The following is a 72,089-nucleotide window of genomic DNA, read 5'->3' as shown; positions in this document are numbered from 1 at the left end:
GAGACCTAAGCGGCATCTTCGAAGGCGCTACGTTTCTCCTCCTTGGGAGGACACCGGCCGTCGCACCGAAGACAGGTCGCAGTCGCCGGTGCCTTCGGGTCACCCTGACCAGTCTCCACCGGTCGTCCCGCTCGACGAAGTACGGCGCAGCTTGCGTGATGCGTCTCACTCGCTCCCGGGCCGTGCTTCGGGGAACGTCGCGCGTGGGCTGCTCGAACAGGCCCAGACGGGCCGCTGGAAAGACGATGGCGGGCTGCGCCGACTCGAAGCTTGACTCCAGAGACCTGTTCCTCTCGGCGAACACGAAAAAAGCGGCGGCTGACGCCAGCCCGACGACAAACGCACACGAGCACAACGCGACGATCACCCTGGTGGGGAAGCCCCGAAGCGAGAGCTCGGAATTTTTGCGAGGCAGTAGGGAGGCTAAGGAATCGGTCGTTTCCAGCCCCATGTTCTTCTTCTTTACGCCTGCGCTGTGACGTCACTAGAAACCTTCTTCTTCCTCTTCTTCACCTCTTTATAATGGCACATACCCACGTGGGGGGATTGGCCAAGGTGTAGTGGTATACATAAGAAAATTTTCATAGGATTAAACGTGAATTTTGAAAAATGTATTCATGAAAAACGACAGAAGAATATTTGAAGTGAAATAACAAAGAACATTTTGGCGAGAATAATAATAATTAAAAAAAAAACTCCGAGACTTTTAAAGGTAGGAATCGGACTTCTTCTTCATTTCTAAATTAGGCAGGCCCAAGAAGCAAAAAAGAAAGCCAGATCATATTTTAGGGAACGCCTAAGCTCCCCCGTAAGGGTATCATGCCATAGCGTAATGCGTTAATTTTCATATATGCAGAGGTGGTGGTGGTGGTCTCTTTTATTACTCCCAAAAACAGGGGACCAGTCCAAGGACCGGTTGCGCTGGCTTAGAGGGTCATTCTCTACTTCCCATTCATAGATCCGTGGGAGTCCTTTTACCACTCCTGGCGCAGTGATGCAGCTGTTAAGCGATGCGCCACTGCCCTGCGATGACAGGTGCTGCAAGCGATAGGGCTTGTGCGGCCCTGGTTATTCTTCCCGAGCGGTCACTCATTAATTTAACTGCCACTTCCACGGTGGGCGGTTTTCTCATTATGTGGTGGGCAGGTTTTGGCCGCAAAGTCGCGTTACCTAGATGGCCCACCTGCCTCCTAGGGTGCTCTCTGGGCACCACCTGCTAGATTGATGCTCGTGATTTTTCGTTCACAACGCCGACACCAGATTTTCTGCACAACAGGGCCTTCAACAGTACCGTGTTAAAATCTTTAAATCGGTGCTCCAGGCAGTACACACCAGTAAAGACAGGAAATATCCAGACCGTTGTACTGCAGTAAGCAGCATTGAGAGACTGCATGTTGATTCTGTAGCGTAACGGTAAACGATGACTAACCTAGCTTGTTTTAACATTATGTAACAAAACACTGACGGCAGAAATGAATAGCCACAGTGATTAGAAAGAATGATGTTCAGGAAATAGCTCGCTGAGAGGAAGCATGAAGAGACTGAATGCGAAACGGGCTCTCGTGTTGTGTCAGCCTTTTAAAACTTACGACTCTGCTGTAGGTTGGACCACTGGATTGAATTTCTGAGCGCCTGTCGCTGTTTGCTCATATTCAGTTGCTATGCGGACAACTGTAGTAAAAGACAGGGTGGATCCTTGCAGTAATAGTTTCTCTCGGACTCGCAGGGACGTTTACACTAGTCTCTCCTAAGATGACGAAAAATTTCACTAGTTTGCTGAATCACGAGGTTCTGTGACAAATTTTGAGAACGGCCTTTTCAGGTTCTTCTCGCCTGCGTTGGAATCTATGCCAATGCACTGCGACATGCGAGGAAGCTGAAAACTCGATTTAAAATAGATACAGTTCTATAGTACTATTTTCGGCGCCATCGCCCGTTCCGTTCGACTGAGCAGATTTTCTCACAAATAAATGAACCAGCCTTTGTCACCTAAATGATGAATAAGTAGCTATCTTTTCTGTTCTGCTCACAAACGAAAGTCCCCTCGCAACGTCAGGTGCGTTTTAAACTTCTGCAACCACTGCGGTCACGGAATTTCCGGTCGGTCTAGCCTGGGCAGGAACGGCGGGAATGTCTGAATGTTGAACGTCGGAGCAGCCTCGTGGCAAATTTTTAGTGATATGAGACATTATTTCGTGGAGAAAACTTTAAAATCCTTGATATTGTCACCTACAAACGTAGCATGTAGCAAGACAGCTGTTCACGGGGAAGAGACTCGCGGAACTCGCGGGGGATCGATAGGCTGCAGCAGCCCGGCTGGTTTAGTCGGCGGTGTCTTGCGGCGCTGGCACTCACGACAGGTTTGTACGTAGCGGCGGGCTGCGGACAACCGCAGCAAGCCTGGGCCAGTAGTACTTTTCGCGTACAGGCGCCAACGTGCGGGAAAACCCTAAGTGGCCGGAAGAAAGGTCGTCTAGGCAAGGGCGCAGAACTTCGTGATGAAGCATTGTAAGTGCTACAGCAGATATACAGTTTCCGTCGGGCCGTAGTCCTTGTAGAGGACACCATCTCGTAAGCAAAACGACGAAAGTCCGCGCTTCAAGAGTCGAGGTGGAGATCAAGCGGTTCCTCCGAAAAACTCGTTGAGGGGCAGCAGTTTGGATTCGGCCCTCTGTTAGCGGGCGAGGGTAGACGTGGTGATAACACAGAGGGAAACAGAATCGTCGTCGTACACATCCGTATAGCAGGGAATAATAGCGCGGGACAGACGGTCAGCATTGCTGTGTTTCTGGCCTGACTTGTGCACGATAGTAACACGAAACGCTTGTAGCCGAAGGCTCCATCGAGCAAGCCGCCCCAAGGGATCTTTCAGGTTTGCCAGCCAATTCATGAACCGGGCGAAACGGGTGGCCATACAAATACGGATGAAATTTCGTGATGTCCCACCAACAGCGGGGCACTCCTTTTGCGTGATGGAATAACCGACTTGGGAACGGGGCAAAGTTTAATGTCGAAGTTTAAGAGGCGGGAGAGAAAAGGAGGGGTAAATCAACTAGGTAGGCTTGGTTTGCTTTGTGGGGGTTTAACGTCCCAAAACGACTCAGGCTATGAGAGACGCCGCAGTGGAGGGCTCCGGAAATTTCGACCACCCGGGGTTCTTTAACGTGCACTGACATCGCACAGTACACGGGCCTCAAGCATTTCACCCCTTACCCTAACCCACTATCATCCCTCCTTCCCCACTCCTGCTTGCGCCCTATGCCCAGAACCCTTCGCCTCTTCCCTCCACATCCTTTCCCTCTGCCCGGCGGACCCTCCCCCGCGGGACCTAGAGAACCTCAAGACCTGGGAGGACTGGGAGACCCTGCTGCGCTCGGAGGACCCGGCCGTGCAGACCATCGCCACCGGCCGTGCTGCCAGTGTTATGGACCTCAGGAACATAAACACTTGAGTGCAGTGGGGTCGTGCGGGGCCCCTGGGGCGTGCCCCGAATTCCTTTGTAAATAAAGTTCTCTCTCTCTCTCTCTCTCTCTCTCGCCTTAATCGAAATTCGAATGCCGCGGCCGGGATCTAACCGGCGTCCAACTAGGTAGGAATTTAGCCCAGTTGGCCTTACTGGGAGAGGTGTGACCGGAACGGAGGACAAGGGAGCACGAAACTCGAGCATGCCGTGCCTGTGTGCCGCAACGTAAAAAGAGAGAGAGAGAAAAGGAACACCCATCTCATCTGCAGGCGACCACTGGAGCCTGGAGTGTATGAAAATAAAGAAAAATTACTCGGGACTAAGAAGTCACCACAACACCCGTTCAAGAACCCGTCCTGCCCCTCAAACCCACAGACATCGCGAGATCTTATTCTGGGTTTACCCATCGGAATAGTGCTCCCCCTCTAATGCGTAGCAAAATCATTCCTTTAAAGTTTGTCCATCGCTCGCATCGAGTAGTTAAGGCTACCACACAAAACCAATAGGGAACGTTTTTGGCGATAGCAAAACCGTTAACGGCAAAAATTATATACAAGCCTGCCAAGGGGAGATCCGCGTATAGATTTAACGCTGTAGTGAAATCTTCCGATATATAAAAAAAAAATACGATTATAAACTATTTCCCACTGAAAAAGCGCTTGTTCACAATTTCTGGGTGTGAGAAACCCTGTTTATCGAAATCTTTTATTTTTTTCTGGCTCTCGACGGAAGTAATTTATTTTGTTGCCGAATCACTCTGCTCCTGATGCCTGTGGTAAGTGCCTGATCAGTTGTGGCCCCTTTCGCCCGTCAGTTGTCCGAAACCTTGTTCTTTGCACGCGGGGTGACATATTTCGTCCACCGGCCCTCCGTGATGGATGAAAAAATTTATTATGCAAGCGAGTTTGGACCGTGCAAGGTATCAGGGCCACCGCACAGCCCTCACATTACGCGCATGTGTCCAGGCCACGTAGGGCCATGGCACTGGCACCCCGGTTCACACAGCGAAGTTCGGTGTCCGGGTCCTGCGACGCAAGGAGGGCCTCCCATTCCTCCCATGCAGGGTGTCGAACCGGAACCGAACCTGAACCCGAAACCGGAACCGAACCCGAATATTTGCCCGGAACTGGAACCGAACCGAACCCAAATTTTTTTCGCCATCTTGGAACTGAACCCGAACCGGAACGATTCAAAGGAACCGTTCCGAACCGGTTCGGGACTCGGTTCAGCTGCCCATTTTGTGCAACACGGCATACTTTTTTTTTTCTTTTTTCAGAACAAATGGCATATGCCAGAGCTTAGATTTACCCAGCGAAAGCTGTCGGCGCTATAGAGTGCGAAATTGGCATCCAGTCGAAATGGCACACAGGTCAACAACAAAACTGGAAGAAGTCTCGTGTCTAGGAAGAAAGCTAATTGGCGTTTCTGCAATGTGATTTTGGTAATTGTAAAGAATTTAAATCAGATTTACGTGAAATGTTGGATTTTATAGTATCCCCCTTTCATGTGCTTACGTACAGCTTTACTCGAGTGAGAATGGCTTCCTTTTCTTTGTGTCGAGTACCATAAATATGTGAATCATAGGCGCAATGACCCAATCACGTTGTGCAACGTTTACTTTCTGAGGTATTCCTTGTCTCAGATAGCAGATAATGAATAAGACCCCTCACGATGGCTCAGTGGCTGTGGTGCTCGGCTGCTAATGCCAAGGTCGCGGGTTTGATACCGGTGGCGAGGTCGCATTTTGATAGCGACGAAATGCAAAATGCGTGTGTGCTGTGCGATGTGAGTTCATTCTGAAGAACCCCAGCTGGTATACGCTAATCTGGAGTCCTCCACTACAGCGTTCCTGATAGACTCCGCGCCGCTTTGACGCGTTAGAACACACATAATACTATTATTACAAAACAAAGAAATATACATATGTGTTTTCTTTTTAAAGAATCCGAACATTATTTGTTGCACGCGACGGAAATAAACAATGAAAGGCGGGCATGTAGCAGCGGTGCGATACTTAGAAAAAAAAATAGTGATTACACAAAGAGGCAATGGGGAAATACATGCGCTCGCTGAGATGTGAAAAACGCCTAGAAATGTGCTACTGAAATGAAATGTCACTGCGATGAAGTGATTTTCGTTAATGTCGATGCATTGAAATTGTTCTGCTTATATAAAAAAAATGCCAATCGCTAGCGGGCAGCTTCGTCACGCTGTTCTCAGATTGCTGTATCTTGAATATCTGCCTCTCTGCCGCACATGAGGGAAGCCAACAATAACCGAAACCAAGGAGCATAGGAGATGTACTTTTTTAAAAGTAATTTGTGGTGTTCATAAATAGGAGCTTAAAGAGTAATTACTTTTAACGATAATTGATTAAAGTAAAAAGAAAAACACATTCCGAAAATAGGATCTGAACCCTTATTCGAATTTTGCGTCCGGTGCTCTACCAACTGAGCTACGGCGACGATTTTTTTCTTTATTGCATGGAAATAGTGCCGAAAAGGAAAATCGGAGTAAGCCCATACCACAAAACACCAGGCTGTGCAATACGAGCCCACCATACTCCTGCAAATCCCCACCTCCCTAAACATCAGAAGTCTGAGAGGCCCACCCATGCATCTAGATAGGGGAGCCAGCAAGGCGGCCCCTCCAGGGCAACGTATACTCCCCTCACCAAAGCGCACTGCTCACGGAACAAAGATTTCGATGACCCCGGTGATTCTGCGGTGGTCCATCATACGGCTCTTGATCACAGCAACATAAATAGATCACACGGCACAACACAGTTTTTCTCCACTGGAAAAAAACGGGTACTAATCCTAACTGAAAAAACGACCTCGGCCCTATGTTGGGCCTAAGTCGGTAGCCGGCCTCGCCGACCTTGGCCCTAGCTTGGCAAACTAGGTTGGGCCGAGGTCGGGATTGGTGATTGGCCTCACACCGGCCGACCTTTGGCTGCCAACATAGGGCCGAGGCCGTATGCCGACCTTGCCGTCGCCAGCCAGTGCACTGCTAGATTGTGAATCAATGACAAATAGTGGTCACCTTATCTATATATGACGTTTGAAAACTAAATTTTGGCCATGAGGAATCCGACCTGTATGCACAGGCATCTTGAGGAGACACAAACAGTGAAGACGAACTTGCAGCAATTATTAATGGGTTCCTTTATGCAGACATCAGTATACAAGCAGTTCCACTTGCTGTAAACGCACGCATACTCTGCAATCTTACAAAATACTGAAAAACACCGAACACATTTCAGCCATACATCTTTTATTATTGTATTCGCAATCACTTTCAACAGGAATGCTACCGGATGACTGGAAGGTGGGGAGGGTCATTCCGGTCCACAAATCAGGTGTAAAGGACTCTTAACTTAATTATCGCCCCATCTCCTTAACCAGTGTGCCTTGCAAAATCATGGAACATGTCATATATCTATTCCCATGTCGTAAACCTCCTAGATTCTAACAACTTCATCCGGCTCAGCACGGGTTTCGTAGAGGACTTTCCTGCGAGACCCAATTGGCAATCTTCACTTTCAACCTGCATGCTAACCTCGACCGTAACATACAGATCGATGCATTATTTTTAGATTTCGCGAAGGCTTTTAACAAGGTACCACACCAATGCCTACCACTGAAAGTAGCCTTTTTAAATTTGCACCCTAATATTCTAGACTAAATTAAAGAATTCCTAGCTAACCGTTCTCAGTTTATTTCGATTAACAATCACAACTCAGGCACTCTCCCCATAGCATCCGGTGTTCTGCAGGGATCTGTGCTCGGCCAGCTTTTATTCCTAATATATATTAACAATCTGGCGTCACAAGTATCGTGTAAAATTTAAACATATTCGCCGATGACTGTAATTTATTGTACCGTTACTAACTTTTCTGAACAAGTGGCTCTTCAAAATGACCTCAACTGCATCCATGAATGGTGTGACCTCTGGCTAATGACACTAAACGCTAAAAAATGCAAACTTGTCTCATTTCAGCGTCAACGCAACCCCCTTATTTTTTCCTATACAGTTGCCAACTCATCTATAGAAAGCGTCCATTCATTCAAGTACCTCGGTGTAACACTCTGTACCGATCTTTCTTGGCGAATACACATTACCACAATAATATCATCTGCCAACAGATCTCTAGGATTCCTAAAGCATTATCTTCATCATGCACCGCAGCACGTGAAACTTCTAGCTTACAAAACCCTTATTAGACCTAAACTCGAGTACGCCAGTCCCATCTGGAATCCACACCAAATATACCTAACAAATGCACTCGAATCAGTTCAAAACCGCGCCATTCGCTTAATTCATTCTGCTTATTCATATACAATCAGCGTTTCATCTCTAAAGAATAATTCCGGTCTCGAAAGCCTTGAAGCTGGCCGTCGCGTCGCCTGCATGTGTTTGCTCCACAAGTTTTTCCATAGCACTCAGAATCAAACACCTTACATTTCTTATCCGACCCGTATATCTCACCGCACCGCACCGCACCGCACCGCACCGCACACCCATTTCAGATTGCCCGGCCTCTATCGCGTACTGCAACCTTTTCAGTTCTTTTTTCCCCGCACCATTGTTGACTAGAATGCCCTCCCCGCCGATGTTGCCTCCATCACGTGTCCACCTTCATTCTTATCCGCTGTAACCATTTGTATCATACTGCAATGGTTGTTGAATGATTGTTTATGATTGCCGCATATGATTGTTGAATATATTAACCCACCCCTTATGTAATACCCCCTGAAGGGGGTCTTTAAAGTGAAGAAAGTGAAGTCTCATTCTTCTGTGCCCACTGCCTCCCTTGCTCGAGTCGGCTGGCGCCTCTGGCTGCGGCCACTCTCCCGATCCTGCGCGCCAATCAGCCAGCGCTTTATAACAGCGCTGCTATTCTTGAGGGTTGCTTGTTCAGGGTAGTGTGCTCTCAGGCAGGCTAAGATAAAAGAAGAGAGCAAAAACAAATGCCACCACTTCAAAAAGGCTCAAACCAGCTCAGCAGTGATATTCCAACCAAATAATCCAGTGCTTTGTAGTCCAGACTCGGATATAACAGCTGTCAGCACTATATTATATAACCACTGCAATATTCACTTTTAACCCAAAATAACATGCGGCAATGAGGGCAAAATGCAATAAACTAAAATATCTGTCCTTTGTACATAGCATCCATTATGATATATTTGTGGGCAGTCTTCACTGTCTTCACAACAATATTATAAATGTTTTAGCTAAAATCAGGGCCTTATATACTGAAAAATTTGGCATTGTGTGTACGATTATAAATAGTGCTAAACAACTGCAAGCAGTATTAGAAATTCAATATTTTTACAATTGCATGAAACCAGATTCAGTATACAGTAGCAATTGTTTTGACAAGTTGCTTTAATGAGGCAATCTAAGCCAACAATAAAACAGCTACACTGCCGCCAACATGCATATTTACCCTTAAATACAGGCAAATCATTTACAACCTGCATTTCATTACGTCCACGTCACAGCAGCGCCAAAATTAAGAATGAATACGAAATTTTTTCATGACAAAGTAGACTAAATAGAATAGAATCTCGAAGCACTTAATTTTTTTTTCCTGGGAAACCATTGCGGGGTTTAATGTCCCAGAAGCAACACATGAACTATTAGGGACACCTTAGTGGAGGGCTCCAGCAATTTCCACCACCTGGGACCAATGTATTGTACTGAAGAATATATGGCTGATAAAATGACCAGCGTGTTTAGCACAGCATGACAATTCTTCACCAGTGTGGTGAAGAATTTCCGGCTCCATTACTTGGAGCCGAATGCCACATGTCCAATGCACGCAATAAGCCTCTCTGAAGGCCAAAATGAACGTATTCACCACTGCCGAGTTGTTCAAGTGGCACGCTTTGTCGAGTGGACACTAGAGCATACTGTGTCTTAGGAAGATCAGTGAAGTGCAGCCTAAGAATGTCAAGCAGTGAATTAACTGCCGCTCTCCTGATGTGATGCTTCACAGCCCAGGCCCTCAACTGGCTCCTTATCCCCTCTGGACACTCGGCATTGTCGGGAACATCAACCAAGTCATGCTCATCAGGCTCCACAGGACCAGCGTTTTGGCCGTGCAAGTCACTTCCATCTGACTCAGCTTGATCTCCACTTGAACACTGTGTCTCAGCTGCCACGACAGAGTATTCAAAAGAATTCACTGCTGCATATGCTTGCCCTAAGCAGTCCCCGAGCGGTGCAAATCTATCGTTTCCAACACTTGCTAAACGTGATGGATTGTCGGATTGCAAATGGGGGAATGTCTCAGAGCATGCTGCCGCCTCTGCGTCTCTGCGACTTGCTGCAAACACCGTACGCTGCCCGCCTTCGCCAGATAAAGCTCTCGGCGACGTTTCACCCTCAAGAACCGCTCCATATGATGAGGTCTTACCTTCCAACGTTTAGATCAGGTGGTGTTGTCATGGTGAAAGGCCAAGACACGGCACTGCAGGAACAACCAATGCTCCAAATCCAAACAGAGCACGATGCCAGCTACGCCGCTACGAAAGCACAGAGTGAAAAGCGCGGGAAGAGCATCGCGTTGCAGATTCAGTCGTTGTGACTGACACCGCGCTTTCGTAGATATGCTGTCAAAAATATGTTCGCAAGGAAGAAAAAAAATAAATGTGTTGCTTTATTCATTGTTCTCAAATTATGCAAGTTAAAATTTACATTGCTTCACTGCGTCTAGATAAAAAACAATTGCTTCCCAGTTTCAATAAAACATTGAAACCGAAACTTTTGAGTTTCGGTTTCGTTTGTTGTCAGTATTACGGGACTTTCCTTTTATCTCTCGATGAAACTGTACTCGTCCGACAATTATTTAAATGCTCAGCATTAAAACGAAATTGATGCGGCAGCATTGCACCTGCATTTTGCTTACACATTACATTTCACCGATTGATAAATCAGGCTCACCATGCATGCAGTCATGCGCGCAGTGTATTCGTAAATATATATATATATATATATATATATATATATATATATATATATATATATATATATATATATATATATATATATATATATATATATATTGAGATAATATGAAACGTACTTCGATCGAGCGTTTCGTCCGCAATTTCCACGCGTCTACTGCGCGTCCGTCTGCCATATACGTCACCAACCAAGCCAGTGGGTAGCCAACCATGGCCCTACGATGGTCTCCGTGTGGTTGCCCGAGCGTTGGGTGCCGACTAATTTCGTATCATTTGCCGGTAGTTGGCTGAACGTTTTTGGCCAACTATTAACCAGCCCAATTGGCAGCCAACCACGGCCCGACTAGGGGCTGCCATTGGTTGGCCGAGGATACCGGCTGCCGAGCACTGTCCAATTGCTTACCGATGGTCGGCCGTCGGCCAATTTCACTTGGGATCCGTGTGATTTCAATGTCCTTCTCAAGTGCACGTTCGCCGTAATTATGTCCCAGAAGAGCGTAGCATCATTGCACAGAATAGAACAATGGTCTATGGTCTTTGGCGCATTGCGTACGCGGCAATTTACCGTCCATGACACAAACATCTTCTCAGCACGAAGTAATGCCTTGACAGGCAGCGTCGGTGTGTGAATTTTAGAGAAGAACGCTTTTCCAGCAGAAGAAATAAATGTACATTTGCTTTACACGTTTTAAAGGACTGGTGTTAAGGAACTCCAGAAAAGGTTGCCGATACAACAGTACAGGAAACAAATACCCTGTAAGTACGTGAGTCGTCTGCCTTCTGGAGAGGCTATACGGGTAGTCTAAAGAAAAGCGCACAGAGAGAAAATTTAAGGTGTCCGCTACTTCCGCGCTGCGGTGGCGACTGTCTAATCTTTTTGGCTTTCGGCGGTGCAACCGGAGTGTAGTGTAACCGAACCATCAGAGTGTTCACCAGCGCCACCCTCGTCAATAGCAGCGAACGTAATGCGTCTTCTTTTACAGAGAGTGCCACATGAAAAACGTGGTCGAACGGTGAGGGCAGAAGCTGTGCGAGAACCCTCGCTTCGGGTTGTTTGTGTCTGAGGCGAGAGGCTAAAGGTTGGTTCACATGCAAGCGAATAGGCGACTGAGCGGCGCGTCCAAGCGAAAATTTCGAACTTGTTGGAACCTCGCCGTTCACCACCGCGACGACTCAAATACAAGTTATTGCAAAGCGGCGTCAGGATTCGCTAGCGTTTTCGCGTTCTTTTGTGGAACGCTTTGCAATGGCACACGTGCAGCATTCACAGCATTCCATCTCAGGTAGATCGGCTGCAGGTAGATGGGGCATTTTAGACCGAAGCTATTATGCGCCCGTTCCAGCGTTCCGCGTCGTAGTCGGCGTAACCGGTTGTCCAAGTAGCAGAGCGAATTAAACGCCACCTGGAAGGTGGCTGCCACGGGAAGACCCCAAGAGTGGCTATAGCAGCGTAATACGCCACATGCCAGGTAGCGTGTGATGAGTTGCGCTTAATTAAACTTCGCATTACCGACAATTGCAACCGTCTGTCAATTTTTTTGCCAGTGAGTGCCCGGATGTGCGCCCATCAGATTATGCACGCGTGTGCATACACATGCTTAAGCGCACGTACGCACCCACGCACGCACGCACCCCCCCCCCACACACACACACGCACGCGCGCACGCGCATGCACACGCACACACCACGGAATTTTTTTAATTTTTGAGAAAGAGGACTAAACTGCTAACGCAGTAAAGAAACCTACTACAATACTCTAACCCTGAGTGGGAATCGAGCCAGTGGCGGCGGGCGCAACAGAGAAGCTGCTGTTTACTGCTGCCTTAGGCTACTCGGCCATCTTCGAAGATTCTTTTTATTGTTGCCGCATGCATGGAAAAAATTAGGAGTCACTTTGGCGACTAAAGTGGTGCAAGGCGAAAGCCTGAGTACAGCATTCTGCCACGAATGTGGTTGTGAATGATGATTCAAGTGCTGCCAGCGAATGACGCGTCCATTGGCTGTCTGCGTGTGTTACTGATGTGTGGTTAACATGTTAAGCTTCGCCTGTAAGAGTGGAACGCGACAGCGTCTTGCAACGCTGCCAGGGAGTCCACAGAACGCCATCGCCAATTCGGCTGTACGCCTTGCTGGACGGTAAATTTATTTTTTGAGGAAAGGAAATGTATCTCTCTCGCATATCTGGGTGGACACCTGCACCTCGCCGTAAGGGAAAGGGGGAAGATGGGAGTGAACGAAGACGCCGTATTAGCTAGACGCGCCTTTGTTCATTCCAAACCATTCAGCTGGCATTACGGAGTGACTAGCGTGCTCGTATCACACTCCGGAGACCCTGGTTCGATTCCCCAACTCGACCAATTTCGTTCTCGGTTTTATTGATTTATGCGGTCTAACTAGAAAGGTTAATTAGGCTATTTCATATTTATATCATTGCATTTCTATCCATCGTGTTCTGTCATTCACCTGTCAAATGTTGGAACTGTCTAGGATGTTCGACACAACGTATATGAAACGAGCAACGTCGAACTGAGTGGGGAAGTGCGTGGTGGTGGAGCGAACGCGGCTTCGTACTTATCTGTTTTTTCAGCAGCGTCTCCTTCCGCGGACGCTGTTGTCGCTGCGACGCGCGTCTTTCTTTTCTTTTCCTCTGTCTTCTATCTTAATTAAGCTAATTGATTAATTAAGCAATTAACTAAACTCAGTCCCACTTAGTTGGAGCATCACTATACGATACCTTTGATTGGTTGCATGGTTACTAGCCAAAGTACAATTGGCCCCATTTGAAATTCGCGCACTGTGACGTCACGAGCATTTCTACCAATTGTAAAGCGTGACATTTTCTGTCGACAACTCCTGCTTACAACGATGAGGCATTAAAGGCTTCCGCCTTAATATCAGGAACCTCCCTGACCTCGTCTTGCCTTACTTGACTGGGTCGAATTCCGCGACCTCGGCATACGGCCTCATGCCACTATCACTCCCTTGCTCTACCCGCACATAAAAATTCCTGCAGGCGCACACGTCAAGAAAGGCGATCAGTCAGGAGGTTGAACTTTCGCAGCATATACGTTTTGAGCTAAAATGAACTGTTATCTGAACAGTGATCGCCGAAAGTGGCGATTGTGCGTGTTTATCAAGCATACAGCTTCCTCACACGCTAAGCAGTCTTATTAACAGGAAAAGTTCACACGGAATTCCGGTGTCCTTCATTACTGGCACAAATCTTATAGTGTAAGCCATAACCTCAATGTCCTTTTTAAGAGTATGATGAAGTGAACTATGTCTCAAGCGAACATAGCGTCACAAATAATTTCGTTGTTCAATAGTTCCCCCTTGCTTGCAGATGTAGCAATTCACTGATCATGGGACATACGTCCGCTTTGCTCGATGGCATGTCCTAACACGTAAGGTCGACTTTTGAAGTCTAAGAAAGATTTTTGGGGCCTATTGAATGCACATCCTCTGAACTCGCCTTAATATAAGGCCGTCAAGAAAGGCTAGGCAAGGCTGCACGTAGAGGAAGTAATGACCAGTCAGAACCTTTGTCAGCTGCCTTCTGGAGAAGCCGTACAGGTATTCTCAGGAAAAGCGAATACTTAGGAAATCAAGTCTATCAGCACAAAATTCCCCCACGACTATGTACATAAAAGACAGATAGCATTTAGTCACCTAATAAGCCCAGCTGCCAGGAAACGGTGGTTTTCGGTTTCGGAAAATAAAAATCGTGAAACAGGTTACTGGACAAAAACTGCACGAAAGACTCACCATACTGTATCAAGGTAGCATTAAATTCTGTCCACGCATGGGCTCCCTTTGAAAGCGACCCAGAAAAGTAATAAAGATTCTATTTAACGAATTTACGATCGTCCTCTTGCAATGCACCAATTGCAACATATTCACAGCGCAACGTCGCATCGAAGACGTCGCAAGTTTGTGTCGGTACAGACACGAAGAGCCCCCAACCAATGCAAACCTGCTTTTTTATCATATTCTTTTCATCAGAGCAAGAGACGGAGACGACATCAGCATAGGACAAAATCTTAATTTTACACTGTACTAGCGACATGCCACGATTAGCTGTGTTTTTCAAGAAACTGAGCTATAGGTGGTCGGGACATATAATGCGAGTTACAAAGGCGATGTAGAGCAGGAGATGAAAATAAAATATTTTTGGTAAACTCGCTAGATGTATGCTGCAGGTGTGCCAGAGTGAGGGGGGGGGGGGGGGGGGGGGGGTGACTGGCAAGCCGCTTTTGGGGTGACAGAAAGATGTCTTGGCTATATATACCTGCAAATACAAGACAACTTCCGCTCATAGTGGGCGCATGCAGCGGTCCTGATGGCGCCCGCTTAAGCATTTTTCGCCGGAGAAATTCGCTATTGACACAGGCTTCAAGAGAGACCTATTATTCGCCTGACGGGGACTTCGAAACATCTGAAGCTGAAAGGTTTTGTAGATGAAAAATCCATCAGCTTTTCTTTTTATGTATCTCATCAGATAGAGTCTAGTATATTGCACAGCCGGTGTGCACTAATTCTGAGTTCATTTGATTTCGCGGCTCTTGCGCAAATTTAAATCTTTTTGCCGCGGACAGTAAAACATCTCGCATGGAGCAAATTTTGCAGTGCTGTTTTAGAAAAGTAAACAGCAAAACAAGGTTGAATAAAAACTTACGTTCAGAATTTTTTTATAGTCTGAACCCGTTTGAACCGGTTCGACGCTATCCGGAGCGGTTCGAACCGGAACAGAATGTCGCTCCGGAGCCGAACCCGGAACTGAACCCGAAAGACGTGAACCCGAACCTGAACCGAACCCGAAAAAATTCCGGTTCGACACCCTGCTCCCATGTACCGATGGCGGGCTGTCCCTGCAGGGGAGGATCGGCAGGGCAGCCGAAGAGGATGTGGTCCAGGGTGGCGAGCGATTCTCCACAGAGAGTGCACTCTGGGGAACCGGGGCGGAAGTAGGATAGAAGCTGAGGGGTAGGAAGAGTTCGGGTCTGGAGTCGCCTCTAGAGGATTTGTTGGGAGTGGGATAGGCGGGGGTGGGGAGGGGAGTAGAGTCGACGGGCAAGGCGTGCATGCTTGTTGAGTCAGTTCTGAAAACGTGTGTGCTCGCTCCCTCGAAAAATCCCGACTGGGGTCGCCATTTGCCCGGCAAATAAGTCCTCGGGCTATGTTATCGGCGGCCTCATTTTCGGGATGGCCAGAGTGAGTCGGCATCCACACGAGATCAATACGCCTATCGGAATTTAGGGTGCACATTCTCAGTATCTGCAACGCGGAGGAATGGGTGCGTCCGAAACATGGCGACTGTGATGACGCACTCGTCTTTCGCCCGGCCGCACTAAGAACAGCCTTCTTGGACATCAGTTTTCATTACGAGACAACTGCAGAATATTGTAAGCTACTGTTATGAACATAATGATAGGAATGGACTAATCTTCCGTTGCATAGCAAAATCTTGCTTTTAAGGTATGTCCTGGGGAGGCACCGAGTAGTTGCTGCCATAGGAAACCAATGAAGTGAGTTTATCACAACATGTAGCAGAAAACTAGATTACTTATATATTGTACCTCTCTCCCCCTATCCTTTCTGTATGTTCCCTCACCTCTTTTATTTCATTTCTCCAGTTTGCCTGTTATGCCTTTATTGCCTGTTAGCGACGACCACGTTTTTCTTTAACTAATTAAGGAAACATGGACAGAACGAAGCTAATTTTTTCTACGAACACGAGCCTCCGCGGAATATTATAGTTTCATCGATGCAGATCAGAAGAGCGACGCGCACGTGGACGTGCTTTTTGTAAGCTGAACCTGCTCGCATTGTGAAGAGTGCATTAAAAGCTTCTCATTTTAGTCTGAATAGAATGAAAATATCAACGGACCTAGTTTTATGAGCACACGTTTCCAGGAGCTTCTTTGTACGGTTGAACTTTAAAGCAGAGGCGATGGCAAGGAGAATCTGATATCTTGTTTACACTAAGCGGAAGCTAAAATTTATATCATATGTCGCTTACGCTTTATGTTTGCACTGATCCTGCCTGGTATGCTTCAGCTTATTGCATGCTAATAAAAGCGGCTGCAGACCCGTTAGTCTTCAAGTCGTTTCCTTATAACCTCACGTGCTGTACTTTCGCGTATTTCACTATATTGTCGCAATTTTGTTTATTTCAATTCTGCTAACAAAGCCTGCATATTCTTATAATCTATTTTCTCGTATCAGCGTACAAAAAACGCTTTCATTAGATTTGTCACCTATGGAAAAGAAGCAGTTAAAGAAAGAAGAAATAAAAAAATATCATCTCAGCGTGATTCCATGGGATACGAATAAGTCGTACGCTGATGATATGGCTTTGCTTATCGGAGTACTGCCACGTGGCATACGCACTAATCTGATAAACCGGAGTTTGCCCTACGTTGCTCGTCGCGGTAAAGCGTCGTTACTTTTGGCGCTGTTTTTTTTTTTTTTACCACTGTTGAGGACGGAGGGGCCCCGCGAGTTGTGGGGGGGTCGTTCAGGGCAGCAGGTCCCGACTCGGAAGGACGATGGCGAACTCCATTTAGGAGGAAACTGTACAGAGGTTTATTCTACATATTTACAAGCGTAAGAGAAGTGAGAGACCGGAGTGAGAGACTGAAATGGGAGACATATGTGTGCTGGCTGCTTCCGCCGCTGCTTAGCCTTCGCCGTACCTTGCTTAACGACGACCCACGTTTGGTGGTAATTTCTCCCAGACCCGCGTTCTTCGACCCTGACACCGCATCTGGCTTCCCGATGACACACGTCGGGAAGTAGTCTTTCCAGGCCCGTGTACTAGGACCTTAACAGCTCCTCCGCGGCCAGGAGAATCTCGACCGGCCAGTGGTCACAATCACTCGCCGAAGAGAGATGGGCTTGAGTGGTAGAGTGGGATGCCTCTCTTGATTTTCTCTGCACACAGCACACAGCAGAGTCCTAATCCTCGCACAAGGGAGGCATTAGTCGAAAACAACCACACAACATAGCGCCACTCCCCAGGCAGTGCAAGGAACTTCACCCGAGATCCACCAGGCTGTTCAGCAATACAAATGGGAAACCTAAAATTGAACTCAAAATTTTGTAGTTGACAACAACAGTCGTGGCCATAAAGCGAAACTACATGTAACCTCATAACGGCCGAAGTCAAACCGCCACGTAGCACGATTTAGGCGTGGTCTCTCAAAGCTTTGACCCACAACTAAAATTTCGTTCAAAACTGCAAAGCTTAAACCACCCCAATATCCTCTGTCAACTAAAAGGTTCTGTCTAAGTTCAAAATTTTGCCCAGCTCATCCTTACATGATCTTTCCGAGGAAACACTATCGAAAAGATTGCTATCTCGAAGTTGAGAGTACATTGAAGCATGCAGATATAATTCTGCGCCCTGTCATTCAAGTCATTCAAGCCACGTGCCCGTACAATAAGCTCTGCCGGCGTCTTTCCGTCAGAGTCTAGGCTTCTTTCCGACAAAGTCTATGAATATTGCCGGCTAACAATTCTAAAAAAAAAGAAACAACTTGTGCAAAATCGAACCTCAAATGCACTCGCCAGACAGTTTATACTCAATTACGTGACTTGCCGTCATCACATTCTGTCCTAGCCTGACAGTTCACTTACACATGTGAGTGATCTAAGTTATTGGCAAAATGAACTAACTTTACATTTCACTCTTGTTTCCCTTTCCTCGTAAGGGAAAATCGCAAACACAACTAAAAAGACCGTCCTTGGTCCTAACAATTTACTGTCCAGGACCCAGCAGAAACTTTCACTGAGCTGGAGCCTGTCATCGCGTGTGTAGTCAACACAACCAACTTGTTCAAAAAGCTCTCAAAAAAAAAAAAAGAAGGACAAGCGCAAGTACCCTCTCTTTTGTGATCAGGAATTAACCTTTCAGCCGCGCCCTTCGGGGTCGCATCCGTCTGACTTTCCCTCTTGCTGCGGAAGCGTGACGAATGAAGTAGCCCCTCGCGCTAGTCACTTCCTGACCACTGTGCCAGACACTGCGAAAGCCTGGGTAGCGCGCACAGTGCCGAACCCTACCACACAACAATGGTCTTCCAGCAAGGGGATTGCTTGTCCCCTCTTCCCACTTTGAGCCGGCTGCACTGTCCCCCTTCTTACCCGTCTGTTGACACGGCAGACGCAAACGAGTTTTCCGCGCCCTTTTCAGTAGCCTGGCACTACAAACTTGCCGTGATAGCTTTCGACGTCGTTTCTTTCGCCTGGGGATCGTGCCGCTCATTTTCAGGGAATCGTGGGGTCGGATATTTCTGCAGCGAGAGTTCTTTACTTTTACTTCTCTCCCCCTTCGAGAGCTGACCGCACTTGTCTCTAGACAACACGATTTTGCTTCTTTATCACGTCGCGGCCTTTTTGTGGGCTTACTGCCACTTTCCTTTTTGGATGACAACTTCCTGGCAATTTTGGAGGGGTTGTTCTCTGACCTATCCGCACGCGTCGCACGATCAGAATTTGCTTTCTGACACGCAATGCGGTTCTTTCCTTTAGGTTTTAAACCAACCCCATCTCTCTTTACGCTAGTGGCAGATAGCACTGCAAGATGAGAGCCTTTCATTTCTTTCTGCTCCGGCAGTGGTGCGCTCTTTTCTCCTAGCTGCGAGCCTCCCGCGTGCCCCTCGGGATCAACAACCATTTCTTTAGGTTCCCCGCACTCACTAAGGGTACACTTCTCTCCGGGTTGTCGCGCTATCTCGCTGTAGTCGCAGCTACGCACTACCTCTACGCAATCGACCGCAGGACGTTTCACTGCCTCTGGTTTAGGCGACTCATTCCCCTGAGTATTGTCCTCTGTCGTTTGCGCGTCTTCTTCACTGCCTTTGAGCACACCAGGCTCATCTTTGTCACACACCTTGCGGTGGCACCGCTCTGCACTCTTTTGTGCACACTTTTTAAGGCTAGCCTCGATTTTACATTTAGAACCTGTAAATTCGGGCACCTCTACTTTTTCCTTCTCACGCCCGTGCCGCTTGGACGCCCAAACCAACTTCGCTCTCGTGGCGTCGCGCTTGTCCAACTCGGCCACGGTCTGGCATGCCTTTTCCTTAAGCTGTCGGGTCGGGTGTTCCCTTTTTTCAGCTTTACCTCCTAGCCGGTCGCCCGCTTGCACTGACCTCCGTTTCATGTCAACGCGGTGACCCGGCTCGGCAACGATTTCGCGTGCCTTTTTCTTACACTCTAGTGTCAGGTTCTCCCCTTTTCCTGCACCTCCTCCCTCTATCCGAGCGTCGCCCCGATCCAGCTCGGCAACGGTCTCTCTGGCCTCTTTGGAACGTTTCTCTGGAGTTGTCGCGTTTGGTTCCCACTCGGGCCAGTCACGCGTCTGTTTCGTTTTTGCAGCGTTGAGATATTTACATTCCGCGACAGTCTGATGCTTTAAGGGTTTTCTCTGGACAGAAGCAGCCTCGGATCTAAATGGCTCCTTCACTCTCGCATCGGAGCGCATCCGGCCGCCTAGGTACTCTGTCCTAACTCCGAAGTGACGGAATAGAGCTGCCTTCGCTGTTTTGTAGTCATCCATCTCCTCATCGGGCAGGCTCAGTACGACATAAGCAGGCTGAGTTGGCAAAAGGGACACAAGCATGTGGCTCCAAATCTCATTGTCTAATTTAGTCTTCTCACAGATGCTTTCAAATATGTCAAGAAATTTTGAAATGCTTTCGCCTGTCTTGAAAGCTCGCAGCCGAGATCGCGTCACATCCCAGTCTCCCTTGACAATGCTTTGGTCGACTTTTGCTATTATGCGCTTGTGCTCTGCCTGTTGCGCCTTTTCGCGCAGTTTAAGACTACCTCCTTCTTGTGCATGTTCTTGGCACTCTGATTCCTCACTCTCCGCTTTTGTCGGAGTTCTGCATCCTTCATTCTTGACTGCGCCTCGTAGCATCTCAACTCTAAGCTGCAACCCTTTCAACTCCCGCTCCTGTTCCTCTATTTCCCGTTCCTGTTTCTCTATTTCCCGCTTTTGTTGCTCTGCCTTTAGCCGTTGCTCTTCGACCCTTTTTAGCTCGGGTTTGAGAAGTTCCTACGTAAACCTGATTGTTTCCTCATCGGCAGTTTCTAAAAGCGATTTACAAATATCGGCTTTTTCCATCTCTTCCTGAACCACCGCACCCAACTCTTCGCACAGCGCTAGCAAATCTGCCTCCGGCCATGTCACGAGATCCATGCTTGCTGCTCCTAGCCTCGACTTTGCTATTCAACTGTTGTCGTGAGGTTAACACACACACGCCTCATCGAACAACTTCCCTCGATTCCCAGCAGTTCAAAGTTATTACCCAAACATTTGAAGCCTGGCAAATATCAAGCAAAGTCCGAGCACTCACCCAAAGAAGCAGCACCACGAAGCATGGTCGATCCAACCGCTGCCAACCAGTTGTTGAGGACGGAGGGGCCCCGCGAGTTGTGGGGGGGTCGTTCAGGGCAGCAGGTCCCGACTCGGAAGGACGACGGCGAACTCCATTTAGGAGGAAACTGTACAGAGGTTTATTCTACATATTTACAAGCGTAAGAGAAGTGAGAGACCGGAGTGAGAGACTGAAGTGGGAGACATATGTGTGCTGGCTGCTTCCGCCGCTGCTTAGCCTTCGCCGTACCTTGCTTAACGACGACCCACGTTTGGTGGTAATTTCTCCCAGACCCGCGTTCTTCGACCCTGACACCGCATCTGGCTTCCCGATGACACACGTCGTGAAGTAGTCTTTCCAGGCCCGTGTACTAGGACCTTAACACCACACAACGCTCTTTATTTGTGTTCATAACCTATAGTGTGTGCATTATGGACCCGAGAAAATGTCTTTGCGATGTCCGAGTTGTCCGCACAAAGAACACACTTCGTTTTTTTTTTTTTTATGTAGAGGCAGCAGCGAGTCATGCCGCCGCTGAAGCTGATCCAACGGGGAACTCGCTCACCGTTGAAGAGAATGAGGACCGTTTGCGACTGCGCACCCATGCGCCGAACTCCACATATTGGAAGACTTCTGGGATGCTGAGGGTTCGCTAGGATGACAGCTTCCGATAGATGTTTGGGAACGCCTTGGATCACTCCTTTACCACTGCCGTCCGGCGTGGCGACATACGAGGTGATGGCGATCTTGTTCTCGCCGTAGGTGAGCTCCTGGATGCTTAAGTAGCCTTCCACTCGTTCCGGGGAATGGGTGGCCACCAGTATGGTGTGTTGCTTGAAGTTGAGTAGCATGCAGTCTTCAGAAGATTCCGCCAATGTGAGGCCTGCGGCGTCACGAATGAGTTGAAAGATGCCGAGTTGGCCACAGCTCTCGAGTATACGGAGGCCGCCTCACGGGAGACTTTAATGCCCAACACCCGGCTGTACGCACAGGAGGACATTAAAGGTCGGAAATTATGGCTCACCGCACAACAGTGTGGGTTGACTCTTCTTACAGACCCAGCAGTCCCCACCCACTGCGGTAACAGTGTTTCCAGGGATACGTCTCCCGATCTGACTTTTGCTAAAAATTCAGGCACTCCAACATGGATAAACACTCAACAAAATTTCTGCAGCGATCACTACATATTGGAAATAGTGGCCTCAACTGGCCTCAAACGTCGTAGCGCTCGAGCTCCCACCCTTGTCGATTGAGACACGTTCCGTGCTAAAAGAGCCGCCCGAGAAGCTGATACCCCCGAAATACTAGACGTCGATGTCTGGGCACAGGGTCTTTGTAAAGATGCCAAGGCAGCCACCCGTACGTTAGAGCAGGCTGACCACCTGGAGATTGCGGACAGCCGGCTTCTTCACCTGTGGGAGGCAAAGAGAGGACTCGAGAACCGACTCAAACGAGTCGGAGCCGTCGCCACTACACGCTGCCGCACCTTCCCTTTTCTCCAGCAGGTGCCCTCGGTGTCGGCGATCGTAGGCAGTGGCACAGCGTATTTGCTCCCCAACGCTCGTACCCTCCTCTTCCAGCGCGTGCACATACCAGAGTACAGCAGACACCGCTGTACTTTATGGGCCCAGCGTTCCTCCCCAAGCGTCCACGAGCGCATCTCGAAATTGAGCTTCGCCGTCGCCTCCCGTGCCTCGAAGGTGGACCACCCCACGTCTCCCTGCACGGCCTCGTTTGGGGACGTACGGTAGGCACCCAGAGCCCGCCGTCCCACCTCTCTGTCGTCGCTCCAGAAATTCACGGGTCTTCGATAAGACACATAGCACAGCGTTCGCATAAGTCAGTCCCGGCACCATCACCGCCTTCCAAATGGTGCGCAGTATTTCTAGTCTGTTGAATGACCATAGCGCCTTGGCTCTCAGGACACATTGGTTCCGAAGCGCCTTCGCGCGGAGGCCACTCTCATATAGCTCCAGGTATGCCCGCTGTGTCGTGAGCTCTATTCCAAGGTATCTGTCGGAATGCGCCCACGGTAGCTCACGTCCCTGTTGCAGCAGCTTCGGCTCCACGCCCGTCGGGGCATGGGACCAGCACAACACTGCGCTCTTCCGTGCGCTGAATTGGAGACCCAGCTGCCCTGCATGCGCGGTGCAAACATCCAGCAGCTTCTGGAGGCCTGGTTCCGAGCCCGCCACCAGCACGATGTCGTCAGCGTTCAACAGGCCTGGGAGGACCTGTCGCACCACCCACCCATCGTTCATGTAGGTTAGGTCGAAACCTGCACCACACCGCTCCAGTTCACCTTCCAGGTCGCTCAGCAGCAGCATGAACAGCAGAGGGGAGAGTGGGCATCCTTGACAAAGGCCCCGCTGTACCTCAATCGGACGAGACCGGATGCCCTAGCTGCCACTCCACAATAACTCTAGTGTCTGTGTAGAGCGCGCGCAGCCGTGAGACTACCTCTTCGGGCAGTCCTTCGAGGCGTAGCCTATTCCAAAGGATCCCATGGTCTACCCAGTCATAGGCCTTTTCCACATCCAAGAAGGCCGCCCACAACTCTCTACCCTGACCTGTCGCGAGTTCTATGCACTGGGTCAGGATGAACAGGTTGTCCTCCAACCGCCGTCCCTGGCGAAAGCCCTGCTGCAACTTGCCCAGCACCTTTTCTCGCTCCGTCCATGCTTGAATCCGTCTGCGCAGGACTTGAGCGAACAGCCTGTATAAAACAGGATTTACCGTGATCGGTCTATAGGCCGCATAGCTACTGCGGTCGCCGGAGCCCTTGTACAGGAACAGCATTCTTCCCAGTTTCCAGCCCGCAGGTATTTCTCCGGACTCCAGGCAGGTACTCAGGGTTTCTTTCAGTGCCCGTCGCTGAACCGGGCCTAACTTCTTGAGAAGCGACGCTGGGACGTCATCCGTGCCAGGTGCAGAATCAGTTGAAAGTCGCCCGATAACATTCTTCAGCTCCTGATCCCCGACTTGTCCCAACCATTCTCGTACGTCCGGCCCCGGGTCCAACTTCCGGATCCGGCCCCTCTTCCAGTAATCCACTGCTGCTACTGAACTTTGCTGTTACCTGCGTTGCCACCAGCTCCATGCTGTCCTCGGGCGAGAGCAGTTGAAGTGATTGGGGGTCGCGTAACTGCTGCTTCGGTGTTGTACGGCCGTACAACTTTCTCACATGTAGCGAGAATGTACGAGGCGCGTTCCGCCCGCTTCTCTTTATTTCCTCCAAAAACTTCCTGTCCGATGTACGGATCTTCTGCTGTATTAGCCTAGCTGCTTTCCCCTTCTTCTCTCTATACTCCTCCCATAGGTGCAGGATTGCTTGCTCATGCTGTTTTGTTCTCAGTGCCTGTCGATGCTTCCGGCCCGCCTCCTTCCTTTCCCTGATTGCCCTTTGAGCCTCACCTTCCCACCAACGCTTGGGAGTGTGCCTGCCACGTTTGTTACCCCTACGCCGCTCGTTGCGAAGCACTGTCTGCACCCATTCCACCAACCCTTCATAGTCTTCCGCTGGTGTAGTTTCCAACTCGTCCGCCAGCTGTTCGGCGTCTCGGTCAGACAGGAAAAGCCGTCTCTCCTCAACAGGCCTTAGCGTCCGGGCGTTCCCACCAAACTCAAGCTGTATTCTGTTATGGTCGCTTCCACAGCTAAACGCCCCATCCTCGTCGATAGCCATTCTTGTCAGGCATCCGTACAGGCCCGGCGACATCAGTGTGAACCTCCGGTCCCTTGATGCCCAGGTGGTCTAGCCCTCACACTTTGACTGCAGGTTTCCTATAACCAAGTCAAATTCTTCGGCAGTGCTGAGCAGCTCTCGACCGTTCGCATCCGTCGCACCGTCCAGTTCCTCCAGGTGGCCGTTAAAATCTCCCATTATCAGTACCTGGTGGTCTCGTTGAAAACTACCAATGTCGTGTCTCAGACATTGCCATAGGTCTTCGTTCTTCTCCTTGCTCGAACTTCCAGTCCACATATACACTATGCCCACTGCTGTCCTCTTTCCACACAGCATCCCGATGATCCACATGTGTTCCTGGCCTTCAAGCTTTGCCCTCGTCCACCCTCGGTCTGGGTGTAGAAGGACTCCGACTCCTCCCCCTTTCCTCTCTCCTGCCTTCCTGTTACAGCCCTCCCAGCACAGTTTGGGATGACCTGGCGGTTCCTCCTCGTCACGCAGATGGGTCTCCACCACGCCACACAACTCTAACCCTTCCGCTTGTATTGCCTGGAACAGCTCTTCCCACTTGCGCTGGGTCCTGCCTCCCTGCAGGTTTAGAAAAGAAATGCTGACTCCCTTCCTCCTCCGTCGTCTTTTCCTTTCCAAATGGTTGCCAACATGGACATCATCATCATCAAGTAAAGAAGTGTGGTACCTCAATGCAGGACGCCGGCAGCGCTGGCATCGAGGCATCCTACTCAGAAGGGATGTTTCCGGAAAGGAAACAGACGTTTGGATTTGGTCTTTTCCACGTTTGCTGAGCGCACCAATGTAAACACTTGAAGCTCCAGCAGCTAACGCTCGTAAGACGACCACAGAGGCAGTGCTGGCGGAGAATTTTTCACTCAGTTTGCCTCCTTCTTATTTCCCTCTTACCTTACAACCTACTGACCTGGAAATACCCTGACCTGGAGTTTCCGCCAAGCGGTCTCCTCCTTTTTACTAAGTTTGCTATCCGCTTGCGGATTTCCCGTCCTAGTTAATCTGTAATACTGCGCGCAGTGACGGATGTACGACCATGGTACACATGATCTGGACATGCCCACATTATAAAGAGGACACACGCACACCAGACCCATGGGAGGCCGGGACACGCGGACGCTAGAACGCGAAGGGACGCATGCCATATCGGCTCCGTCAAGTGTCGCTAATTCTTGCGGCGCATCAATTCGGCCTCTCTTGAAATTTGAGCGAGTGGATTCCTAACATCACCAGGACTCTGGAGCCACCAAATTTCACCAGGTGGGCCCAATTTTCGCATTGTGAGGGGAGATTTCCACTTTGCCGCGAGGAGTGGACGCTACGCCTAACGGCTGCGTCGCTCCCGCGGCGGTGACACCCTCGGTACTTGTCAAGATGGCTTCTCAAGCCCCTCTCAGGGGCTACGACCCTTCCGAAATGGCCTGGACGACTGTTCCAGCTACCCAACCTGAAGCTCCTGCGGAACCTGCCCGTTTCAAGCACGAGGAGCTCTTCCAACTCGTCAACCGGCGGGGCAGAGCCGGCTCCAACAAGCAGGCTGCCACATCGATGGCCTCCCAAGCTACGCAGCAAGGCCTCACGCACGGGCCTGCCTCATCACTTAGAAAACAAGCCCAGTCGTGTCAGTGGAAGCCGCGTCCTATGCCACAGATGCACCCTGAAGACTACGTTGTCATCCTCAAGCCCACAGTCACCGCCGACCTACGGAACACCTTCCGACGTGGTGAGTTGGGCAAAGCTCTGAACTCGCACCTCGGCATCTCTGCTGCCGAGAACATTCTCAACATCGTCCCCGCCTGGGAGCAGAATCTTCTCGTTGTAGGCGTACGAAATCCGCACCTCGCCGATCGCCTGATCGGCGATATCAGTTTGACCACGAGCAAAGGCACCCTGCCCGTACACGGGCATTTGAAACAAACCGGAGACGTATGCCGCGGCGTCATCGGAGGCATCGCCGACGAGGAAACCAGCGCAACGCTCACCGCCCAAATTGCCTGGCGTGGCGGGCAGATTGCCAACATTCGCCGCCTTGGAAAATCGTCCATCGCGGTGATCACCTTTGTGGGTAAGGTGGTCCCGCGGTACGTCCACTACAACGGGGAACTTACCCCCGTCCGAGAATACAAGCGAACCGTTCCCGCCTGTGTAAAGTGTCGTACTGTGGGACACCGCACGGACACTTGCCCCACTCCAAATTCATCTACGTGTGGCCTTTGCGGCCAAAATGTTACTGTGACGCAGGATGGCCCTGCGCCACATGAGTGCAACCCAACATGTGCAATCTGTGGACTAGCCCACCCCACGGGCTCGAAAGATTGCACGGCGAAATTCCGCCGACTTCATCTTGCCGGTGTCAAGCCCTCTCGACATGGAGGATTCGAAAAGCCAGAGTCTGGAAACAGACAAGATCCCACCACCGGCGGAGCCAATGGCGGCGCGGTACGTGGCAATAACGCCACCGGCTCGCTCGAGGAAAACGTCAACGCGGCTTCCTCATCTCCCGGACTGAAGTCAACGGGAGAGAAGAAGAGAAAGAAGAAAAACAAGAAGAAAAAGCAGGCACCGCCACCGCCCTCTAGCGGAGACTACGCCAAGAACTTTCCCACCCTCAAACCAAGTGGCGCTGCCGGAGCCCGGGCCCCGGCGCAGCAACAGCACACTCAGGTGAGCAACTGGGCAGGGGTCGCTTCCTCTCCTCCCTCCCCTTCGTCCACTTCCCCCTCCTCGGCTTACGGCGTAGATGTGGAAAGCCGCCGGCAAAATGAGCAGCTTAGAGCACAGATCGGGCAACTGCTCGCCAAAATTCAAAATTTAGAAGAAAAGTTAGCTGCCGCGACGGGTATCCCGAGTTCCGACGCCATGGAGAGTGAGCCCGAACTGCCGCCCGCGTTCGCGTCGGCAATGGCCGCGATGGAGGTGCGTCTCACTTCCCAGCTTGAGAAAATGGTGGAAACGGCTATGAACTGCATGGAGTCCAAATGCTCGGCATCGGTCCCTGCAGCCATAAGCCGCTGCATGAAATCAAAAACCACCCGGACCAGTCGGCGGTTCGAGGGGATCCGAGCCTTCAATACGCACAAGAAAATTATCTGCAATCCCAGAGACGCGGTATCGCAGGACTCCAACGCCACACCCCCACCCAGTGCTGGCTCTAGGCCAGAGTCCAATCAGACCCCGTCTCTCACCTATAATCCTAATGATGGCGGCACGGCCTAACAAGCGTTCCCCTCCTCCGAAAACACACACATTGGTAACCGTAACGCAGTGGAATTGTAGAGGCTTCAAGTCTCGGCAGAAACGCGCGAACCTGCGCCTCTACCTAGAAACTTTCGAGGCTTTACCCGCCGTGGTCGCCCTCCAGGAGCCAGGAGCGGCGGCAAAATTGACTAACTACGTGACGTTCCAGCGAGACCCCTCGTCGTGTCTCCTCGTACACAAGTCGTACACAGCCACCGAAATCGACCTCGATCTCAACATACCGTACTCGTACGCTATGGTAAGGATACTTCCCCTTCGCCGATCGGATCCTCCCCTGCACGTACTTAATGTATACTGCTCCCCGAAAGTGAAGCGAGTGACCTTCGCGGACCTCTTTAGCCGTGCACTTAAAGAGGCGGGTCGCGACCCCCTACTGATTGTGGGCGACTTCAACGCCCCTAGTCAGCTATGGGGCTATCGTAAGGAGGAAGTGCGCGGACGCATGCTGGCGGAGCTGGCGTCCACACTGCGCCTCACCCTCCACACCGACCCGGCATTTCCTACCCGCGTAGGCAACTCGGTGACCCGAGACACATGCCCGGACCTCACCTTCACTCGTAACATAAGACACGCAGACTGGATCAACACCGAGGATACCCTCGGCAGCGACCACTGCATCATCAACACCACTGTTTATACACGCCCCCTAAAGCGCCCTACCACACTAGCACGCATCCCCAATTGGACCACCTTTCGCAAAAATTTCCCATCCGACACCAACACGACTATCACAGAGCAAGGATACGCAAACTGGTCCCGGTCAGTCATATCGCACCTTCGCTCCCACGAGAAGCAGATACAGCTTACAGAGGTGGTCACGGACGCGGACAACCACCTCCTCCACCTCTGGGAAGCGCGCCGCGGCCTCACGCGCCGCTGGAAGCGCCAGAAACACAACAAGAAGCTCAAAGCGCGCATTGCGGACCTCACCCGGCAGGCAGCAGAGTACGCGGCCCAACTCGCTGACTCCAACTGGGTAGATCGCTGCAACACGGCGGCGAGGCAGATGTCGAGCCGCAACACTTGGCGGCTCTTCCGAGCCCTCATCAACCCAACACATACCCGCACAGAAACGCAGAAGCAACTACACAAAGCCATGCACGCATTCCAAGGAAATACAACGCAGTTGGCACAGGCACTCCGGGATCGCTACCTGTGCACAACGTAGGACGCCCGCAGATCGGCCTACTCCTACGCCGGCAGGGAAAACTCGGAGTTGGACAAGCCTTTCCAGCTTCACGATCTGCGGGCGGGTCTGGCCAAAATGAAGAGGGGCACCACGCCGGGCCGGGACAAGGTCACCGTCAAACTTTTGGCGAACCTTCCTGAATCAGCGTACCAGTGCCTTCTAGAATACATCAATGCGATCTGGACGGGGGAAACTCCGCTCCCCATTGACTGGAAGACGGCTCTTGTCACCTTCATCCCGAAGGCCGGCAAACCGATCGACACGGACAACCTCCGCCCCATCTCTCTCACCTCGTGTGTGGGAAAATTGATGGAGACGATGGTGCGGGATCGGCTGTCCGAGTACCTCGAACAACACAACACCTTCGCGGACACCATGTTCGGATTTCGCCCACATAGATCCGCACAGGATGTCCTGCTCCAACTCGACCGCGAAATCTTGAACCCCATTACACACCCCCACAACGATAAAATTGTCCTTGCGCTCGACCTGAAAGGAGCGTTCGATAACGTAACTCACGAGGTCATACTCACACATTTGAGTCAAACTAACTGCGGCACCAATACCTTCAATTACGTTAAACAATTTCTCACGGACAGACTGTCCTACATCAGAATACAGGACGAAGAGCACGGACCTTTCTTGCTCGGAACGAGGGGGACTCCACAAGGCGCGGTGCTGTCCCCTCTGCTATTCAACATTGCCATGATGCGACTACCCGCCCTGCTTGGTGCGGTCGAAGGGGTCCAGCACGCGCTATACGCCGACGACATCACCATCTGGGCTACGCAAGGACGCCTGGGGGATATGGAGACTAGCCTGCAAACGGCCGCCAGCATAGTGGATCGCTATGCTCGAGACTGTGGTCTGCAATGCTCCCCGCAGAAATCGGAATTCGTGCATTTACGTCCCTCGCGCACATGCTCGACCCAAATCAATCTCTCGTTGCAAAGCGGTCCCATTCGCGAATCCAAGGAAATCAGAGTCCTTGGACTCTTCATACACAACCAGCGACGCTGCGACACAACACTCGCCAAGCTCCGGCAGGTGGGGGACCAGGTGGGCCGCATGGTCCGCCGGGTTTCCAACAAGCGCGGTGGGTTACGATGCAAAGACGCCTTGCGGCTGGCGAACGCATTCGTGACCAGTCGAATCTTGCATTCGACTCCCTACCTCCACCTGCGGAAACAGGAGGAGGATTCCCTCGAGGTCATCCTCCGCAAAATCATGAAACGAGCGCTGGACCTCCCAGTTTCTACCTCTACCAGCCGCCTTATGGCACTGGGGATGGTGAACACTTTTAGGGAGCTTCGGGAGGCCCACCTCAACAACCAATACACTCGTCTTACAAAGACAGGGTCGGGTCGCCGCCTTTTAGCCCGACTACACATCCAGCACACTCAATTCACAGAGGAGAGATGCCGCCTTGCCGTACACTGGAGACGCGCCCTCCACGTGCGGCCTCTCCCCACCAATATGTCCAAAGAGGATCATAATGGCAGGCGCCTGGCGCGGGCGGAAGCCTTGGACCGCCATTTTCGGAGCAAACCAGGAGTCTTCTACGTGGACGCGTCCGGCCCGGACTCTAGGGGATGGTACACGGCCGCGGTCGTCCACGAGGGTAAAACAGTAGACGCCCTTACTTTCAAGGCCCAGTCAGCAATTCACGCAGAAGAGGTTGCCATCGCTTTGGCAGCCTCTGACACCTCCTCCAAATACATAATCACCGACTCACGAGGGGCTTGTCGAAACGTCACGCAAGGGTGGGTTACTCCCCTAGCTTATCGTATTTACCAAAATTGTAGCCGAGACTCGGATCCCGCGCACCGATCTATCGTTTGGGCTCCAGGTCACCAAGGCGTCCACGGAAATGAGGCAGCCGACGCCGCCGCCCGCGCGCTCTCTCTCCGGGCATTTCCCACGGGACCCGACGCCGACCAGGACTTCCATTTCAATCCGATTTACACTTTTAAGGAAATATGCGATTATTACAAATCCACGCACCAAACTCTTCCCACCCCATGCAAAGGGCTGGGGAAGGACAACGAGCGGGTACTCCTGCGCCTGCTCACCAACACGATGTTGTGCCCGGCAATTCTAAAGCATTTCGATCCTAAATTCGACGGGCGGTGCTCACACTGTGGGGAGGTGTCTGACACCTACCACATGGTGTGGGCCTGCCAGCAGAACCCATCCCTACCCCCTATCCCGAACCCCACCCGAGAGGACTGGGAGGCGACCCTGTCCGGTTGCTGCACCCTCGAGGCCCAAAGGGCCTTAACGCAGCGCGCCCGGGCTGCGGCAAACGCCAATGGTGTGCCTGACTAGGCATCCCACCTAGTGGTTGTAAGGGCGTGACCCTTCAGGTCACGACCCCCAACACCTCTCTCTATGATTAATAAATGTTTTCACCACCACCCCCATGGGAGGCTCTGGTGCACAACTCAGACCCAGAAATCCAAAAAAAACATCGTCAATCAAGCTTTGGCCGTCGCCGAGTCCCAAAGGGTTACGGCTGACTCCGAGCGGGGGGACGAGGATTAGGTTTGCGGCCCTCAATATTCAAAGTCCATCCATCCATCAGTCTCTTAATGGTGCGGTTCAGGCATCCCCCGAGAGTTGTGACAGAATGCTTTCTTTCCTTTCCTCAAAATCTTGCCTACAAGAAGATCGAGGGAGTCGAATGTCTACCTTCTACTGAACGCTGTAATTATATTGTTTCACTCGCAAAAAAAAGAAAAATCAAATTTGCATATCAACCAAACGCTTTAACAGAAGCGCAATTGATTTCCTCTTTTTTTGAAGACATCAATATCGATATCCGCTAATGCCGCGGAAAGTATTTCTCTCAAACTCGGGGATTTAAAGCGTGTTTTATGCCATGACATATTGAGGCACCAGGTGAAGGAGTGCTTAGCTTCGACAGCAGTGTGACAGTCTTGCCTGATCCAGTTTGGTACGAGCGTATGCCTGCTATGAGCGTATGCGTGTGCTGCCCTCGTTCTTCAAGGCCACGTCGGTTTGCGCACTGAGCGCGAAATAAAAATCAAAACAAAACAAAAAAATTGCTGAGGCTCAGCTTGGCTAAGCCTGGGGAATGCGAAGCATATTAGTGGCTAGGCTTGGTAATACATGGCTTTCCTTGATTGAATACTTGGTCATTTTAATACAACCACTAGAAGCCTTCGTCGTGGGGGAAGACAACGGCATGGCTACAGCGGAACGCCGACTAACCCCGAGACGCGCGTTGGGTGAGCGCCTGGATTGCCACGGAAGCCGCGTCTGCCTGCCCGGTGGAGCGAGCGTTTCACCTACACCGAGTGTGAACGCGCGTTCGAAATGCGCGGGAATGCGCGGGTGTGACGGCTAGGGGTCCCACGGCGACGGCGCGAGGTGGAGGCCGGCTCTCTCATCCGATGTCACGTGGTGTGACGTCACGGTGTCACGTGGCGTGACGGCTAGGGGTCCCACGGCGACGGCGCGAGGTGCAGGCCGGCTCTCTCATCCGATGTCACGTGGTGTGACGTCACGGTGTCACGTGGTGTGACGTCACAGTGTCACGTGGGTGTCCCACGGCGACGGCGTGAGTGGTAGCTCTAGCAATATGCTTCGCATAAAATATATAAAAGCATAAATTAAAGTAAACTATTTGCATAAAGAATTCAGTTCCCGAAAGAAGTGCTGAGCAGCAGCTTTCGCTCTGCATTAAGGTTCGGCAGAATTGCGACAAACCCTGCGTCATTTTTTTTAGGGAAGGAAATTGCGCAGTAATTGCTTCACATTTCGGTGGTCATGTACTCTGTGCGGTTGGGGCACGTTAAAGAACACCAGGTGGTGACAACTTTTTAATGAACTAGAGGAGAGTTTGCAGGCCAAAAATTGCCCTTTACATGGTGGAGTCCTCAGTCCGGGACCCCGCTGGACGAGGCCGCTACTCGCGACCGTTGGACTAGAGCCCTTTGAGACTTGTTGGGACTGGGGCATCCCAACGCTGCCACCACTGTTGGGACTGGGAGTCCGAGCCAGGAAACTGTCGAGGCGACGGTGAGTCAAATGACTTTTATGTACAGTATGTACAAGGGCTTTTACATGATACAAGGGCCAAGAGCACCACGGGCTAGCACAAAGAAGGGCGGCCCCGGCGGCGAGCGTAGCTCCGGCGTTATGGCTCTTTTCTGCTGCACGTCTGCTGCTTGGGCTCAGCGCGGCTCCGTTTTTAAAGCCGCCGGTGTCCGTTTCGGCAGCCAGCCGTTTAAATCCTCCAATCAGGTCACGGAACTGGCCACCGTTCAAATTAGACCAATGGTCGAGAGGGGTCAGCCGGCGAAGCGTCGTAGGAGTTCGCACCGACGGTGAGGAGGGGAGGAGGAAGGGTCCGCGTCGGCGCCGGCGAGGCGGAATGAATCACGCTGCAAGCCGCGACATGTCCGAGAGTCTGGGCCTGCTTTGAGCGACGGCGGGCGCGCAGCGCTGGTTTCCAGAGGCCAGCCAGCGAAATGTGGGCACCGGCACTACAGCGCCGGCACTACAGACCCGAGCAGTTGAGCAGGGCAGGTGGTCGAAATTTCCGGAGCCCTTCACTACGGCGTACCTCACAGGTAAATTGTTTTTTTTTTATGAAAGGAAGCGGAGCAGTATGTGTCTCACATATCTCGGTGGACACCTGAACCACGCCGTAAGGGAAAGTATAGGAAGGTGGGAGTTAAAGAAGAAACAGAGAAAGAGGTGCCGTAGGGGAGGTCTCCGGATAATTTCAACCACCTGGCGACCTTTACCGTGCACTGACATCGCACAGGCGCCTTTTGCGTTTTGCCTTCATCGAAACGCGGCCTGAGTCACTCGTTAAACCCCCGTAAACCAAAAATATCTCAGTGGACAGCCGAACTGCGCCGTAACGGAAGAAGGTGGGAATAAAAGAAGTGCCCTATAGTGAAGGGCTGCGGAATAATCTGGATCACCCGGGGATCTTTAACGTGCAGAGAGAGAGAGAGAGAGAGAGAAAACTTTATTTACAAAGGAATTCGGGGCACGACCCCACTGCACTCAAGTGTTTATGTTCTTGAGGTCCATAACACTGGCAGCACGGCCGGTGGCGATGGTCTGCACGGCCGGGTCCTCCGAGCGCAGCAGGGTCTCCCAGTCCTCCCAGGTCTTGAGGTTCTCTAGGTCCCGCGGGGGAGGGTCCGCCGGGCAGAGGGAAAGGATGTGGAGGGAAGAAGCGAAGGGTTCTGGGCATAGGGCGTAAGCAGGAGTGGGGAAGGAGGGATGATAGTGGGTTAGGGTAAGGGGCGAGGGGAGAGTATGTGTTTGTAATCTGCGCCAGAGTGTTGCGTGTCTGTTATCTAGGGAGAGGTGGGGCGGGGGGTAGAGCTGGCGAGAGGCTCTGTATGCCTGGGTCAGCTCACTGAATGAGTGCATGCGATCCTTCGTGAATCCCCGATCCGAGGCCACCTGAGCCCGGTTTAAAGAACCTCGGGCTAAAAGGTTGGCGGCCTCGTTTCTGGGATTCCCGGAGTGCGCAGGCACCCATATCAGCTCCACTTGGCGGGGCGGGGGTGCATCGGGCGAGTCCAGTATGCCAAAAGCAAGGACATGAACTCGGCCTCGAGCAAAATTTAGAATCGCAGTTTTAGAGTCAGTTAAAATATACCGGGCTTCCGTGCGGGTTATAGCAAGTGCAATGGCGGCTTCCTCTGCAGCCTCTGGGGACGTGTCTGGAGGGAGAGGTAGTGTGAGGAGGGTGGATGAAGAGGAGTCCACCGCAGCTGCTGTCGCTTCATCACCCGTGCAGGCAGCGTCCACCCATACGGCGTCCGGCTGGGGGCCGTACGCTCGATGTAGTGCCCTGGCATCGCACAACCCACGGGCGCATTTTGCGTTTCACCTCCATCGAAACATAGCCACCATACTCGCCAACCTGGCCAGAATTCACCCGCTTCTTTTAAAAGGTGGCGCAAAAGACTGTAGCATGCGTTGCAGTGTCCATAAAAAAATATTCACAAAATGTACCTCACAATTCAGTCACATAAAATACCAAATGGGGGAAATATTTCTGTAAAGTAACATAATAATAATGTGCAGAAAGAAAACTGATTTCTGAGGACTGTTAGGAGGCACCCTGGCTGGCGCCAATCAGCATTTTTACAGGGAGTTGAAAATCGCATCCTTTTTCGCAAATCAAGGCCAACTGACTCGCATACATCACGCACAAGAAACGCTACATATTCAGACACTAAAAAATTGGCTGTGGTTTGACCAATGGCCATCCCGTGTAGAATTGCGGAAGCAACGGCGGCGGCACCTGTGAGTCACCCGTGTAGCGATGGAGGCGGCGGGGGCCCCAGCGCCGCAGCTGTGAGCCGTGTGACGTCACTCCTTCTGTAGAATGCACGCTGGCGCAGCGGCGACGGCACCTCTGAGTCAATCGCGCAGCGTAGGAGTCGGCGGCGGCTCCGCGCTGCTCTGACGTCACTCGCTTATATACCCTTATATAGCCGCTTATATACCCGCTTATATACCCGCTTATGTGCCCAACTTATACTATATCCTAATCATGAGACTCATTCTGACGCTAGTGGAGCGCCCACTGAACGCAGTTACTTAATTTCGAACTGCAGCGCTAGTGTAGATGATAAACACAGTTTAGTTAAAGTGCTGACAGCTCTTTAAGAACCGTATAGGTTTGCCTTGTTTGTCTAATATACAAATGCTCACATGAATATATTTGGGGCAGTTGGACTGACCAATTGGATCAATTGGTGAGAGCCGTTTGTGTTCAGCAGTTGCAAACTCAAATTATCCAGTTGAATAGCCAATTTGAACTATCCAATTAGAACACCATTTCAATTGGAACCAGCTGAAAACTTATTTGGTCAAGGTGTAACCAGTTTCAAATATTATTTTATGGTGGTTTAACGTCCCAAAGCAACTAAGGCTATGGGACGCCGTAGTGAAGGGCTCCAGAAATTTCTACCACCTGGGGTTCTTTAACGTGCACTGACATCACAGAGTACACGGAGCTCTAGAATTTCGCCTCCATCGAAATTCGACCGCCGCGGCCGGGTTCGAACCCGCGTCTTTCGCCCTCTCAAAGGTGAGCTCTCTCGTCCAGTCAGGGCCAAGGAAGACAACAAATAGTCCCTGAAATATTTAAGGAATGTTGTGACTTTCTTTCAACAATTATAGTTCGGGATGGTGTTTTGAAAGTAGAGAGAGCTTTTCATTATCTGATTAAATTAGTAGAGAAAGTCCCCACCAAGTTCCCACTGCGGAGGCCTGCAGCGTTTATACTAGTTGCGAAACTTTCTATATTAGTAGTGGTGGTGGTGGTAGTAGTTGTGGTGGTATTAGTAGTAGTAGTAGTAGCAGTAGTAGTAGTAGTAGTAGTAGTAGTAGTAGTAGTAGTAGTAGTAGTAGTAGTAGTAGTAGTAGTAGTAGTATCAGTAGTAAAGAAAACGTTTATTCAAGAAAAATGGGTTAGAGGGGTAAGAGGCGGGGTTGGTTAGGTAGCAGTCCGGGACTCCGTTATCGAAAGCCGATGCCCGAGCTCTAGCTCTCAACCAAGGGGCCTCTGGGCCACGGGTTTGGAGCTGGACAGGGCCGTCTCCCAAGGCAATCTCACATCATGTGATAAAGGTCGGCTTTTTGGCCGTAAAACGTATTGAGCAGAGAAGAATTCCGGGTAAACAGCGTGTAGTCTAGCTGGGCTGTTGTAGGACACGGCTTGCAAGCACCTGATGGCACTCCTGCGATTTATCCAGTCTCTTAGCCGGTCCAGGGAACGTCTTTCTCGTTAAGCGAACGTGCTGGAACTTCCTGTGAGGTCCACATATAGACAAATATTAGGAAGAGGCACTTCAAACCACTTATGTGCGGGAGTGTGAAAGTATGTCATGGACGCAAGACGTAGACATTTGGTTGTAGTTTGCGAACTGAATTCATTGCAGGTGATGAATATTTTTTCTTTCGAAGTATGACACCACCCACCCACACACACACACACACACACTTGCGCGTATGACAGCACCCGGAACGCTGTACGATGAACGGTTGCATCCCAATTTTGGTACGAAAATTGGTTTTTGAGGGAAGGAAATGGCGCACTAACCGCCGTAACTGTCTCACACATCGTTGGACCCCTCAACTTCGCCTTAAAGGGACTATGAAATAAATTTATTGAGATTACGTAAAGATAGGCAATCCATCACTCGTCACCCCAGCGCAAGAATTTTTGAGCTAGCATCAATAACAACGAAGTTATAGACGATTAAAAATCACGCTCCTCCTCTCTCCCCTCAACTCGTACGCGCGGGGCACCATAAAAAAATAAAGAAAACAACTCCGGGACTGGGCTTCGCCCATGAATACGTCATTCGCTGACGTTCGGTTTACGACTTCCGGTTGTCGCACTCCCGAGGAGCAGCGTGCGTCGGCAGCGTCTCTCCGGTCTCTGCGCTTTCTTGGCTCCCGAACTCGCGACAGAAAGAGGCGGCAGAAGTAAATTGAAACCATACGCGCGAAGGTAATGCCTAGCTGGCTCGCGCTTGCCCGAGGGGGTCGCGCGGCGGCTCGAGCAGACGATTTTCACCGCTACCGGAAGTGTGCCCGTGACGTCGTAGCTGCCGCGGCTCGAGCGAATGACAGCGTGTGGTGGCCTGCCGACGTCATGGGACTAGTGACGTCTGTTTTCCCGATTTTGGTTCCAAAATGGCTCCCTACGAAGACACCAAACGGCCCGCGAATTTTAAAAAACACGATTTTTAAAAATTCATAATAAATTGCCGGCTCAGTTCCGAAGACTCATACTTGGTGTCAATGCTTCTGAGCATCACTTCTAACATTTACAAGCGGCTTTTAATTCTTTGCATGGTCCCTTTAAGGAAAGACGCGCGGATTCTGAGAAGGTGTACAATTGAAGGTACTTATGTCGTCGGTTCGAAACGCGGTCGCAAGCTAGCCTCGAGCTTGACTGGCACATATGCAACGAGCAATCGTATGACGCCGCAAGGAACGTTCTATGACAAATTTAACGATTGCGTCACAGTTTTGGTATGGATGGCATCACATCAATGGTGCCACATGGAGGTGAGGTCGGCCAATGGTGGGTATATGTAGACGAACTACATGTAGATTGTCTGAATCGGTGGTGTTCGGCTTGCTGTATGAGTCATATAGCCGCTTAATTGGTGACGCCTCTTTTTGCTTGCCATTGTCGCTGGGATTTGCTGTACCTGGAATAAGCGATCACAGTGCTGTGCTTTGTGAAATGAAAGTTGAACATGTAAGGAGCGCTGGTACAGCACATAGGCGAGTATATAACTATGGAAAAGCAAACGTAAGGGAGATAAACGAAGAGTTGAATAAGTACCGAACGATCTTTGAAACGCATGCCGATAACTCTGGAGTGGTTGAACTATGGTCTAGATTTAAGGATAAGATGTTTGAACTGAGGCAGTGCTTTGTTCCGGCATGGATATTAACGAAGAGGAGGAGTAAAAGCAAACCATGGTTTACTCGGGAGCTACGCAGTATTATGCGCAAAAGGCAACGTGTTTACGTTAAATTTAAAGGAAATCCGACGCGTGAGAATTGGTTCAAGCTTCAGGAAATTTCCGGAAGAATGAAAGTTGCTGTGGCAGCTGCAAAGAATTCGTTTGGCATTTCAATGGAGACGAAATTAAAAGAAAATCCAAAGGAATTTTGGAAACATGTAAAGAGAAATGGAAAAGACTCTGTAACTATACCACCTCTTGTTTCTGGTGACACCTTTGTTGACGATGATGCACAAAAAGCTGAGTTCTTTAATAAATATTTCAGCTCTGTTTTCAGCTCTGAAATCGAACATGCCGATATGAATACCCCGAGTTTCCAGCCAGTGGCGAGTGTTATGGATGATGTTGTGATCAGCATCAACGGTATACAGTCTCTGTTGCAGAATCTGAAGATTGCTAAGGCTGGTTGTCCTGATGACTTGCCAAACAAATTCTACAAACTGTGTGCTGAGTCGGTTGCACCCTACTTAAAGATAATTTTTGAAAAATCGCTTGAAGAATCCTGCCTTCCAGATGACTGGAAAATTGCAAGTGTTGTGCCAATCTACAAATCTGGCCCTCGCAACACTGTATCAAATTATAGACCGGTATCTCTAACTTCAGTTGCGTGCAAGATACTCGAACATATTTTGTTCACCAGTATAGCAGCACATATGGACGCACATTCATTGATTAATCCTCGTCAGCATGGTTTTCGAAGGGGCCTATCGTGTACTACGCAGCTGACTGAATTTGCGCACGATTTGGCTGAGGCACTGGACAGGCGACTTAGCGTGGACTGCGTGTTTTTGGACTTTAAAAAGGCCTTTGATACCGTGACGCATTCTTTACTAATTCAAAAAATGTCTTTTTACAATATTAGCCCTCAAGTGATATCATGGGTAAAAGATTACCTATGTTTACGGCAGCAGTTTGTGGTTATGAATGGCGCCGAGTCTCAAAGAATGCAGGTTGTGTCTGGTGTTCCCCAGGGCTCCGTGTTAGGACCACTATTGTTCCTGCTCTACGTGAATGACATTGGTGACGGAATAGTATCTCAAATGCGGTTATTTGCGGATGACTGCGTTCTTTATAGTGTTGTCACTAGTGATCGAGATGCGGAAATGTTCCAAGAAGATTTGAACAGAATCTCAGAGTGGTGCGTTAAATGGAATATGAATTTGAATTTGTCCAAGACTGTCCATATGAAGTTTACAAGAAAGAAAAACCCTGATGTGTATTCATATGTTATTAGGAACACAATGTTAGAACAGGTATTCGAATTTAAATATCTAGGCGTTTATTTTACTCCTGATTTGAGCTGGCGCCGTCACGTCGATTATATCTCTGCTAAAGCATGCAGAAACTTGGGATTTCTTCGCCGAAATGCAAGCACTTTTCCACTGTCATGTCGTGACATTTTATTCAAGACTTATGTCAGGTCGGTTCTGGACTACGCGTGCACTGTCTGGGACCCGCCTACTGCTAGAGATAAAGATAAGTTGGAGAGGGTGCAGAGCATTGCCTCTCGTTTCGTGTCTGGCACACGCGGGGCTCTTTACAGTGCATCGCGTACGAAGGATGCACTCAACTGGGATTGCTTGACACGCGCCGAAAGAAGTTGCGTCTGAAGCTGTTTCATGCTGTTTATTATTCAACTGTTCGGGTTGAACGCGAAAGGTATGTGCAGGAGCCTTTTTATAGATCCAACCGTGTTGACCATGTTTTTAAAGTCCGCGAATTCGCGGCAAAAACTGAATTGTCTAAAATGTCTTTTTTTCCGAAAACCATTAGAGAATGGAACAGACTACCGAGCGATGTTGTGAGTGTGACATCAAATGATGCGTTCTTTCGTTCTTTAATGATGTGATGCGATTGTGATGTGTTCTTTTGAAGTGAGATGTACATGGTGAAAGTTTTATGCTTGTAACTCTGCCTGCGAGCGGAGGTGTCATGTGTGCTTCTTTGTTGTACAATGAAACCCCCCCCCCCTTCCCACTGTAATGCCACGGCGCTGTGGGTTCCTTACTAAATAAAAAAAAAATACCATCTGAGTACGTGATCGCGCGCGCGCGCACACACACACACACACACACACACACACACACACACACACACACACACACACACACACACACACACACACACACACACACACACACACACACACACACACACACACAGGCCACCGGAATTTCGCGTAATGGGACTGTCTTTTTTTTTATAGCAACGCTTTCGCATTACAACGGTGGTCTGAGATGGCCAAAATACGGGCGTTTCGAATTGTCGCTTTCAGGCTGTGTTGCAGATGTGTTCAGGTTGCAAACTAGATTGCTGATAAGTAGTAGTAGTGGTTTTTATTTTGCATTGAATGTGGAAGGTAAAAGAATTTTTTGCTACCCCGGCATCTGCTATCGCGGCTGGAAGCACCTGAGCTGGGGCAGCCGAAGTAAAGGATAGCAGGCGGTGTGTAGAAGTGAAAAGAAAGAGGTGAGGGGATAGTGGAAAGGACAGGGGGGGTTACACTGAGAATAAATCTGTTTACATATAAACATGACAAATATATACCGGTCGCACGCGCGTGGAGGTCTGAGTGTTGATAAACGCACAACAGCCTGGCAACAAAAATCAGTGAAACAGATGCCTTAACAAAAATTCATAGGTGTAAGAGTCCAAAAGTAAACTAACAGTAAAAGAAGGAAAAGAAAATCGTCTTCAGTAGACAATGCGACATACGACAACAGCTTTTATTGGCCGCTTTCACATAGCGAGCTCTGCTGAGTAAACATATGGCGTCCGCCGGCCGACTCGCTTGCGTGCAGCAGGATATTAAGAAGGAAGCGGCAGATGCTCCTCAAAGCAAACCCTCCAGCCAATGGCGTCGACCGATTTCCATGACGTCGTGGTTAATACGATAAAGCCGTTGTTATTCCCCATTCATCCGCAACCCTCTGCGATTTCAAGCTATAGCCGACCTTTCAATAAAGAAAAATATCTGCAGCCTCCAGGTAGACTAAGCTCCCGCCTTAACCACCACAAAGCGATTCGGCCATACTTGACACGAACTAACGTCTTTCGCTGCTCATTCTTTCCGGATGCTATTGAGCACTGGAATAAACTGCCCTCTCACGTTGCTGAGTCTACAGGTGTAGCGGCATTCTTGAATGCACTTGGGGATGCCGTCTAGGCATGGGATTCTTGTAGATGGGCGCGTAACTGATTGTCCAATATTGCTTTTTGTATAGCAGGTGGTTCTACAGTGGTGTGAACTGTGTTGCGTTTCAATGCTCTCTTGTATTGTATGCTCAAAGAAGCTTGTTCATTCATGGTTATATATGCATTTTTTTTGTCTCTTCACTTTCCCTCCCTGTAATGACCCTCAAATGAGGGTTGACAGTTATCATAAATAAAAAATAAATAAATAAGGGAATCGATCAAAGAGGAGATGGGAGAATCGGTCCAGGGGGAGAATCGGTGGACGCCATTGGTTGGAGGGGCCCATTTGAGGAGCATTTGCCGCTTCATGCTTAAGTTGCATCTGACTAGTGATGCAGCCATCAGCTGTGGGCTGAGGAGAGCGGAGGAACAGCGCGCGCCGTTTTGATTGGCTCAAATCGCCGCGCAGCCCTCACAGTTCTGTAAATGCATGGAGGAACATGTGTAAACGCCTTGTGGGATGCAGTATAGTCAACGCTTTGCGAAGATCAGCACTGAGGGCGACACTTGAGCCACAACACTGCAGCTCAGCGTGCAACTCATATGTAAACTGACTCTCCTCCAAACGGATACCACCACGGTGTAAGATATTCTTACACCGTGGATACCACGGATACCATGATGTCCCACATGGGTGATAATGGCGAATGATTAATAAGCAAGCTTTTCCAAGAAAATAACAGGGCTGAAGCGCTTTAATTGCAAAATACTGCTAGTTAAAACCATCTTTACTTCAAGAACAGAGGGAAGAGCTCTGGGACTCAGTGCTGGAAATATATTTTAATGTTGTTTTATAGTTACGATTGAAAAATTAGAATAACGCTTAAATGACTATTTAAAAAATATTTATTTGGGCGCCGCCATGTTTGTTTTACTCGAGCGCCGCCTACCGCCGACGCCATCTTGGACTGATAATTTGCAGCCGGTGGGCTGCAGCCGAAGCAGCGTGCGATCTCTGAAAGTGTCATTCGCCCGTTTTATTCCTGCCAAGCCTAGAAATTTTGGGTGGGCGTTCGCCTCGTGTCCACCCTCGTGTGTGCTATGCCATTAGCTCCTGCAATAACCAACTGGAAGCAAGCGACCATTCCTCGACGCAGCGAACGATCAGCACGGTGAGTGTGTAAGCATTCGAGTCTCCCCCTATCTCCGGACGCCTAGCGCCAGCTAAGCGATATCACGAGAGCTAGAAGGTGAGAACCACGGCCACCTGGATCGGCGCGCGCGCGTGACCTGAGTGACCCGAGCGGCCGCGTGAAAACGGAGACGGGACTGGAGAGAGGGCGGCAGAGAGAAAGAGGGGAGCAGCAGGGAGAGCGACTCCGACCGTCATGTGATGGAGATCATGTATCCGAGAATTGCCTTGAATAAACGTGTTCAGTTGGAACGGGTGTGGTCGATCAAGGCGACCAGCGACTGACATGGCGACGAGGATTATTTAGCGAACCTTCAAGCGAACCTTCAAGCGAACCTTCAAGCGGACCTTCAAGCGGACCAACGGCAGCCGAAAACGTTATACTGAACTCCGAGCAAGTGAATGAGAAGCTGCAAGTGTACCAGCAATGGCGACCGGCGGGGAGAACGCTTCGAACCCCAGAATCTCTACGCCGATACCGAACGAAGCTGGAAACGGCACACGGGAGTTGCAGACAACACAACCTCGGACCCCGGGTATTTTCGGAATGCAAACGCCGCTTAGAAATCCATCCGAAATCGGACTGTCGACAACGCCAGACGCACCTCGTACAGAAACAACGATGCAATCCGGAACTATAAGTGCAACGACGGAGCTCGCTGTGCTCAACACTACGTTACAGCTGATGGCTCGACTCCTGGAACGGCAAATGACATCATCTAACCTGCTGAACGACAGCACGGCGCTGCAAATAACAACAACGCCTGATTTGACAGGAACGCTACCGACTTACTCCGGAACTGAAAGAGAAAACTTTCAAGATTGGAAGACATCAGTGGAGTCGATGCGAGATCGTTGCTCGTGGACCGATGCAGCAACCTTGAATGCAGGAATATCACGACTCCGAGGGCGCGCATCATCATGGCATCAAACCACAGGCAACCAGTACAACGACTGGACAACCTGGGTATCAGCGCTAAAAGATGAGTTTGACAAACCACTACTCTTCTGCCAGTGGGTTGCCGCAGTTGACGCAAGAGTGCAACGAGAAAACGAAACCATGACCGACTACATGTACGCCCGGCTCCAACGCATCAAACGTGGCACATATGGTCTTTCTGACGACGATGTGGTTGACTGGCTCATTCAAGGAGTGCAACAAGACAGTGCGAAGCCCATGCTCGCTGCCTTCCACGATCTCCGCCGCGGAACAATTAGTGAGTTCTTGCACTACGTTCAACAACTTGATCGACGAGATGCTGGACTATCGCAGGATAACACCAAACACCAAGCCTCCCCCAAGACTTCAAAATTCCCTGAAAAAAAATTCGGTGGAAGCCCCGAGTGCAACGTACTCGAAGACCCAACGTCTACCGCCAGACACCTGCGCAAGATGCAGAACGAAGGGACATCGAGCCAAAGATTGCCCCCAACCGGACACGAGGACCGAAGAGCAGAAAAAGTCAGCAGCGCGCCGCAGAGAGGCAAGAGCAAGCGAAGAGCACACCAACTGCATTGTCAAAGGAGAATCACCAGGAAAACTAATTCTCCTACCGGCAAAAATCAACGAGATCGAAACGTCGGCGCTCTGGGACACTGGTTCAACAGTCTCCTTAGTGTCTCACGCATTTGCCACACAGCACAACCTCGAAGTGGCACCAGAAAAAGGCACTCTGCTCAAGGGACCTTTCGGAACATCCGACATACCAGTAGGCGTCACGCAAGCACGCATCACGATTGGGAAAACCTCAGCAACAATCGAGGTCAAAGTCGTAAAGGACCTACCCTACGACGCAATTGTGGGAACCGATTGGCGCGAGTGCGTACCATATGACTACATTGAACGATGCGCAAACGGCATTCACAGCTTGGAATGGATTCCAAAGCAGATCGTGAGGGGAACAGAAGAAAACGTCATTCCGCAGAAGCTACCGCCCTGTCGGACGAAAGGGACTAATACGACACCGACCGAAGACAAAACTGTCGAACACTCCGAAGCGACTAATGACACCTGCAAATGCCCAACATCAACGACATGCGGAGCAGTCACGGACATCAGAACTGTAAGCAGCAGCAAAGAACTTCCATCCAGTGAAGAAATCGTTCAGCTCATCACGCAAGTGAAACCCGAAGACTTCACCACAGATGAAACAGGCAGGTTTCAAGCCATTCTACTTGACAACGTTGAAGTGTTCACAAACCCCGAGAATGACCTCGGACTGTGCACTCACGTGGAACACACAATCGAGCTCTCAGACGACAAACCCATTCGCATGCAGCCGTACACCGCCAGTGAAATCAACAAAAAGTTCATACGGCAACAAACGCAAGAATGGCTGGACAAAGGGATCATACGTCCATCGAAATCGCCTTATGCATCACCCGTCATCGTGGTTGATCAACCTCATCACGAATCAACTCCTAAACGACTGTGTGTAGACTATCGCTTCCTGAACGCAAAAACTGTCAAACACGCATACCCGATGCCGAAAGTGGACGCAGCAGTCCGCAAAATTTCTGGATCGCGGTACTTCACAAAAATTGACGTGAAAAAGGCCTTTCTGAACATTCCGCTTCGTGAGGAAGACCGAAAAAAAGCCGCATTTGTGACAGAAGATGGTCACTATGAACCGACTCGTATGCTCTTTGGACTATGCACGGCACCCTCAACAATGCAGAGCGTAATGAACGAAGGTCTAAAGCCGCTGATCGACAAAAACCAAGTCATCGTCTACATGGACGACATCTGTATATTTACGGACACGTCGGAACAGCACATCAAGACGGTGAGTCAAGTGCTGAAAACTCTGCAGAACTTAGGACTCCGAGCAGACTTCAAAAAATGCCTATTCGCAGTGCAGTCCATCCCTTTCCTTGGTGCGATAATATCTCGCGAGGGAGTAACAATCGATCCGGGAAGAACCGCCGCTATATCAAGATATGGCAAACCGAACACAAAAACCGAAGTACGATCTTTCCTCGGGCTGACATCGCATTACCGAAAGTATATAAAGGACTATGCGAAGATTGCCAAACCCCTGACAGAACTAACGAAAAAGGACTCATTGATAACGTGGACTACTGAATGTCAAGAAGCCATGGACAAACTTAAGGAATGTTTGATCAAAGCACCCATACCAGCTACCTTCGACCCATCGCTTCCAACCGAAGTGCATGTCGACGCTTCATACACGGCATTTGGTGCAGTCTTGTCCCAAAAACACGGAAACGAAACACGCATAATCGAATATGCAAGCAAGAAAGTGCCGGAATCGGATAAGCACAAGCACTCAACAGAGCTTGAGGCAATTGCAGTGCATTGGGCCGTTACCGACAAGTTTCACCATTACTTACAAGGACTCGAGCACTTTGACATCTACACGGACAACTGGGCTGTCTCGCACATTATGTCAAAGAAAAATCCGAACAGACGTTTTGCACGCATTGTGCTTGACCTGATGTCTTACAACTTCAGCATCCGCCATACATCAGGAAAGACAAACGTAGTGGCCGACGCCTTATCAAGAACGCCTGAAGACGCGCACGGAGTTTTCATTCTCATAGCCGAGGATGATCGACTGAACAAAGCGCAACGAACCGACCCGAAACTTGCATCACTCGTTCAGCAAACGCAGCAGCCGCAAGCAAACAAGTCAAAGTACAAGCTTGTCAACGATAGACTCGTACACGTGACGAATAACGGAGGAAAGAAGATTCATCGCATTATAATACCCGAATCGCTGAAACAAGATGTACTCCAATCGTACCACGACAACGATGGTCATGGCGATGTTACTCGGACACTGTCTAAAATACAGCGACGCTACTTCTGGGAAAACATGAAGAACGAAGTTGAAAACTACGTGAGAGGATGCGAAACCTGCCAAAGATTCAACTCGCAGACGGGAGTGCAAGCTGGTTCACTAAACCCCCGTATGCCATCCTCCAACCCATTCGAAACCGTCGCAATGGACCACGTTGGACCCATCAATTCCCAGGACTCCAACAAATATTTTATAACCGCTGTTGACGTGACAACGCGATTCATTGTAACACGTGCCGTACCCGATAAATCAACGGAACATGTACTACGTTTTGTCGAAGAAGACATCGTTCTCACGTTTGGAACACCGAAGACCGTGATAACGGACAACGACAAAGTTTTCACGTCGAGAGCAGCAAAGAGATACTTTGCCGAGAAAAGCATCACGCACGGCCTGACAGTACCTTACGCTCCGGAAACAAACGGTCTTGTCGAAAGAGCAAACGGGAAAATCTTGTCCGCACTGCGAAAAAACGTGAACGGCGACATCGACCACTGGAGCGAATACATGAGAGAAACAACATTTCAGGTGAATAACCAGCCTCACTTTGGAATAAAATTCTCTCCATTCGAATTGCTTTTCAACTATGTCCCACGCAAACAAATGGACAACGAAATGAACATCCCGCAGGACCCAACTGACGACATCGAAGCAAAACGTGCGCAAGCCAATGCCACATTAACGGCCTATCTACGCAAAATGAAACGGACGCACGACGCTAAACACCGCCTACCGAATTTCGAAATAGGTGACGAAGTATGGTACCAAAAAGGAGCAAGAGATGCCAAGCTGGGACCTCTCTACGACGGGCCATACAGAATTCTTCATGTAAACAAAGACACGTTTACCATCGCTAAGGAAGAAAACGGCTACGAAGATACCCGACTTGCCACAGCTAGACAACTGAAGCACTACCATGTGCAAGACAGCGCGGTGACACCATCGCCTGAACTACCGGACGCACAAGAATCGTTCACGCAAGACTCATCGCGCTCAAGAGAACTCGAAGAGGCACCGGAAGACTGTTCAGATCGCCGAACGGAGTCTCCCCCTATCTCCGGACGCCTAGCGCCAGCTAAGCGATATCACGAGAGCTAGAAGGTGAGAACCACGGTGAGAAGGTGAGAAGGTGAGAAGGTGAGAACCACCTGGATCGGCGCGCGCGCGTGACCTGAGTGACCCGAGCGGCCGCGTGAAAACGGAGACGGGACTGGAGAGAGGGCGGCAGAGAGAAAGAGGGGAGCAGCAGGGAGAGCGACTCCGACCGTCATGTGATGGAGATCATGTATCCGAGAATTGCCTTGAATAAACGTGTTCAGTTGGAACGGGTGTGGTCGATCAAGGCGACCAGCGACTGACAGTGCCAAGCTTGCAGTTTACGCGTGCTTTTTTTTGTCGCCGGTTGCCTGTAGTGCAAACGTGGCACGGTGTTGCATGTTAGAAAAACGGAAGCAAAATGTGTTGAAACACAAGATCGCGGAGGGCAATGAATATCTAGTTTTTCGCGGAGCGCAGTTTTTCATGAACGCTTTCGCTGCCTGCTTGGACATGGCAAGTGTGACAGTTTAGATGCTGAGCTTACGACAGAGTAAAAACTCTGTTTACAAACTGAACATTTTGGAAACAGCGAGTACATGACCGAAACGAATCCACTTCTGATGATTAGAATGTTTGTTTGCGGAGATACGCGCTATGAAATTGAAATTCGGCCCCTCCTGCCGCTTGCTGTTCGTACTACGAGCGATACAAGCCAGTTGACTGAAAGCGATTCGCATTCTCGCCTTCTCCGCTCCCGCCAGCACTTACTGGTGCACCAATACCAGAAAATGTGCAATTACACGATCTAATAGGTTGGTACCCTAATGGAACGCTATTACCGCTTACTGACAGGCAGAATCGCCGACCTGTGTTGAGAATTCCAATCTCAATCGGGTCGGGGCACTGCTCAAGTCGCTGCGTTTGTTGTATGTCTGGCACGGTTATGCATAGTGTGGCTTTTTTTTTTTTTGCAGTGCATTCGATGCAATTTCAGTCGAATAATTTATTCCAATGCATGGCATGCCGTCCTGTGCATGCCGTGTATTTTTTTCATCATACGTTGCCATGGCTGCATTTTTCCTCACTTTGCAGTTGGGTAAAAGTTCATGTCGCCGCTTCTATTCATGCCATGCTGTGCAAATTAAATTACTATTTTTGCACTAACGACATGTTTATTTATTTCAGATGGCGATCCCCACACCCTCCCGATATTGACGATCATGTGGGGCGGCGAAAAGAAGTTGTGGCCAAATTTGTGAAGTCCTCACATAGTGTACTGCTGAATTAAAAAAGAGCTCTGCCAAGGCCGTCCAAATACTTGATCTCTTAAAATTATGCACAGATTATAGTTCGGTAACCCAGGCGCTGCGCTTCGTTCCGCGCCCGATATTAGGCACAGACAGTGCGTTTGTTTCTGTCTGCATTTCGTTCACAAACTGCGCTAACGTTTAGCTTTTTGTTGGCGCAAGTATTTTTTTGTTCACCAACTACGTCCACTGCCAATGCAACTCGGGACCGGCAGAAAAGCGGTGAAGCAATGGACTCCGCAGACGTGATGAGACCTTCGCATAACATGGTGCGCGTACATACTGGCGGCGTTTGTTTTTTTCTACTTTCGTCTACTATTTCCGCAACCGACAATAAAACAGTGATGTCTAGAAGACGTTGGTGTTCCGTACAACATTGCTGCTTTTGTTGTACAGACGCAAACACGCGCTTGACCGGTAGCTAAGCAGCCGCGGACGTTGCTCCGAGCGCCGGATTATCAGCCCAGGGGAGGACGGCAACAGTGGGGTGTCGCGCAGCGCACGTGTTTGAGAGTATTTTTCCCTCTCCTGGCCGCTCCTCGTAAAATGGTACATATTTACAAATCAGCATTAGAATATTGTTTACTCAGAATGTTAATCTAATATTCTCGATATTGCGTGACGTTATTTGTTAATTTTTAACATTAATCTAACGTTCCAATATCTAAAACATTACGGCAGCCTTTTAACCCGGATAAAGCACCCTAGCTAAAGCTAACGCTCGCGAAACCGAAACCGTTTATTCAGACATCGTCTCGCCCCAGAAAATGATGAAATCTAGGGAAGCAGACAAAACGAAAGCTTTCTCGGCTCTTTTTCGCAAAACACACCACGAACATATCACCGTTCACTTTCGGGAAGAGTGCATTTACTCTTCGCCTGGAGCCTCGGGCCTAGAAACTCTATGGCCTCGGGGCACTAAACAATCGCTGGTGGTGCAAGGTCCATGGGTAGTGCGCCTGTCCAAGCTCAGTTGTCCTGTCCATGCTCTTGTCACATAACGGCATCGCTATCGACAAACGCATCACGCGTCACGGTCTTCTGTCGCGGTGGTTGCAGTCGCTTGTTTGTTTACGGTTTCCCCTGCACTTTTCTGGCTTTCAGTTTGTGATACTATAGTGAGAAATGGCTTCCGGAGACAATGATATAGTGTACAAAGTATCCGAGGTGCGTGTGCACGAAATCGAAAGCTGCTGATCTTTGTGCGGCATGAAAGTTCGCACTGTGAACTTAGCTTCGCCGCTTGTGCTGCGCATGCTAGTGTTCATCTAAATGTTTCATTTCAGGACGATAAAAGTGACGATTTACTCGATGACGAGGCTCTCATAAAGGCATACAACCGTGCTGTTTCTACAAATGAGGTACTTTCGTCAAACACACTGTTAAGTACGGCAAGAAAGCGTAATGCATCCGTGATCACTCTCCTTTGAATGGCTTTCATTTCAGAATGATATCGGTTCAAGCAAGCAGCCAGCGTCGTCTTCTACAGCGAGCTCGCATAAACAGCAGAAGAAGAAAGGCAGCAAGAAAGCGGATGGCCACCATACGCAGCAGAAGACACGGGTACGTGTTTTGTTAAGCACATTTGCTTCAGAGTGGAAAACCATGCGTAACTAACTACGCGATATGTGTTGCTTATGTGTTTTATGTGACCACGTTAGCTTGATTTCGTTGTGGATATACTGTGGAAGCCTTTCAAAAGTGTTACTGCCAATTTGCCCTTACCGTTTGACTTGCAGGTGTCGCAACTTCTTAAGTGCTCTAGTGTGGAGACGTGTCAGCTTTTCTCGGTTACGTTAAATGAACATTCACCACGTAGAAATTCCACTCTTCCAGGTGCGGTTGACAGTATCTTAGGTTCGTTGAATTGCTAGTTTGATGTCTGAAAACTAGCCAATGTCAAGAAACGATACCTAGAGTTTTGCTTCTCCTGGTTAACTTTCATTGCCTGCATGCGCCATAAACATTGCAGTATTAACACTTATTTCTCTTCTAATTTGTTTGTATAAACATAGCAAACAGAAAACAATATTTCCTGTGGATTATTTCACTGTTTGATGGCTATTTGTGCATTCATTGCTGCTTCCTGCTGATATATTCCTGCGGATATCGGGCCAATATTTGCCATGCTAGCAAAGCCTTTAGGAGTCTTGTGAGCGACTGACATTTAGGTTTTTCAGGCAGAGGTTCAAATTTCATTTCTGACATTATACTGCGTTATCAGGAAGCCAGGGAGAAGGTTGATAGGCGACCAACTTTAATTGGTTAGCTCCAAATCTGGAGCACCAGAGTGAGACTCTAGCCATAAGGCATGTGAGCCTGCAGCTTAAATGACTTGGCTGTGTTGCTTGCTGTGGCCACTGCCTGTAACAACCTCTGTGCTTAGTGGTCATTATTAGGGTGGGACATGGAGTGCGTGGGAGACTCAGAGATGTGCTACGTTTACAGTGCGCTATTTTGTGAAAGAGAGAAAATTGTGTGGAAGTCTTTGTTTCGTTTTTTCATGGAAAGTCAGTTGTTGTTATGGGAGGAAGCCAATGCCTCCATAGCTCTGCTCTTCTGTTCTGTATGAAATTTTGCAAAATCTCGTAATGCTGCTTTTGTGAACTTAAAGAGACGCTGAGGACAAATTGAAGTTGGTCTGTATTGATAGGTGACGGCATATAGTTCCAAAGAGGCTACTTTAATGAAAATTAAGCTTTTACTAGCTTAAGAATAAAATGCTGATATTGCTGCCCGCGGCAATTTTGTAAGCAAGTTGTGATGACATCAATGCAAATTTAGTTGCTGATCTCTGAGGCCAGGCCACATTGTCATTCACTTCCATGTGGTGATCGCAGAGTCTCTTTTGTGATGACATCAATGCAAATTTAGTTGCTGATCTCTGAGGCCAGGCCACATTGTCATTCACTTCCATGTGGTGATCGCAGAGTCTCTTTTGTTATTGACGTCATGAGTTTGAATCGAGTAGTGGGATAAAAAAGTACCACTTTTAAACCAATTTTCTCTGCAAAGTCTGTGTCTGCCACTGTAGTGGCTCAATAGTTATGGCGCTCGGCTGCTGACCAGAAAGACACAAGTTCTATCCCAGCCACTGCAGTTACATTTCAGTGGAGGCGATGTGCTAGAGGCCCATGTGCTGTGCGATATTAGTGCACGTTAAGGAACTCCAAGTCATCAAAATTATCCAAATCCCTCCACTACAGCGTCCCTCATAGCCTGGGTCGCTTTGGGACGTTAAACCCCATAAACCAAAGTCTGTGTCTCATGCTGGTCAGCAAAATTAACGTAGCCACATAGACCCAAACAACTAGTTTTTGTTAAGAATGAAATTTGGATGGAGTTGTGCTCAGTGGGCCTTACAATGCTTTTTGATTATATTTAAGTTCCCTCTCATCATTCAAAACCATGTCTTTTTTTTTTTCATGCTTTAGGAATGGAAAGTTGGCGATTTCTGCCGGTGTGTCTACTCGGTTGATGGGCAATTTTATGAAGCCAAGGTGAAGTCCGTAGATCACGACACGTGTGTAGTTCGTTACATTGGATACGGCAACGAAGAGGAAGTGTACCTCTCGGAGTTGTACCAATCGGAAGGAAAGCTGGCTCGACAGCGTCAAACAGACCAAGCCAATCGAGAAAACGTGAGTGGTGGTCTTATTTATTGAGCGTTTTAATGTGACCTGTGTGTGTCTTATGGCTGCTTCATGCCGGGTAATGATACATTGTGCACATTGTTTCTATTAGTCATTCTTTACTGACATTACCAGCACACCTTAAGCTATCAAATGCCACTTGCTGGCACCAGGATAACCGTTGACTTGTACTTTTCTGCGGCAATATTGTGGCTGAGTCTTTACACAAGCAACACTGTGTTACAAAGTCCTCGGAAAACATAGTGGAAGGTGCTGCAGATTGACATTGCTAGCATTTCGTAATGACTGCTGTGTTTTCAAAATAGATATTACAGTGATTGACTGATGCATTCTCAAGAATACCTGCCTGCAAACTGCACATTTGGATGCATATCATTTATTTTGTAAGTGGTGTACCACCTGGGTTTTCAGATGTTAATGACGCTTTTAAACTCTGTACAACAATTGTGAACAAATCATCGATAGCACAAGAATGCTCAGTTACCTTGTGCAACTGTCTTTTTGTGCTTTGCAACATTTTTGCAGGTGTTTAGTACTTCGTATTATTCATGCCACACTGTTCAGATAGTACATGAGGAAAAGAAATGCAGATTATGGTGGTGCTCTCTGAATGCTGTGCTGACGATAATGATAGGCACTAGTGCCATTAATCACACAGGTTTTGCGTACCACGTGTCATTGCTCTGTATTTTGGGTTGGTTGGCCGAATGTCCAGATGAATTACTGTGATGTTGCACATGTTTAGTAGTCTATAAGTTCATGTTTAATTGAACATAAAGCTTATATTTTCAAGGAAAAGAAATTTACTGGTTTTTTACCCTTATGGTAATGCGAATTTTAGCGATGGCTAGGGTGACATGAAATGGTAATGCTAATCTAAGTGTGTAGTAACTCTGAGTAGGCTTTGGGGAGGAGGGGCATCGGTTCAGCTTGCATCATGCACAGCTATATGCAACCACCCATCCTTCACTCACGGCCACGCATGGTCGCCCACCTGACGATATAATGCAGGTGTCTGATATGACAGGCACAGTTAAGGAAGGTGTGAGAGGAAGTGTTGGGATGCGTTTACAATGTTGGTGTAGCCAGGTTCAGTAATAGTAATAATAACAATTTTATTGCCATTTCCATGTTGCATTTTTAGCTACAGGCCAGTGAAAGCCAAAAGTGGATGTAGTAATAATATTTCTGTGCTCGTCTGATTGTACAAAATCATTTTCGAACTTGCTTAAGCTAGCAAGTTTAGCTTGTGTGCAGGACTGGGTAGTCAAGTGAGAAACACTGTGGATAGATCATGAAAAGCTGTATCAGGTGGGCAAACATTAAAGCAAATTAAAGTGCTGCCTCCTGCAAATAAACAAAAAAGCCTTTGTACAATTCAAAACACTGTAGTCTTAATATTCATAAAAAATACAATTAATCAGATACACAATATCTCAAATCAAAAATTGAAGTGGACTGAAAAACCTTTAAATACGACAACATTTGAGCCCACATACTATTTACTATTTCCTTACAGATCCATTGTTCTTACCAATAGTTGTAGAAATTATGCTTAGGAGTGCTTAGGATGGAGACAAAAAATATAAGAAGACAGGCCAAGTGCTTGTTCTGTCTGCTTCTGTTTTTTTCGTTCCTGTCCTAAGCGCTAGTCTTAAATGTTGAACAACCAACTAGCCTAGGCTTTTGCATTGACTGACCAGTCAGTGTGGCACTCTGTGCCTTTTTCTCCCCCTCCTTTTCTTCGATGCTGGGACGTTTCATTTTTATTTTTTTGTTGTCTTTCCATAGTTTTTTGCCCGTTTCCTCCTTGCACTCCTTCATTTTAATACTCCAGTGCCATGTATCCGGGAAACGCAGTCGTAATAGCTGTTGCTGTAAAACTGGTTTACAATTCTAGGTGGTCGCTTGCACGTCTGAGCATATCCCTCACACTAGCACGCATGCTGTTTTCCCACATTTTGCTCAGTCTTCAGTGGTAGTGTCCTGCATAGTCTCAGCGCAGCTGAGGTGCATACACATGTACACATGCTTCCACGAATCTTTAGGAACAAAAGATCCTTGGCTCACCTCAGTCATTCCATCGATATTGGGTACCCAGCTTCTTAAAAAAAGCACATCTTTGCCACCCTGGGTTGTAAAGAAAGGTGGAGAGACTTCACTACAAAAAAACAGAAATGGGAAAAAAATGCTTTCGCTTGTTTTGATGCTAGCACTAGCATGGTCATTGAATCGCTCTACTTGTCACTGCGGCTGACTGGCTACAGTGTTCAGTGCCTGAGCAAAATGTTGCGAGTCTGGCCCTGGTTGCAACGGCTATGTTTTGGTTGAGGTGGAATGTTTGAACGCCCCTAGGTAGCAGGTGGTAAAGAACCACTGGAGGGAGCTTTTCTCTACAATGTGTGTTTCAGTCCAAAGTGTTGCTTTGACGCGTATGTAAAAACTCATCGACTGAGAGCTTAGACGCCAAGTGCATTTAAATATGGAGCATGAGGTGCTATAATGCTGGCATTTCTTGGAAATGAACATCTGCTGAACTTAATTTACAAAGGCTTAGTCACTAAAATGTTCGCTAGAAGCCATTGGCCTGCAGTGGCTACCACTTACGTACTAGTTATGCAATAATACCGGTGTGCTGTGCAGTGTCAGTTCATGTCAGATAACATCAGGTGGTTGAAATTAATCCAGAGCACATTGCTATGTCATCCCTCATAGCCGATGTGCAATTATGGGGCATCGAACACCTGATACTAGAAGAGAATTTAAAAAATTGGCTGTGGCTTAGCTTGGTTAAGCCTGGTAATTGCGAAGCAATACGATAGGTTCCGCTATTTTATTGGTTTCCCATGTACAGACACGGCTAATGACGCATTGCCAAGAATGACGACACACACGTGTTTTTCTTGCTTGAGGCGGCATCTGACAGGCTTGACGAGAGGAGCGAACCGCCGTTGGTGCCTTCCAGCCTCGCGCTGCGACGGCGCGAGATGGGGCCCCGTTTTTTTACACAGATGGTATGACGTCACTCCGCGCGCGGCGCCCCTGGTGAGAGGAGCGGGAGTTAGGCCGCTGTTGGTGCCTACCAGCCTCGCGCTGCGACGGCGCGAGATGGGGCCCCATTTTTACACAGATGGTATGACGTCATGCCAAAGGTCATGCCAAAGGTCAGGTGGTGCCTACCACCGCCTCGCGCTGGAACGGGCTCAGGTGGTAGCTGAAGTAGTATTGCTTCGCAATAAAATTGTTTATTAGTATTCATAAGGGTGGTTTCTTTATAAATTTAATTCTCAGCTCTTAAATCGATGCCTGAATTTAATATTTCTGAGGCATGGTAGTAAAAGATTAGTAAAGAAATGCTTATGACCGCTTAGTAACTATGGCTAGAGATAATGAAGCGGAATGATAAGTCAAGCTAAACTGATAGGTTTTGTCACTGATAGGAAATTCATCATTTTTACTGAAAGCAGCCTGATAAGCCAGAAAATTGTGTAAAAGTGAAATACACGTGGCAACTCCCCATGCGGATCTCTGAAGCTGTGTCTGGGAGCATGAATTCTTCACTGACCACGATTGGTTTGTTGCTTTCTCGTGCAGTGCTATTTTGCCATCAATGGCCATCAATGAACAAGTGCCGTCAAAATATGAGAAAAGCAGTCCGTGAGCGTAGTCCAGAATTCGAGGTCTTATAAATAAAACAACAAAAAACCATTTTACGAACAGAAAGATAAGGCACAAACTAGAGTGCTAGGTCTTTCGTCTCGGATTGTCTGCACTCAGCTTGCTTATATCCATTGCACACAGCAAGTGCAGAACTGTAAGCCTTCAATGGCATTCAGAGCCAGAATGGACGCTTCTGACTTGCTGAAGGGCTCCAGTGAACACATTACATAAAAATGATACAACATTCCCCAGGCTCAGAGTATGTGAATGTAGGTGGATATCGGGAATTTCTTTTGAAATTTTCTTAGCAACATAGTCACCTTTCCATACAGAAAAAGACTGGAAGTGCTTGCAAAGAATAATCTATCTGTCAAGTATAGCATCTTACTTAGTTTGGTATTTCCATTTGGTGTCCTTTTAAGCTTTTTTGTTATACTGTGTTTCTGAATTGAACAAATTTTGGCTATGGGCTCTCTCATTGGGTGCACTAGCACTATGGTCAAAACGACCAGGGTGTTTCGATATTTCTCTGCTGGTCATGAAACCTCTGTGTAATGCTATTGATTATTGCTTTGTACACTGCCTAGATTGGCTGTAGAACAGTGTGGCATGGTTTGCAGGGTACAGCCTTCTGTTAGAAGAAAGACTGGCACCACTCAATGCTCACATAGCCTTAAAGATCACTGACTTTTTCTTGTCCTATAGAACACATGAGAAAGCACTAGGAAAGCTTAGAAATTGTAACGCGACAGTGTTAAGGCTCCCGTTCTACGGAAAATTCGGCGCGTCACCTTTGGGAACAAAACATTCCCGGAGTAGCAGTCTACTAGGTGAGGCACCTAGGTCACGCTACCGTGTGTTGTCATCAAAACCTGCCTACCGGATTGTGAGAAAAATGACCACCATAGCAGGAGGCAGTTACATTAATGACTGGTCATGAGAGGTTGCTCGGGAAAAGCAGCCTAGGTCGCACATGCCCCACCAGTGGCAGCACCTGCCTTCGTAGGGCAGGGGTGCATTGCTTAACTGCTACACCATTGTACCAGGAGTGGTACGAGGACTCCCAGGAATCTATGAATGCTTAGTCCAGATTTAGCAATTCTGCATATATGAGCATTAACCCATCAACACTATTGCATCATACCCCTAAGGCAAGCTCGGAGCTTAAGTGTCCCCTCCAATTTTTGTCTAAATTACTCCTTTTTTGTTTGAAAGATATTTTAATAAATTTTACTGCCTAATTGTCTGACACGCTGTGGCTAGCTTTGTTATACTAAGAATTCCGTTATGGCGCTCTTAGCGCTTCGTTCTGTCTCCTTGTGCAAGGATTTCTTTATAGCAGAATGGCAGCTTGCTGCCTCTTGTAACGCTGGTTCTGTCACTGTATAAAACATTTAGGGGTATTTCATGACCAGTAAAGTCATGAGAGGATTATGGAATGACATAAGAAGTGACATCATATAGGACAACCATCACATTTGAGCACCAGGCATGGTTGTGGCCGGGCTACCGAAATGTGCTCTTTTAATACGCTATTTTCTTGGTCTTCCTGAAGGAAACTGCCTGCTGTCATTTCTTAATAATCACTGATAGTATTATCAGCATCAAATTGTTCTTAGAGCCTTTGAAGCGCTCAGTAGCTGTGAACAAGAACTACATCAGCTTTACAGCCAAGATAGCTTCCTATCTTAGTTTAGTTTTAGTTTATGCGAGTTTAACGTCCCAAAGCAACTAAGGCTATGGGGGACGCCATAGTGAAGGGCTCCAGAAATTTCGACCACCTGTGGTTCTTTAACGTGCACCGCATCGCATAGTACACGGGCCTCTAGAATTTCGCCTCCATCGAAATTCGACCGCCACGGCCGAAATCAAACTCGAGTCTTTCAGGTCAGCAGCTGAGTGCCATAACCACTGCGCCATCACGGCAGGACAGCTTCCTATCTTAATTGGGGCGCTGGTTTCAAGATAATCACTGGCTCTTCAGTTAGCTGAGAGGAAGTGGCTTGTGCTTTTCTTTAACTTCTTATTGTCTGCACAAAACTAAGTTGCTGTTTTTTTCTTTCATTTTGTTCTTTGTTCTTTTATAATTAATCATCAACTAGGAACTAAAGGTTTGATCTTATTATCAGTTTGCTGTTTGGTCGTTCATTCTTGCCTTTCTTGCACTGCCTTATTGAATGAAAGTCAGCATGAATACAGTTTATCTTACTTACTGTGCAGCATAAGAACAGTGAACTCTGTGTCATATACAATGGGCTCTGTTATACCTGTCCGTGAAGCGCAGACAAATGAAGCGTGACTGCACGAGGCTTGCTCTAAAGTTGGTAATTACAGTATTACTTCGCAAAGCTAAGGAGATATGAAGGAAGTGAACTGTGAATTGTTGTGTTAGATGTGTTTTTGATATGTCGCGTTCTATAGACTGTTCGGCACCTATGTAGTATATTTTTTTTTGCCCTTCACTATCCTAGAACAAGCAAAACATGTTGAGCTCTGTTGTATCTCGTTTCCCTTCCCTTGGCTGCTCAGCAACTCAGAAGAGTATGTGGCTGCTGAACGAAACGAAACAAGAATGCTTTCCTTAACAATCCTCAATATCATGCCGATGCCACACCCATATTCCAGCTCTCAGCCAGAGAGAATGTCGTGGCAAGACTGAATGTAATGTGTAAAAGTGGGTGCAATTATATGAAGATTCATCTTGCATCACTCCTGGCTTGCTCAGCCCCCAACTTTCGCTGCATTCGTTTCACTTTTCATATAACTCGCTGCAAGTCTTGTGATAATTCAGTTTGCAGTTCTGGTGACACCATGTTTTATGAACAGCTTGTGTGACTTTACCTGTGTACACAACAGCTTGATGGCAGTATAAAGGTCACTTCACTCCTCTACAAGCCATCCTATCCTGTGCAACTGATAATTCTACTGCAGTGTTAGGTTTGACAAGTCAACACTTGAGATGCAACACTGGAGATTATGCGGCTTTTCTCTTTTCTGCAAGCGTTAACATTTATGTTGAAAGTCTTTTGCATATGAAAATGATGGCTGCAGACATTGAAAATTATGCACTAATAATGGAAAACGCTTCTTGTCCTAACTGTGGCTGTTACTTTTGCGTATGAGCCTTCTACTCTTTTCATGAACCTCGTGCCCTTTGTTGTAGTGCCTGCTTTGTGCTTGATGATTGATTTTTGCGGTAGATTGACTTTCCATTACTTTTTTTTTGTTAGCATTTTGTACGTATCAACGTAACGCTGTTATAATAGCACACTCATTGAAGCTCGTAATTTTGAGATCAGCCAGAAATCTTTTCACTTGCTCCGGGTGAAAAGAAAAGTTACGTGTAGGTCACAAACACGTATAATACAGGAGAGATCCAGGTTAGTATGATCAATGCCGTGCGCATTTTGTCACATTGACAAAAAAGTTGTTCTTCTGGCTTCTTGAAGGTACTAACGTGCCATTTCTGAATTTTGTGTTTTGTATCACAGGCACATGGATCTCCTACTCCGCCTAGTGAAGATGACCATGGTGCACCTGCAAGTCATGCTCCTCGTCCACATGATAGCTACTCCCAGTCTCATGTGAGTTCTCGTTGCCTTAGAAAGCAGCTTTGTCTCCCTTTAAGATGGACCCTTTGTACAATGAGGGTTTGTATTGTTTGGGTTCACCTCCCTTAAAGTTATGCTGACATTTATTGAAATTAGTAATTATTTTTTTTATACAATTAAGAGCTAAGCAGCTCTGAATTTTTTCTGCTACTTTACCCATGTATATCTTCTGCCATTTTTTTCAGTCAAATTATTGCTTCAAAATTTTTTTCAACTCGTAGTTTTTCTTTAGTAAGGACTCATATAATACAGCCACTCATTGCCTTGGAAACCTAAAGGCTTCATAGTAATAGTGTTGCAAAGAAGAGTCAGTCTTTTATGATTCACTCAGCTTCTGTAATTATAGGGCCATCGCTTTTTCGTAGCGGACACTTTCCAGCAGTACAAACACCTCGTAGAAAACAACTCACTTTTTTTTTGTTCTGAGCAGGCCACGGAACTGCGTTTTCATTAGCCATGGTACTCTAGAATAAAGCTCTAGCAGTGAAATTTTCACTGCAGATTTCACTGGCGGTGACGCGCATATGCCCCAAACCACTGCTTCACCACCCAACTCACTCTTACTTCTGCTAAGTATCTGCTGGCTAATAATGGGAGATTTTTCGGTTGTAAATAGCTCAGTCAGCACACTGAGGGCTTGCCTCAGGGCTGACAGGGCTTGCCTCTGTTTCGTCATCGTCTTGCAGGATGCGCAGCAGTGCAGGCGCAGCCAAGTCGAGAGAGCAAAACAGCAGCACAACCTGCAAATTCAAACAAAAAAAGCATGCAGGACGATGTCTTGTAACGTTCGTCGGTTGTCGGGCTGCCTTCTTTACTTGAAGCCAGTGCGATAGGTCCGGAGCTGCTCACACGTACTTGATCACATTGTAGGCAGCTGCCGAATAGGAGCGGTACAAAGTGAAGCTGGCCAGCCGCACGTTTCGAAGGGCTGCTCTCGCACCTCCCGTGTGTCACAGGTTTCACTGAAACATGGCCCGGCTAGGCAGCGTGGTTGCTTGGAGAGTTCTCAGAGCTGGCGCAGCGGAGCATTGGTGGGCGTTTGGTCACCAACTGTGGGCGCTCAGGGTTCAATGTATCCAATGTGTAGTTTGTTATAAAAAAAAAATACATCTTTCATTTATAATGCTACAAGAACATCCGAGTGTACGACATAAACGCATAATTCACTCTATCAAGGTTCGTTATATTCAGGTTTGGCTACAAAGTTTTGGTCTGAAATGAGGATGACTGTAATATTCCCTGTACTGCTTCTATTGTGAATGTAGCTGCCTCCGTCTAGGTGCGATCAGTGTGCGCTGCGAATTGAGGCTTAACTTATTATTGTACACTTTCACAGGTTTCAGTCAGTGTTGTGTTCTTCCTATTTGCACTACCTTGCTGTTTGTCCATGTTTCCTTTTTCTTATTTGTGTGGTTTATGTAAGACTTGGGAGCTTGCGTGTTGGTATACAGTTGGCTCTCGATTGTCTGAACACAATAATAGGAATCGAAAATTGTTTCAGTTGATTTGGAATTTGAATCAAAGGGAGCCCTTTAATATGCTTTAAGTTGAATGGACCAGAGCACCAGTGAGAGTAAACTGGCAGTTTGAAGTAACAATATTCTGTTGTTATTTTAATCCCAGGACATGCCTTTTCATTCGTCACACCCGCTGCCACCAGCGCCACCACTGGAGCCCCTGCTTGGTAGGCTTCCTCCATTTATGGTAAGTCAGGTTAAACATGGCTTCCTGTTGTTATGCATTAATGTCTTGCTAGCGCACCATATACCGTAAAATTCCGAACAAGCGCCCCCACCCATGCAAGGGCCCCCCCTAAAATCACTGTCAATTTCACATTTCCGCGCCGTTCCGGGAAAGCGCCCCCTCCCCCGGCTGTTATCACGCACCGCACCCAAGCAACACTGGTCTACCCCGTCCAGTCCAAGAATCCAGTCCAATCCAATCCTGCTTTTCAAGCCATTCGCATGCTCCTTCTCATCCATGCTCGTTCCCATGTGTCCCGCGAACGACACATGGGACCCACATGGGGCCCAAACGTCGATGACGTGCGCCGCTTACTGGTACCGGACCAAGCGCCCATCCATAAAACAGAAGCTGCCAAGAATGCTTTCGAGGAGCGCGATACCGATGTGCTCTATGTGCCTGTGGGGTGCACGAGCATCCTGTTTGTGGGAAGAATATGTGCGCGAAGAAGAGAGGACGCCCAAAGAAAACCTGAAGAAGCCGTCGCGCCAGCATGTTCTTGATTTTGTTGCCGAGGCATGGGTTGCTGTACCTGAGGAGACTGTGGCACGCTCCTTCAAGGGATGCGGAATTACTAACGCACTCGATGGCTCGGAGGATGGCGACCTGCATGGCCGATTGGCAGACGTTGGAGCCGTGGCACAGAAGACCGGGGTGCGCTTCGAGCGGAATGTTGTGAACTTTATTTTGCGACTGACTCGGAGGATTCTTTTGATGGTTTCGAGAGTAATTGACCTAGCAATCTTTCGCTCAATAAAGTTCATGTTGCTGGAGCTAAATAAAATTTTAAACCCATGTGCACTGCGTTATTTTTCATGGCGGAAAAATGTCGCCGCCATCTTGAATTTCAGCGCTGTTCCGGGATAGCGCTCCCCCCCCCCCCCTACTTTGCCAGTGATTTCGACTTGGTGGAGAGGGGGCGCTTGCTCGGAATTTTACGGTAAGGTTGTGGAATGGAAATAGCTGGTTTGTTTCAAAAAAAATTTTTTGGCTCTTTTCATTCTACTCGGACATGTTCTATCGAGGCTAGTGTGAGGTTGTGAGAAAGCATTCATCAAATAAATATAGTTGCATTAATATCATCTTTGACTTTTCGCTTTGGTCCTTTTTGACTCAGCTTGTGCAAATTGGGTGTGAGCTCTAAATCTCGGCTAAAGGAGGCACCAGCAAGCTGGTTGTGTTGGCCGTTTACATTGAGTTAGATGACAGGAACAGAATGCTGTGAAGACCCTTTCTTTAGCATTGACTGGCAGCAGTGTTCACCACATTTTGCTTGTTCCTCATCCTTCCTTTTCATGAAAGCAGATTCTTAGTTCATCCTCAGGATAGTGTTCTGCAAGGAGCGTTTTGGTCAGTATACTTTTTAATTTCTTATAACTTAACTTTCAAGCTCGGTTAATGAGTTTTCCTAATGTGCCAGATGACCCAAAGCACTCTGCCACTCTGACTTGAAGTTGAGGTTGCCCAAAGTGCTCAGAGCCAGTGGCGAGTGCATAGAAAGAACCCTTCAGAGCACATCAAGTGCACTCTTGTTATGATCAATCCACTATGACACTGCTTGCCAGAGTCTTTGTGAATGACTAGTGGAAGATACCATAAGTGAAATGATCTGTGCAATTACATGATCTTGCCCTTCAATCAATTAGCATGCATTTAGTTCAGCCCATTAGACAGGAATTGTTTTGTTTACTTTATGCCTTGGGTCTGGAAGGCTACACATCGTAAACATCTCCGGCTTGATTCTTGCCACTATATTTAGGTTGATGTTTTATATGAACAGGACATAACATTGAAACTTTAGTTATGACTGTGTATGATTGACTTTACATGTAAAACGTGATTATATCTTCAAACTATGCTGCGAACCTTAAGTTCGTTTTATTCATAAATTGCAGAAAATGACCCTAGTGAATTTATCGCCAGTCACATGAACTGCTGCACTAAACCAGTCTTTGCTGACTTGTGTGGCTTTTCACATTAATGTCATGCATAATGGTACAAGTTTCATTAGAGCTTTCAACATTTGAATGCCTGCAGTGAACAGGTTTCTCTCATGAGTGAGATTTGGGTATTGTGTGCAGCTTTTGCACTGCTGTGCACTGTACATTCACTGTGTTTTTTTTCTCTCTTTTTTTTTTTTTTTTTTTTTGCAGAAGCAGTCCATTCCACCGCCGCCACCGCCCCCTCTTCCCCATGGTGGTGTCCCAAGCAGTGAGGAAGCTCTGGCGTCGATGCTTATGTCATGGTACATGACTGGCTACCACACTGGCTATTACCAGGTAAGCGTGACATTTTTAGTGCTCTAGCACTTATAGTGGCCACTCCCCACATTTAACCGTTGTGTGTTTGTCTCAAGCCTGTTTTTTGGCAGACTGCTCACCTTCCCAGGTGCTTGCGTGCGTGCATGCATGTACGTTCATACATACACCTAGCAACCTGCCCAATATGTCAGGTGGCAGCTCATTTAATTGCGAGAGGCTGTTCGGGAAGAGCAACCTCGGTAGCAACCCAGCCCAAGAAGCCCAAGTCCCACCGATGGCAGCGCCTGCCATAGAAAGGTAGTGCCGTATCACCTGACCACAGCAACACTGCGCCAAGAATTGTAGGAAGATTCCCAGGGATCTGTGAATGGAGAGAATGACGAATTACACACATATGGACATGAACCCATTATCACTATCCAAACAACTGCCATCAGTGAACACTGGATCTGAGCACTGGAACCAAAGGGAAAACCAAAGCACAGCTGATTTGCATCTGGCCTAACTACACAAATTGACCATCATTTTTTTATTTGGTATCTTATACAGCGGGTTTAGCTAGATTATGTTCAGGAAAGTAAAAACAGCGCTAAATTTTGCACAAACCACACAGTAAGACGGACAGGACGGGCGCTGACTCCAACTATGTTTATTGAAAACCACATGTTGCATATACCGTAAAATTCCAAGCAAGCGCCCCCCCTCCAGCAAGTCGAAATCACTGGCAAAGTAGGGGGGGGGGGGGGGGGGGGGGGGGGGGGGGGCGCTTTCTTGGAACGGCGCCAAAATTTAAGATGGCGGCGATTTTTTCACGCCAGAAAAAACAAGTGCACTGCACATGGATTTAAGATTTTATTTATCTCTAGCAACATGAACTTCATTGAGTGAAAGATTTATGACTGCTATGTCAATCACTCTCAAAACCATCGAAAGACTCCTCCAAGTCAGTCGCAAAAAAAAAGTTCACAGCATTCCGCTTGAAGCCCACCCCGGTCTTCTGGCGCCACGGCTACAGTGTTTCCCAACGGCGTGTTGTTGGCTATTCTGACAGCCTCTTCAGAGAGAAGCCGGTTACTAACTGCACATCCTGCCGTTGTTTCCCGCTCGAAGAACTCGAAGAGCGCATCGTCCACGAGTTCACTGAAAACTGGGGCGCCGTTGCTCAGCTTCGATGTTTTGCTCTCCCACAGTTATGCTGAAGCATCTTTTTGAAATTGTCCCATTCCCGTATCCGTATGTGGTCGAGCTTGAAATGCCGAGACGTTTGGTGCAGGTTTCTTCCGTTTTATCGATGCCATTGTACGACCTCAACTTTCTTCGCCACTGAGTACGAATGCACCGGCATCGCGAACTCGACAACGCCAAAACAAGACAAATGGCGCGTGCAAACGAGCATGCGAATGGCTTGAAAAGCAGATTAGATTGGATTCTTGAACTGGATGGGGCAGACCAGTGTTGCTTGGGCGCGGTACGTTACAAGAACGCGTGCGGGGGGGGGGGGGGGGGGGCTTTCCCGGAAATGCGCGGAAATGTGAAATTGGCAGTGCAGTTAGGGGGGTCCCTTGCAAGGGTGGGGGCGCTTGTTCGGAATTTTACGGTATATAGCCCGAACATGTGGCACATGCAACATGTGGCTTTCAATAAACATAGTTGGAGTCAGCGCCCGTCCTGTCCGTCTTTCTGAATGGTTTGTGCAAAATTTAGCGCTGTTTTTACTTTCCTGAACACAATGTCACACCAGCTAGCCCAGCAAAAGGCACAGTTTAGCTAGATGGCCATGAATTGCACATTAGGCTGTTCTGGGAACCTAAGGGTTGTTTGGTATGCTACCAACAGTACTGTGTCATTCAATCAAACACTTTCTCAACCTACAAGCACTTCTGTGTTGGTCTACACATGTTAGTCATTGGCTGTTCCAAATGTGACATGGCAGTATCGAACATGGTCAGTTAGCTTCACTGCAATTAAATTATTTCGAGCTTGATTAATTTGAACCTCTGGTTTACTTGAACAGGCATCTTGGGCCTGCCCACATTAAGAATGGTAGATAAACTCTTGCTACTTCAAACTCTGCATAATTTGAACAAATTTTTGGCCTGCAAGTTTGGATTATTGGCAGCTGACTACAATGTCAAGAACGTAGATGGGAGGTCTTGAGCCCTCCTGCAGGCAATTGAGTTCTTTCACAGAAGGAAAGTAACCAGATTTGGACTTGGAGTACCAGGGTCAAAGCTGGTCAGGGTTTTGGTTTATTTCTAATCTTGTTTCCCATTTTTTTTTTAACCATGCTCTCTTATCTTCTGCTGCTGAAAGAGCATGCTTTATGCAGACCAAGCCACTAAAGACAACAACTCAGCGACCCGATTAAGAATCTATAACGAATCTGCGCCCCTGTTAGTAGAGCTTTTTCTTGATGCTCAAAATGTGAAAGAGAAAAATATTGTGACAAAAAATAAAAGAAAGAAGCAGGCAGCAGGCCTGAAAATCTTTTGAAATGTACGGGTGCCCACAGAAGCTTTTGGAACTCTGAAACCAGGAAAAAGCCAATTTTCCGCCTGCCTAGAGGCGCGGCCAGGCACTGAAGAGTGCATTCAGCTATCAGCATAGGGAAATGCAACACACATCCATCAATTTGTGGCTGCATGTTTACGCTCCGAAGTAATCCAGCTTTTTTTGTAAGCTCCGAGTTATAGAAATTTTTGTGGGCACCTGTACATTGATAATGGTTGTTGTAAATATTCTTTCTTTATTATTAATCTTGACCTTAGCCGATCTTCTCACTGTGTTAGACAATGGGTGTAGTTAAACACAGTGAGAAATTTTTCTGCATTCTGTGAAGATGAATGCTTAGTTTTCACATTGAATGCGCAGTAAAAAGTGGAATGTGGATTGAAGTGGGTTGTACACTGCGCTTCTCAGAAACAAAGTATGGTGCTTTCCTGGGGACCTCGTGTAACTAACTCCATGCACCATGGTCCATTGCAGCAAAATGACAGCCTTTTCTAATACCCCTTTAGTTGATACCGTCAGTTTCACATCACTGGCAATCCTTATCCCAGGATTGGCCGCCTGTTTGCCGTAATGCGACCAACAAATACGGGATTTATAGAGATGAAACACTCCTAGACAAATTCTGTCCTCAAAATGAGCTTTGGGGGGGTATTCAGCGAAGATTGATGAATGAAAGGCCTAGCAAGCTCTGCTCTTTAGATTTACAACACGGCAGCCATTTCTAAGAGGTTACAGTCTGTCAGTGTCCAGTGTTCACCCTGTAATTGTTTATGACTATGAGTTTGACTTGTGTTTACTTGTTTATGACTATGAGTTTTACTTGTGTTTACAAAAACCTGTGACTGCGACCTTTTAATACTCCCGCATAAACATGCTGTTTTTAATGGAACGTTGGAATCTTGGTCACTGGCAGGCAGCATGAAGTACCAGTGGTAGCAGGCTGATGCCACTGTGATGCCGTGTGGTCTGCTGCCAGTTATTTCTCAATTTATCATGGGCATTCATGTCTACTTGAGTGGTGTGTGTCACAGTGAATGTCTTGTAGGCCCCTCTTCCAAGTGCATTGATAGCATGCATCGCTACCCTTCATTCGAACCCACATATATTGAACTTGCCAAAAAAGCGCCTATGAGTTCAATATGTAATGTGTAATTTGATAGAAAATAGCAATAAAGTTAATAACATACCAACACATTGAGGTGGAAAAAAATAATTTCTGTGATAGCCAGGTACTGCGTGCAGATTACTGGGCGAAACAGCCATGAAGTTTTGTTTCTTTATTTTGATTGCCTCGTAGAGAATAGATTTTTCTATGTTATCGATGGGCAACGAACAGCTGAGACCACAGACTTCTACTGACACACAGTAGCATCGAATTGGGCTGAGCGCATGCAGCACGTTGAAGCACGTGGGCACAGTTTCTCTGAAATCCTCCTCACAATTCGCATCAGTGGTGTCCTCATTATCCGTGACAGCGAAAATGATGTCTTCATCCCCAAGCTCTTCCGCAGTCTCGATTTATTGTATGTGGAGACAAAGTCGCCTATGGCTGCCTCATCACCAGTAAAACCAGGAAATTCGGACGACTGGTACCCCAATTCATCAATACATGTGATGAATTTGCTGCCAGTCTCACCAGGCAAAGAACTTGCTCCTTATTCTCTGGGAAAGCAGAGGACAGAATGTTGGAAGCAGTTCTGTATAGTTTCGTTTTTGTCATCCTTGCACAACCCACTCAGCATAGACATAGTGTCTGAGAGGTTGATTTCTAGGTCTCTTCCAATCCTCAGGTTCTGCAAGAGGCGTTCAATCAGACGTTTCCTACAGCCAACTGTCATCGCGCAGATTATCTCTTGGTTGAACTTGAAGCACCGACATAGTATCCAGGGGCGGGAAGCAGAGTGCAAGGTTGCTCACTGAAGCTGTGTCAACTTTCTACAGAAATGGCCATCCGATATAGGGGGAATCGGCCCACACGCGGTGCCAGCATGTTTGTGGGGTGTGAAACCTATTTATGGGACCTCCCACTGCTGATCCCATTTGCAGTTGTGTCATTGCACTGGGGGGGCACAGGTCATCAACGGCCAAGGCCCACAGACAGAATTGGCTGGGGTGCTATGTGTCCACATATGGGATTTCTTGGATCGATTGAGTCATAACATCTAGTCGCTGCATCTTCTGTCCGTTGTGTCTTCTGGTCAGGGCAGAGGACGAGCTGGGGGGAACATTAGTGGAGTTCTTGGTGCGCCAATATTTGTGCATTGCGCTTCCCTCAAAATTTCACTGGCATGGTCAGGTGTCAGATTCTCGCATGTTGCACAAAGGTGCCTCAACCACTGAGTCACTGCAGGTGTGCAGTTTTACATGGCAAGGGATTTTGAATTGGTGTAGTGTCCTGTGTTATCATTCATACGTGTGTGAGTACTGTATTTAGAAAAGGTCTCCGAACGCCTTCTGGCTGAGAATTCCACTGTGTGTTCTTGTTGTGGAATACTTTCAAAGGAGTATGTTGTCTGAAAGACTTTTTAAGGGGCCTCATTGGTAGTGGAGTACCAGGCATTGAAGTCGAACAGTTTTGTCTTACTTTTCTGAGCCACGCCCTCCCATAGATGGTTGCTGCCATGTGTGGAACAGCTAGGCTCAACAAGAGGCATTTTTCTCTCCTGCTTGCAAGGATAGGACCAAAACTATGATGGAAGCCTGTGTCATAAACCGCGTTAGCTGTGCCTGTTGCGTACATGCACGCAATGGGTCACTGTAGTAGATCACGCGTTCTGTTATGCCAGAGTGTTATCATCATTATAGTGGAACTAGATAGCATTAGCAGCAGATTTAGGATGGCACCATACTTGCTTTAGCATAAAAACATTATGCTTGAAACTTGCGAGCTTTAAAGAAAGCTATGATATAAAAAGAAGTAAACAAGTAAAAGCTTAAGCAAATACTTCTTCACACAGAAAGCCTAATGACTCAGCTGATAGACAATACCAGTAACAGTGTTGTGGCCTTGAGTGTTGTGACATGAAACCATGTCTTCTTCCTTTCAGGGTTTACAAGAGTCCAAGACAAGCAAAAGGGATTGTTGCTGCTGCAAATACAGTTGTCACAAGTGATTAGCTACACTGTATGCAAAAGATGAAAGCCAAGCGCCTCGCCTGTTTCTTGTGATTTCATGCTTGTCCAGCGGCAAGCAATTAATTAGCCTAGACTTAACATTCTCGCTTGTACCTTGCAGCATGTTTCGACCACACAGACTGAATACATGCCATTTACTGAAATGCATCTTTTACTAGTCATATTCTGCCTTAGGATGAAGTCTTCCACACTCTGCACCAAATGAGGGATGTTTCGTAAGTTTTTTGCCTCTGTCAACTTTGGGTTGAGTATACAGGGTGGGCAATTTGACTAAAGATGTGAATTTGGGACGTTAGCAGCCTGTTTGCTGTTTCTGGTTACATCCATTTAGAGTATACAGTTCTACAAATGTATAATGCAGAGGTCTTACAGATTAGTAGTGAAAGTTGGGTAAGATACGTCTTTCCACAGCTGCCTTGTCTCCGTGCATCTTCAGGAAACTGTGTTCCACTTGCGATTGCTTATCTAACACATTATATATGTGACGACAGAAGAAAAGGGTGCTACTTGGCAAGTTTATTGAGTTAAAAATGTGAAAACTTCGTAGTGACCATATGATGTGAGGTCCAGTTTAAGACCAGTGCAGTTTGAGTTCCATCGGAACAATTTTGTCGCACTTGTGGAAGCAAACCTTGCATATTGCATTCTGCTCATGCCTGAACTGCCGCACTAAATTTGCATACATACATACTGTATAGATGCTGATTGCTTTATGTTGGATACATATGATACAGTGACTTGGTTCTTCACTGCCATTGCTTTCTCAGAGTTTCGTTGTCGCGCCTATGGTTCATGACATGGCTTTCAGTGGCTGCTTAAAATTTTTGCAAGGCTTGTATGGTCAGTACAAACTTTTGTCTATTGATGGCCTTGCAGTTGTATCCAAATGCTGCTTGATGCTTAATTGCAGAGGCATGTGTATGCTTGCAGCATCTCTTTCTATGGTTTCAGATCATTCCCTAACTACTTATGCCTTGTGTGTTATACAGCTTCCCTATGGCAGAGGACACTGTCATTGTGTAGTGTACATTTCAGACATAATTAGTCTGTCTCTTAATTACTTTCAGGAAGCCACGGTGTAAGTTACAGTAGTCTTCACAGTACTTGTAGCTCAACTTGTGGTCACTTCTCTCTGGTTTTCATCTCAGCTTTTGAATGTCCTCTTGTTTTTATGCAGTTTTAAAGGCCTAAAACTGAATTTGTGACTAAGTTGGCATTTATAGAAGGTTTGTTCATGACTGCATGCATCTTGGTGCCAGCAAATGAATAAATGGCAGAAAAAAAAAAAAGATTAACCACGGCATCTGCTTGCCTATACCACATTAAGGCAAGGTGTGAGGTACCTGAGGATTAGGTTGGGTGCATGGATGTCATCCAGCTTTCTTTTTTTGGGGGGGTGATTGTTTTCTGCTTTATTCATACCTCAAAATTATCTGCAAAAGTTAACCATCACTGTCACTTGACTATAAATTCTTGTGGTAAAAGAAAAGGATGTCAAGCAGGAGGCAATTTGTCTAGTTTGGACAAACTACTTTGGTATAACAGTAATGGACTGCATTAAGACCTCTTTCTGGGCAAGTTTGTTCTTTAATCTTAGAAAATTAAGCTGAGTAAAGGAGAAGCAGGTCAAAAGAATACACATGTAGGCATTCATCATCATCATCAGCTTGGCTATGCCCACTGCAGGGCAAGGGCGTCTCCCATGTCTCTCCAATTAACTCTGTCCTTTCCAGCTGCGGCCAGCGTAGCCCCGGAAACTTCTTAATCTCATCCGCCCATGTAACTTTCTGCCGCTTCCTGCTACGCTTGCCTTCTTTTATAATCCCCTCCGTTACCCTTAAGGACCAGCGGTTGTCTCGCCTTCGCATTACATGCCCTGCCCAAGCCCATTTGTTCCTCTTGATTTCGACTAGGGTATCTTTTGAGTGCTTACCTCTTGTTGTACTGAGTTTTCAAAGTCTGAAATTATCGCGTAATCTTTTGTTTTGTTTTGTTTGATTCACATGAACTGCCATCATCAAGATAGGATGTGGCAAGGGTAGTAGTAGTGTACTGAAGTTCACCCTAAAGGTAAGACTGATGCATACCATAACTACGATATTCTGAATGTTTTAACCAGCTGGCCGGTACTGGCTATGACTGCACTTGAGGAGTACACCTCAAAACGGTCTTGTCAGTTGCTGCTTTTTTTTTAAAGATTAACAGCTGTCAGCGCCCAAATCTATGAATACGGCGAGTGCAATATTGAGATCGATACAAAATACAAAGGAAATGTTTTAGTGTGGCACATTTGGAGGTATGGAAAAAATTGCAGTGAACATTGCAGCAAGTCTGTTAGTTGCAACAGTTCTGACTTCTTGTAGTTCGAGGTCACGGTAAACGGATCATCAGGCATACCGTGCACATATTAAGTTCCAAGAACACCAGGAGTATTTTCAGGCACCTCCAGGCAACATTTATTACAATTTTGCTCATTTATTACTTCATCAT

At 48.0% G+C, this 72,089-nt stretch overlaps 1 protein-coding gene across 1 annotated transcript; it reads left to right on the top strand.

The window, feature by feature from the left end:
- Positions 1-50,033: 50,033 nt before the first annotated feature.
- LOC149343288 (survival motor neuron protein-like) lies at positions 50,034-70,348 on the top strand. The gene is made up of 8 exons (XM_089545822.1): positions 50,034-50,192; positions 50,312-50,386; positions 50,472-50,588; positions 52,460-52,666; positions 59,830-59,922; positions 61,573-61,653; positions 63,846-63,971; positions 69,512-70,348. The coding sequence occupies exons 1-8, from the start codon at positions 50,151-50,153 to the stop codon at positions 69,575-69,577; spliced, it is 807 nt and encodes a 268-aa protein (XP_089401948.1). The 5' UTR covers positions 50,034-50,150; the 3' UTR covers positions 69,578-70,348.
- Positions 70,349-72,089: the final 1,741 nt, after the last annotated feature.

Source organism: Amblyomma mixtum, chromosome 5 (genome assembly GCF_055824585.1).
Source record: "Amblyomma mixtum isolate Tamu chromosome 5, ASM5582458v1, whole genome shotgun sequence".
Taxonomy (NCBI): Eukaryota; Metazoa; Arthropoda; class Arachnida; order Ixodida; family Ixodidae; genus Amblyomma; species Amblyomma mixtum.
The sequence above is the reverse complement of the archived record's forward strand: the minus strand, read 5'-3'. Positions and strand labels throughout refer to the sequence as shown.

Bases quoted from the DNA above. Each gene is read 5' to 3' on its own strand.
- LOC149343288 (XM_089545822.1), top strand. From the start codon at position 50,151: ATGGCTTCCGGAGACAATGATATAGTGTACAAAGTATCCGAG. The intron at 50,589-52,459 runs GTACGTGTTTTG...TTCATGCTTTAG, and splicing joins ATACGCAGCAGAAGACACGG to GAATGGAAAGTTGGCGATTT. The intron at 63,972-69,511 runs GTAAGCGTGACA...TCTTCCTTTCAG, and splicing joins ACCACACTGGCTATTACCAG to GGTTTACAAGAGTCCAAGAC.